The following is a 63,249-nucleotide window of genomic DNA, read 5'->3' on the forward strand; positions in this document are numbered from 1 at the left end:
TTTTAAATTCTGATATTTTTTGCATTTAACACTAGAATTCTGCTCTAAAAAATAATCGAAAAGTGTGTTTTAAACTTGCCGTAAACGACTACCGAAAATTGCTATTTCACCCCAAAAAAGGTTTTTGCTAATTTATTAATGGTTCCCCAAATTGGAATTTTTTTAAATTTTGAGATTTTTTTGCATTACATTTATAGAATTTTGCTTTGAAAATAATCGAAAAAGTGTGTTTTAAACTTGCCATAAACAACGACCAAAATCGCATATTTCACCCTCAAAAAATGTTTTTTATTTATTTATTATAGGTTTCCCGAATTGAAATTTTTTTTAATTTTGACAGTTTTTGCATTACATCACTAGAGTCTTGTTTTAAAAAAATAATCGAGAAAGTATGTTTTAAACTGTTGATATCTGCCATTCAGATGCATAAATGGCGTGTCGCTGGACTCCTTACGGTTCCTGTCACTGGACTTCTAACGATTTATTAAAATATTTGAATTAATTGCATCGTAAATTGCTTTGTAACTGTGTCGTATGAAAATATTGACCACCAAACTTTAAGGAAATAAATTATGGTAGTGTCAGCAGAAGTCCCGTTGTGCATAGGTGCTAGGAATCGCGGCGTCGACGAGAAAGCTAATAGCGGGTTTGCAGGTAAGGCAGTGGAGGGCAGGTAGGTTGATAGTCATATTGAGTTTTACGTCTACCAGAAATTCCATCTGAGTAATCGCCGTACTGATTCGACCTCTTTATTTATTGATACGTCTCTCACATATGATCACAGAATGATCCTCCTCGCCTTTGTCCAACATAATCTTTCCAAATTCAGCAATTACTTCAAGAATGAAATGAAACGAGCCACACATATCATATGTTACTCGTTTCAAAAGATCAAGAAACAAAATTTGGGATAATGCAAAAGTTAAGAAATAAAATTACTTATTTAACGGAGTGATTTGCTGAATTGGGCTCGCGACCTCTAATTTATATCCTATTTACTCAAATCGCAATCAAATGTGTTTCGATGAGATCTCCGAGCTGGTTCTGCGAGAATGATTAGCTGAGGTAAACTGCGTATTATATCCTCTTGAGAGAATGGAGTCCCATCGTTCTCATTCGGAACGAACATACGGAACTAATGTGTTCTGCTTTGACATAACTCGATAACAGCCCTTTAAAAAAAACACTCCTCCATATTCATTATCTTATAGCAAATCTGTACGAGCGGTGTATTGCACATTTCTAGATCTTCCGATTGATTACTTCTGAAAAAATCAAATATCGTGCCAACATCATCACACAACTAACAGAAGGAAAGATCCTATCCCGGCCGAGTACCAGGTGGCAAATTATTGAAGTGCATTGTACGGTTGTGAGACGGGCTATATCTACTAAACTAGCGCACCAACCAACCTCCCTCTTCCCACCTAACCGTTCTTGATTTAAACCCTGTGCCGACCTTGATATTCCCGAACATCATTTAGCTCAATATGAGCGATGTCTAACTTGTTTCATCAGAATATCTACTGCTGATGGCACTTCTTCACCATGTCCCGCGTGCAATTGTTTTTTGCAATATTTTGAGTTTTTAGTTGAGAAATTGTAATATATCCACTCGAAAATTGCACCATCATCAACGCGGAACCTTCAAAGGAATTCACGATATCTCAGCGAGACGTAGGGAGTTTCAGTGCAATTTGATATATCGTCATGCCAGTTAAAAATTAAAAAAAAACTTTAATTCGGGGAACATAATATAATAAATAAATAAACAAAAACAATTTTGGGGTGATATAGACGATTTCGGGCGCTGTTTACGTCAAGTTTGAAACTGACTTTCTCGACTAATTTTCTAGAGCATGAATCTTGTGTTCAAGTGTAAAATATATCAAAATTCAAAAACAAAAATTCAAGTTTGGAACATATAATAAATGAACAAAAACCATTTTTGGGATGAAATATGCAATTTTCTGTTGAGCTAGACATTACATCATATTTACTGGTTATTGCTCCAGATAATGAGTTTTTCAGAATGAATATTGCTACCTTTTTAACGCCAAATTACGGCTTTATTGGGCAGAAGTTAAATCCATGGCGCGATTATACGGAATGAAAATGGTCTGGTTTAACGGGCTTTGGCATAAAATTAATTAAACTGGCGGAAAAAGAAACGAAGAAATACAATTTTTCTGTTCTAAGATAAGCTTATACTCAATATACAAAAACAAACAATTTGTCGCAGATTTCACAAATTTTAATTATTTTGGTATTCGAAATGGTATTTTAGAGCAGTGATATTCAACCAGTTACACTAGGCATATATACCCAAGTGTATACTAGGTCAGATCCCGGGTATACAAATAACTATTTTGAACGCGCAAAAACTTATTGGCGGGGAGATACACAGATACACCCGAAGTATGTGAACCAAGATGGGGGACACCAGAACGTAGTATGTGTACCAGGTTAGGGTTAGGCCATAATTTTATTCCAATATTCCATAATTCAGTTCTTTTACGAGTTCGAGGACTAGCCAATTGACTCCCGTAGTATTTGTACCTGATATTAAGGCCTAATCCTAACCGGTACACATACTATTTTCGGTGTCCGCCATATTGGTTCCAATGCTTCGGGAGTATCGAAAAATCTGCGGATATCTTAGTTATCTGCGAGGTATATACGGAAAAAGTAAAAATTGAAAAAGATACAACACGTAGTAAAAGATTAAATAGCACTGCTTTAGCATATTAGATTAGGATCTTTTGTACAAGACCTTCGAAAATAATGCAAAAATGTGAAATTTCATTAAATATACCTTTATCACGTCCTAAAATAACAAATCAGTAAATATTTAGAGTTAGGATTAGGAACAATTTTAAAATTTGAATTTCCATGTTAATAATTGCTCGCAAAATTCTACTGGGTATTTGAAACAAAAGTTCGCTTACAGAACTAAAATAAAAAACGCTATCATTGAAACTTAAAATAATCGTACTTTGTCATACGGAGATAACTAGCTCTACAAAGAATTTCAGATAAACATATTCAAATAAGTAATAAGTTTTCGATATGATTGTGAATCAAAATTTTGAATGTTTATCCAATGACAGCGATCGTGAAAAAGCAGCGAAATACGAAAACTACTCGAACAAATTGATTCTATTGGCTTGCAATAAAAGCATGACACACAGGTCCACACTCTGAAATTGAGTAAGCAATTCCGGTATTCATTAGTGAATGAAGGCCAAATTATGATTAACTTAAAAGATATTTTTTTGAAATAGCTCTCATGTCTATAAACATTTATAGAGAAATTCAAAGATGGTACTTGAGAAACGGGTGGCATTTATTGCCTTGCGGCTAAGTATTCGAAACAGTTGGAATTCATTTTAATAAAGATGTATATGATCATACATTCATAGGGACAAATCATGATGCCATGCCTCATATTAAATGGTCAACGCTGCAGGTACATCGTTTTACATAGGCAACAAGTATTCTTACTTGGTTTTCATTGGAAGATTCAAATGATGAAATAATGATATTTTTGATTTTGCATGAAATGAGTTTTCGGTTTTTGCTTTGATCTTTTATAGATTGTCCGTAGAAAGTTTGAAGGGTATCAGCATATGAATCTCACCAGCATATTGTGATCAAAAATGCAAGTATTAAAGTATGCAAGTATTAAAGTATGCAAGTATCAAGAGGTAAATGTAACGAGAATAAGAATGAACTTCAATTTTACATGTCTATAAATATTTCAGGTTTTATTGAATCGTACTTATATTCGTCGATCTACTTATGTGTATGCACTACATGCGTACATTAAATAGCCCAAAATAAGTTTTCTATATGGTCCATATCGAAGCAACATTATGACGTATAAATACAGCTTATAAAATATGAAATGATGTATGTGTTTCATTGGGAAATGAGAAAGCTGTCAACATACGCCCACACACATATATACAGTGAAATGATATGGTGACTGATAGCATTCTTTTTTAAAAATTGTTGTTCAGGATGCATTAATTTCATTCTTTTGGTACAGCCTCTAAATAAAATTACACTGTGACAAATAACTCGTATCGAATTTCTTCGCAAGTCGTTAGAAAAGACGTTATAGGCCTACTACTATAAAGAGGGAATGACGAAATGTTATGTAGCATAGGTCGTGCTGTTAGTGATATTGTACATGCCATGTTACCTTTCCTGCATTATCGGCGGGTGTTTTCTTTACCATATTGGTGAAAAGTATGCACTCAATGTTTAGCTGACTTCTGACTGCATTTGCATGGAATACCCTAACATAGGACATGCTCAATTATTATCGCGGCTGATTTCATAAGCCTTGTATTGAATTCGTTACGCTTATCTCTTTTTTAGGAAGATTAATCGAGTTTTAGCGAGGGAGCTTGGTGTTTATCCCATTATTTAGTTCTCTATTACATCATAGAAAAATTCCTCAAGTTATTTAGTATCTATCTTTTCAAGTAATATAATCAGTTAGTTCCGTCATAATTCTCTGTGACAATACTGCAAAACGCGGATATGCGAATACGTAGTATTTGTCATTGGATATGCAACAGAAGTATGATTCTACTATAAAATGGACCTTGATCATATCAACAGAATATTCTTCTTTTATAAAGCGTTAGTATTATTTATAACTAAGTTATTAGACCACTATGTTCATCACGAACGAATTCGGCTCAGTTTCGGACCATATATTTGATTATCACTCTGTTAATCTGTCTGCGTTGTGGGTTCAGTTTTGATGTCGGTATTGAGAAATACCTGATAATTTCTTTTTAGCTTCGTGATGGCGTTAAATGAACGTATAATATTTTGTGGATAACAACTTTTCCAAAAACAATATATTATGAGAATTCCAGTTTTGTAAAAGAAACAAAATGAATTATTCGACAATGTTTCTAACGCGCACTTAGGGCTAAACGCTAATGTAGCGGTCATTTTTTATCGGATAAATTACTTCAAAAAGAATTTGCTGCTAATTTCTGATACTTCATGTTAATTAACTAATTCTGTAATTTGTACTTCCCGCAAAATTATAGAAGATCTTCAGAAGGATCTCGAGGAAAAATATTTGTATAAATCATATCTGCAACTTGTATACAGAAAGTACTATGAAAGATATAAAGATAATAAAAGTTATTTGTACAGAAGAAAACACAAGTTGCTTGCGAAGCAGTTAGTATAATGCCAGTTTGTTTTATATAACGGTGTCACACATTTATCCTGTATCAGGCGAGACGGGCGCACTTCATAAAGCATATTCAATAATGCTAAGACAAACTTTTTCTATATTGAGAGTTGCTGTTGTATACACTTCGGAAATTGTTACCCAACGATGAAATTAAAATAGATATGCTAACGCAATCGAAATCATTATTTAAGCCCACAGGGCATTTCCCGAAGCTTACATGTAAATTGAATTGTTAAATTTAAACGAGCATTACAAAATGATAATATAGCATGCCGGGGTTTGAGTCTAGTGGTCAAATTTTGTTTTATGATTTTTATAACGATCTTTGCGATTTTTGAATTTAAAATCCAGAACTTACTAATACTACGTTTATTTCAGTGTTAATTGCATGACATAATCAAATTTCAAAAAAATAAAATACTAAATGGATTTGTCGAAACATAATCAAAATGAATTACCAGAAAGGGAGAGAAAGGCGGAAACAGAAGAAAACAACAATAGTTTTAATGAACTTTCAATGGATAAAGATGAAATGTATGGATGTCAGATTATATGTTGTTCGAAAACAACAAAAAGGTAGGTTTTGGCAACTACTTGAAGAGAAAGTTATTTTTGTTTATATTTATAATTGAATTGCTTCCAACTGAGATTTATTCAAGTAACAGAGAGCCTTTCCTAGGTTTTTGCGAGTTGTCTGGTATTCCTAAAACGCATACTTTCATGTTTAAACGTACACAGGTACACATATTATATTATACCGTGAAGTGTTTGGCAGTATCAACAACAAATACTTTTCTCATGCACAAATTTAAGTATATAATTGGTTTAAATTTTAATTGCGGCGGGAAATCATCAAAACCCCAATAGTGGTTATTACGCAAGAATAAAATGTACTTCTATTCAAAAAAAAAATGATTCAAATTGCCAAATCGATACCAATAGTTACACAGATCTTATCAAACTGATCATAATTAGCTTCAACAATTTTGGGCCAACGCATTGCATGTCTCCTCGGCTTATAACTCAAATTAAAAAATATATAACGCTTTTGCCTAAAATTACGGTTTTCAAGCATACAAAACTATGTTAAAAATTTGTCATATTGTTCGTTTATTGTGATTTGAGTAGCTAATTACGTCAATAGCCTGTCGTCCATTTTGTCATCCAATAGCCAAATTTAGTTTAATTTTGATTAGGTACAAACGGCTTTTTTACGTTGAAGAATCAATCCATAATATCCAGATCGCGTGCAACATTTTAAAAACTGCCATATAAGCATTGGATTGTTGTTGTGATAAACAGCATGTAATTTTATCGTTCAGTTCGCAATTTCCGAGTCATATAATGAGTTATTCTTATCATATGCGTCAGATCTTCACTAAACTGACCGTTACTGCAATATCTTTGCCTTGCAGCTATATAAGATGCTGATACCCGCAAGCCTGAGGCTATGTTACCTAAATCTTATAATATTTCACGAACCGAAATTTTTCAATTTTGATACATAATTGGGTACTCCCGAAGTATGTGAACCAAGATGGCGGACACCAGAACGTAGTATGTGTAACAGATTAGGCCATAATTGCAGGTACAAATACTACGGGAGTCACCTGGCTAGTCCCCGAACTCGCAATAGATTTAAAATAAGGAAAATTGGAATACAATTATGGTCTAACCCTAACCTGGTACACATACTACATTCCGGTGTCCGCCATCTTGGTTCACATACTTCGGGAGTACCAATAATTGTTCATATTCAACCAACAATTCAAATACAACTGGTGAGCATGATATCTTCTATAAACATTGAACGATTAGGAGATTAATTTATCTTTGGAAGAGATTGTTTGTAAACTATAATCTTTTAATTGCTGTGTTTTCAGATATCCAATTTCGTCTATGCAATGCATCAACAACGCGAAAGGTGCTTTGATATTTTTATGCATTCCGCTGTTTTTGGCGAACCTTATCAATGCTGGACTATTCAACGCCGTAATCAGCACCATAGAAAAAAGGTGTGTTGTTTATTAGTTTTTTCACTTCCTTACTTTAATTTATCTATTCATTTTTGGAGGTTTTTTGAATTAGTGATCACTAAATGAACCTATATATCGCCTCGCTGATTTGTTGTTGTTATTATTGGAATAAACAAACGCCTTTCCCAGTAGTGTTCAGATCAACACTTGAAACTTACTGTGATAAAAATGGAAATGTCGTTCCAAGGGCTATAATGTTATGTTTTTTCGCTTCATGCTCTGAGCTCCATGGAAATTACAACAACAAACAAAATCAACAGCAACAGAATTTATATGATGATATTGATAAAACTAAATATTTCATTTGAAGAAATATTTTTAATTAAGTCAATTAATACATTTTTGTCAATGTCCAGGTTTCAATTGCAAAGTACCGAAAGTGGACTAATCGCCAGCAGCTTTGATGTATTTACATGCATTGCGTTGCTCGTAACTGCGTTTTCAGGAGACAAAGCCTTCAAGCCTATGTGGCTTGGATGGGGTACTTTTGTTATAGGTATTGGAAGTGTGTTATATGCACTCCCTCATTTCACAGCACCACCGTATTCTATTGTTGATAACAACACTGGTCTTTGTGGAGTTAACGTGACAAATCCCAGGTGTGAAGGAACAAGTATAAGGAATTATATGTGAGTTAAGTTATAAAATGCACTAGGCTAAAACATGTTAAGTGTATTTATACAGAAATAGAATTGTGTGTTAAGGTGATTAGCTAAAGGCATTAACCTTAGCTTCAATGCAATAGCATTATGAGTGCAGACTTTGTTCAACGTAATTGATCAGTATTTAGTACATTTAAAATAAGTTTTACTTTTCTTGCTTGAGCACCATGCAGGTTTTCATCTATGTTCGTCCGATTCCAATATTTTAGATCGTTTTGTTTGACTACTTATACATACGATACGATTGAAAATTCACCTTTTTAAAATAAAAACTCACTTGACAATGTTTCTAATATGCGATGGTAGTACATCTATCTACTAATAAAGACTTTTTAGATATTTATTATCGATAACCAGCTGAATCACTATCGCCTAATTTATATTTTCTCATGACTTCTCAAAAAAGTGTCGGTTTTTAGATTATGTGAGAAATATTTGACTTGAATATTTGTGGCGCAACGTCAAAAGGTTGATACGTATTTTGGCACTGAGGGTTTTACACAAAAACACTTGAAAGCGCTCAATTTATTGATCACCAACGACACAATGATTTGCTAAGTGTAAAATATCATAGCTAGATTAACATTTCTTTCTATTTCTCCAACTAGGTATTTGTTTATTTTTGCCAATGGATTGATCGGACTCGGTTCAACACCACTGTTTACTGTTGCAATAACCTATCTAGATGAAAACGTTAAACAAAAAAATTCTGGATTATATGGAGGCAAGTGAATAATTATGTAGTTCAAAACATTTCCATTTATACATTTTTTTTCATTTATCCAAATTTTCAACAGGTATATATTACTCAATGGGAGCTTTCGGTCCTGCTGTCGGGTATTTGCTGGGAAGTGCATTAGTCAACGTGTACACCAATATAGGAGAAAAGTATGTATTGTTTTCCTTCTCTAGTTGCTTTTCCTTTTTGTTTGCATTTTTCACAACGTAACTTTTTCGTCTTTTCCTTACTTACATCGTTATTTATTCATATGCATTGAAGTCTGTATATTGTTTACAGTGTCGACATAACCAGTGCTAGTTCTTTGTGGATCGGAGCATGGTGGATTGGATTTCTTGTTGTTGGAATAATTTGTATTGTAATCTCAATTCTTATTATTATGTTTCCACGAAATTTACCGGGAACATCGCGTTTCCGGGAAAATAGAAACAAGGAAGTTCATCGCAATAAATCATCAATCAATGCAGCCAATAACGAAACTTTTGGTAAAAGGTACTTTGCATGCAGATATATTCTATAGTATGTATAGTATTACACTATAGCCTACGACCTACATAGTATAGTATTATACCATACATATATTGCATATTATAACTGTGTTATATATTTTCAGCTGGAAGGATGCACCTAAAGTATTGTGGCTGTTAATGACAAATATTCCGTATGTTTCTCTCACACTAAGTAGTTGTATAAACTATGCATTTGTTTACGGGTTCAACACGTTTGGTGCGAAATATATTGCAGCTGTATTCGGCATCAGCATATCAAATGCGGCACTGATATTTGGTAAAGTTGCATTCGTTGACATAATTATTTGTATATTTAATTACTTATACAATGCATAAACTACCTATTAATTGCATATACTAGTATACCCAATACCACATATGAAACTGAATATATTTAACATAGCCTACATATAGGGATTTGTTCAAAAAGAATGTTTTAAAACAATTGTTTTAAATCGAGTTTTTTTTGCCTGTTTCGTTCAAATTGGCTGTACTATTTGATTTTTTGTATTGAATAGATTGAAGAAAAATGGATGTAAAAACTTGCCAAGCGCTTCTTATTTGCAATAAATTCTTCAAAACGCCACAAATAACGATAGAGGCTCATGCACATCTTCTCAGGTTGTAGTTCAGTGGTTGGCGCAGTAAGACGTAAACGACCCTGCGACGAAACCACCTTGCGAAAATTGAAATGCGATCGAATAAATGAGTTTGTATAATCTTGAAAAACTCTACCACTTCAACCTTAAAAACAAAGCTTGCTAAGCATAAATTAACTGAACAGAACAGTATTAACCGTAATGATGCCTTCATTTTATGGGAAAAACGTCAATACATGAACTCCACATCATGGCGTCATAATCATAATTAGTTGAGGCGTCTTTGCATTAGAGGACTCTTACAATTAACATAGGCCAGGCTGGCATATTCTTCATTATCGCAGTAGGTAATTTTCATGATTTCTCCTACTCAAAACGTCTCTTTGATATCTCGGATAAACATTCCGGTTAAAATCTTATGACTTTTGTGGAGATACGAAAGTCGCGATAAATGTACGCAATAGAAGTAAAACTCAAAATAGGAATTTTTACTCACATTTTCAAAATGATAATTCCGGCTGCGTGTACAGCTGCCCGAATGCAACGCCGTAGTTTCGCGGCGATGCAAGGTGTTATTTCAATAAAAATACAAAAAATACAGAAAAAATTTGATTTAAACAAGCCCTTGTTTTAAAACACGATGTTTTTTTAGAATTGATAAAAAACAAAACCTTACCTACATATAGAATAAAAAAAGTACTAAACATGAATACATGCAAAACCTTATTACAGTTTATGTAATTTGGTCCTTACCATTTTTGGCAACTGTATCTTGGTTGACAATAATTGTGATGCACTAAAAAGTTATTGTGCTTGAAAGGTGCTTGAAAAATATTTTTATTTTTAGAGTCTAGCAGTGGTTCTTAAACTTTTAGAGCCGCGCCCCCCTTTGAAAAATTTTACACACTTCGCGACCCCCCCCCCCCCCCCCTTTTTGCTTTGAAAAAATGCTTTTGTGATGGACAAGTTGTTATATATTAAGATGGCGCTATAACTGAGTGTTGGTCTCATAGCGTCATTGCTCAGATTGTTTAGGCATAAAACGCTTCGGAGTACATCTTCGCCATTCACTGTCGTATGTATAAAGCCAAATAGTGGTTGGTCATCATACATTCTCGTTTTTCCGCTCAGTTTTCAATACTTGGCAAAGTCAATCTAATTATTAGGTAAAACTAAACAATCTTTAATATATTTTCTGCTTAAACGTTTACATAAGACACGTAAAATTTCAATCAATTGTTGTCGCTAAGGCGTTTGCGATTGCATTTTGTTCAAATCTCCATTGTTTACGTCAGCGTGGCGTGTTATTTGAGCCCTAAAAATCTTGATTTCGGTGTTTATTCTTCTTAAATCCGAAATTTCCTTCGACATATTCTTGAGCCGCGAAGACGATTATAATTACTTTTTTTATTCTCGAATGGAACCATGACACCTCTGAAGAAAACGAGTTAGTTTTTATTATAATCATCAGCGACGAGATGCTAACGATAGAATAAAAAAGTGAATCCGTAACTTAAAATTTCTTTATTGTAAAAGTGGCATAATAAAATACTAAAAATAAAACGGAAAACGCCATGAGTTTTGTTTTGGGGTGGACCGCGACAGATTAAAAACACTTTCTTGGACATTGAAAATCTCATAAATTCCTTGTGCGTGCGGCACACCAGTAGTTTTCTAAAACCACAGACTTGATATAAATTTTTCTCCGTGGGATCGCAGACTATGGAATATCTGTAACTGTGATATCTTGAAATTAATCGAGTGACGGCATTGCGATAGAGCGGAGTAAGAGTTGCAGGGACAGCTCATATTGGTGAAATTGGCAAGAATAAAAATCAAAACAAATAAAGCAACCATTTTAAATAAGTATATCAATCATGGATTGAATATTTTATTCAACCGAAAAACCATTACATATCCGTTGAAAAAATCGGCTCTATTAACGACTGGCGTAATCTCGAGGACTGACTCAAAAGCCGTACAGCGGGGGTTTCGTTTCGATGAATATGTATTTTTCATCTACTAATATATATACTTTACATGTATTTTAATTGTACTAAATTAAATATACTTTCTGGAATATTATACCAGATCTTTCTAATGACGACAACGAATTCGCATGAGTGCAATATATATATATATAAAAACTAAATATAATCGGGCAGTTGATCACACTTTATTATGTCCGCGGATTGGCGTGGTATTTTAGATAGGTAATGAGTTTATTTCGTCGTAAGTCGCCGCAACCGCGAGTTACCTTGAACACAAATGTTATAACACGAAAAAGCCGGTATTTTTAACGAACGCGGAGACCGTTTCAGGAGCCGTTACATGTACCCCCCCCCCCCCCCCCCCGGGAGCATCTCGCGCCCCCCTAGGGGGGCGCGCCCCCCAGTTTAAGAACCACTGGTCTAGACTGTTTAATTTCCTATCGTTTTATTTTATAATTATCGTATAAATTTGAAGGAACTGCAGCGATTGTGGCTGCGGCAGGAGGACAACTATTCGGAGGATATGTGATTACAAAATTCAAGATGACCGTTGGAGAAATATTAAAATTTATGATACTTTGCACAGCCATATGTTTAGTTGCAGTTTTTGGATTTCTGTTGCGTTGCCAAGGACGAGGTAAATCTTTTCTAAATTTATATCGACCCCCCAATATAGTTGGATGGTTCTAGTGGGGACGCTTGACGTTTTACTCATGTAATTTAGCAACCAGTGCTGACACAAATATATACACGCTCATATCAAAAAGTAACTTATGGTCTCTCTGGAAACATTACCCAAACATTAGGTAAGAATCAACGAAAAGGTCCGTATACAAATACACGAAAATCAATCGATTTCTCAGAAGACATTGGTAAAAAAATTTAGTTTTAATTTGGAATCCAAATTTATGTATCACTTTTCAGAATTTTCTGGGCCTACACTCGAAGATATAAAAAATTCCGCGGATACATCTGGTTGCTCAAATAATTGTCACTGTAGCACAGATTATTTCAAGCCAGTGTGCGGTGATGACGGAATAAGTTATTTTTCGTCATGTTTTGCTGGATGCAGATTGCAAGTCAATGAATCGGTAAGGTATTTGAAATAAGGCTAAATCAGTGTGTTTGTGAATAGTAAAATTGTTTTACCTTTTCAGAATATTTTAATCAGTTCCACAATTTATTTGAATTCATTTGAAGGGGCATTGTTTACAATATATGTACATGATAGTAAATGTTTATTTAAGAATCTTAGGAATTTATGGAACATTAGGAATCTGTGGACTAGATAAATTTAATAATAATCACATAGCGTCTTAAAACTCATCACACACGATGTCATCAAATATAACACACAATTTGTGTGTAAATTTGAAATTTTTCATTTGTTTTCATCTCTCAGCCACAAAAGTCCGAACTAAATTTATTTTTGGCTGAATGACGGCAAGTTAGGTAGCAAGTTAATATAATTTGGTTAATATAATAATGTTTGTGCCTATTCAGTTCACATTCCGTATTCAATCCATATTCAGTTCAAATACCGTATATAAACTAATTGAGTACTGTTGAAGTCTACGCTTCTTTGCAAATTCATAAAATCCATAATTTTATGTTTGTTATATATATTATTACATACTGTTATTTGTTATTTCCATTGCTCGATTTGTTTCTATATTTTCTCTGTTTTGAATTTTGGTTTGCAAAATGGATTGTTAGAATTTGATAGAGTAGGAACTCTCAAAACTTCAAATCATTATTTTCACGATTGTACTACCATTCCCCCGAGTTATATTCTATCGTCAGTAACGAAAGCAATATTCTAACAGCACTACCATGACTGTTCCTGCGTGTCATCTAAAGTCAGCGGTAACGAAACAGTCGGGTCTGGCCTTGGGATACTTTATTTTGGAGCAACAGCAGATGAATGCTCTGAAAACAACTGTGCATTGTTATATCCATTCATTGGAATCGTTCTCATTGCGTTTCTTACTACTTTAACTAAAACAACTCCAAATCTTCAAGCTACAATCAGATGCATTCCATTTAACCTTAGAACCACAGCAATCAGTTTACAGGTAAGAAATGTATATAAGTCATTTTCTATGTTGTTGAATGTAAGAGTCATGGATAGGCGAGTATTGGATATGCGATAGAGATAGAAGAACATCGTACCGGCAAGGTATGACAGCACCAAGTTTGTTGAACACACTGACGGATAGAGAACCCAAAGATTTAAAAACCAAAAAAAGATTAATAGCGTTTTGGTGACTTCTTCAAAATTGAAATCGATTAGTCCATTAGTTGCGGAGAAAATCAATTATTGATATCTTTGATTTCATAAACGAATATTCATATATATTTGAAATTAGCTAGTTTAAACTTAAAGCGTCAACTATTTTTTTCCCAATATTTTATGGTTTAAATTTGCGGTAATATTCTTGCTTTTTCTGCTTTATTTCAGAGACTCGTTTTCACTTTACTTGGCACTATACCTGGTCGAATTCTTACAGGGAAGGTTTTGGATTTGGCTTGTATTTCATGGGGTACAGAGTGCGGTGATGTAGGCGCTTGCAGAGCTTATGATACTAACAAAGCATCTTTATATATGACCTTACTTCTAGCAGTTCAAATGGTGAGAAATTTTAACTACGCATCCCTGAATCTACTATACAGCACTTTCCCTCATTTTCCAATTCCATATATCTACGCCATTGAGACCAATTAGATAAATGACTAATTTATATTTTGATGTTGGATTCACATGTAATTGGATCAGCATGGGTTTTAGTTGTCTAAAACAATGTCAACTATCAGTGTTCATTCGCATTTTCTATTGACATCCATTTACTTTGTCATTGATGAATCACTATGTATACTTAGATTTTATAAACATTTAATAGTGGGAGTTAGGAATAGAGTTGACGTAATATATATATTTGTATATATATATATAAAACATAGTAACATACCTATTGGTATTTAACATCTATATGTATACGCCGTATTATATATTGTAAAAAAAAATATTTAGTAACGTATTTAAAATCTATGAGAGTAGAAAACGCTTCAAAAAACAATTGAATTGTATCTAAAAGGAGGACTTACTAAAAAATGAATATGCAGATTTCACTATGCAGAGCATAAAAACAGAGCAAATTTGCGTGAAAGAAATTGCACGATAATTTCTAAACCAATTATTTGTTTATTTTTTCAGTTTATTTGCTTGATCCTTCAAATTATTACGTTTGCAATTTACAAACCATCATATGCAAACGAGGATGGAGAAAAATCGGACGAGCCAGGCGCAAAGAATACACAAACAAATGATGTTGAAGTGAGTGAAATTACTGAAGCAAGGGCAGACAACAACAATGACGATTCCATCAAACACTATGCGAACAAAACCAACGGAACGTATTCGACAACTGAGTCCGTTGGCTTCGATCTCGGTATCGCTAATTCAGCATATACAAGTGAATGAGTAAACCAGTTATCAATGCAAACACACCACGTCAAATCCATTACTTTGATTGCACTTCAGAGATGGATACAGTCAACAGAATATTTTTCCGAGTCAGATGCAATGCGTGAATATGCCAATTATTCTTATTACCTGGGAATGAAGTGTGCAGCAACAGTTCCTAGCGGTATTTTGAAATAAGTTGAATAAAAAGGTCACCAACTCGAGTGATAAACACATTGACTTTTTCCAAATTATGTTTCATTGCTGTAATCCCAGAACTGCAAGATGTATTTTTTACCACTACATTACACATTTAGCGTTACATCGATTCATCTTCAGTAGTACGTTTTGTTATCCAACAAATCATTTATTCTATCTTTTTTCGTAATTGTTGAACTATTCATAGTACCGACTATACACCTTTATTTAGTTTGTCATGTTTACCGCACTTCAAAATTGAAAAGATTGTTTTTTTTTTACATCGAATAAATGATTCTACATCAAAGTATGCGTTTGTAGGTACGAAATGGACATTTACACTGTTCCGTCAAACTGATTGTTTATCCCGAGTAATGTGGTCTGGTACCAGAGCTATTATATATAAAGAATTTTGATTGAATGATACAAATTCTATAATTCCAAAAAAAAAATTATATCCATCAGTTGCCGTAGTTATGATGACTGCTTTTGAATTTTGGTGCCATATATTTTCAAGTCGAAATGACTGGAAATAAAATGATAATAAATCGAGTGTCTTAGCACAAAGATACTTACTCTCCCTATTGAGTATTGGGTAAACACGAGGGTAATCATCTCATTTGGAAAAATACGCCAGCGCAAATATACGTGAGAACATCTTCAAAACTAATACATAACCTAGAATTTCAATGTTAACATGTAGGATATTTATAAGAGCTGAGATTGACAAATTTATATCTGCCTAACTATTCGTTTTTTGTTTTGTTGTTATTAGTATATTTTTTTTCTTTTTGTAAAAAAATAGCTTTTCTCTTTAACTATTGGACCGTTTACATTGACATTTTCAGTCGTTAAAGATTGTTTTTGTCGCCAGAAGGCTATAACTTCTATTTATTTCAAAAATTTCCGTGGGATCAATAGGATTCGTTTTTTTGTGTATGATTACATTATCAAAAATAAAAATTCCGCAACTTGTGGCAGTTCCGCGTTCGCCACTATCTGGTAGTCAGTCGAAATCGAGAAGACTGCGGTATTACATACCCTTGTCACTGTACTGCGTTTTGGCTTTCCTGTTTTTATATTTGATTATCGCTCTCTTTTTCAATTATTCTATGATGGGGAAATGGTAGATAACTCAGGATGGCTATGGATTCCACTGTTTTAGCAGTAGATATCGACTCCACGTCCCCTTAGTGCTCTATGAAGTTTGGATCATATATTTTTGATGGCTTCACACATGGGAAATCGATGCGTCGATTTTGCGTTTATTGGTCGGACCGAACTTCCTGGAAACTGCTCTGGGTAATTATCGGAATAATCAACGCCGAGCCCGTGTGGATTGAATGACCGTCTGGATTACTTTAATACTTACTACTTAGTTTGTTATTCGATTGATATTACAAACTACTATGCTTAACGTTAAGTATCGTTTCTAGTGGTACTTAGAACCTGTGGTAACCATAATTTTTGAGGAAATCTTTAGCGTAAAATTTGATTTGTCGTAAATCCTAGATTTAATGCTTTACGTAATTTGCTAAAAAGTTTTTTTCGCTGAAGTTCCGTTTTAATCATTGCTTGTGTATAGTTTCTGTCGGCTATGGATTTTCATCAAATTTTATTGATGTCAATTCCTAAACGCGCACATAATTTCCGCAAGTAATTGTAGCTAGTATCAATAGATATTTGGTCTCAATTTGGTAAACGCCCTTGCTCTTGACTTCATTTTCCGTCTGTAATCAACCACCAAGACGCGCGAGATCAGTTGGTGTGAGATTCGTCACGACGCGACGCCCCATATGCGCAAAGTTCACTCCAAGTTGCTTTTCCATTTGGTGGTCTACACCCTACGACTACAGTATCAACTGGAATAAATTGGGTATACCATCTGTGTTGGTAATGATTGCGAAAATTCAGCAATTTATCTTATTTATTGTTTCAGATTTAATACCGATATATAAAATATTACAAACTTATCGATATTCTTCGAGATAGTTACTAACTACAAGAAGACTATAAATTTCAAAAGAAGTCAAAGCACTAAATGATTAGTATAATCTCTAAATATTACATTCATGGTGAGTTATATTAATTGGTGCATATAATATTATCACATGGATGCTCGTTTTGCTTAATACACTGCGTGTCGCGGGCGGTAGAGGTGCTAGACTACACGCGTTCGCAGAATACTTCATCTAACGGTAGATAGGGTATGGCTTCCTCTACCAAGTCCACGCGACTGAAATTCTCATACCTATCCTGGACTGATAACCAATAGTCCTTATATTGATTTTTGTCTCCTCTGAATAGATATAAAAACTTATTTGCTAAATTGGTATTTCAAGAAATGTACAAAAAATGCAACACAATGTCCGCATATTTTTTTAATTTTTTTTTCAGGCTAATTAATGGAATCGTCGACGTTCCGCCTATCTTTATGTTCTTTGTACGAACACTTATCAGAGCCATCGGGCAAAAAGAAAAGGGCGCGAAGATGGTATATAGGAATCTGACACTTCGATAGAGGATTTCTCACTTGTGTGGTACAATGAACTTTTCGTCTTGTCGAATATGGGTAGTTTAGCATTAGACAGCGTTCGACAGACGAATCCAGTCAGGGGCTTAAGTCGTTGAGCAAGGCTCTCGTCCAGATCGTCGAAGATGAAGAATTTTGGCCCGAAGCCCATGCGTGGAATGGTGAATTACTCGTGGAAGTTTATATCACAATATCCTGAGTTGATTCACGCTCTACTACTTGGACAAATTGTAACATTCCCCATTTTGCATGTTAGAGCATAGCTCAGGTTGTGCCCTCAAATCGTGGGGCGGAGCAGACAAAAGACTTTGGAAGGTACCCTAGAACCTCTCTAGTATAATGAATGGCAATAAATTTAGCGTCTTCAGATTTTTACTGAATAAAATATTATTTGAAAAACACTCATTCGTTTAAATTACTTTGAAACCTGTATTTTCAATACCATGAGACAAAGTCTTGGTATGTTTAATATTGGCGAGGGATTCTGCTTGTTGAAGCCCGAGTCTATGTTGCCAAGCTGGTTGTAGCACAAGCTTCTGTAAGGTAGCACAAGCTGCTGTAAGTTAATTTAGACTAAGTCAAATTGTAGTTGATGACTTTGCATCGCAGCGCACACGTGATGTACAATTATTACACAGTAAACCACGTGGAAACGTTGGTGTAACCTAAATTGTACGTCGAATCCAATTCCCTAGAGCAGTGGTTTTCAAACGGTGTGGCGCGCCCCACAAGGGGGACGTAGACAATTTTTTGTTATGGCGTGAAGCTAATTAAAAATAAATATATTTGTTAGATTTGATCTTGCCCGTCTTGTCTTGTGAGACGACCACGTCTATAACTCTGTTTTATTCTGTACGCCCATATTTATTCTTACCACTTGAGTCACTAGTGAACAACTGTGTAACTTTCTCTTGTAGCTGGTTTGTCAGACTGCCGGCAGTGTAGATATTCCTCTGTATATTAGGTTATTATTATAGTGTTTTAATGCCGTAAATCTATGTAATTCTTGTTGTAAAATGATATTAGTAGTACAGGTTTACTGTTTCTCCAGTTTGGCATAGCTCTGTTCACTAGTTAGCTTGTATTTAACACTTCCGTAACTAGTCTATTTTCGCAGTTTATTTCCTGTGTGATTTCCATATTTCTATGCGTATTTCCATGTATATTACGTGTTTGTCGGTAAGATAGGATTTGTGTTGTATCTTTAGTGTCATACTAGTTATTCTTATGTGTAACTAGGTATGTTTTACCCGGTTTTTCATATCCCATTATAAGTAAATAGTTCATGACTGTGACGTCATAGATCAATTCCGTATCTTGTGTTACGTATGTATCCTACGGTATTTGTACTGTGTTTTTATTTGTTTATTGTATTTCTTATTGGAGTATTTGGTTGTATTAAGTTCTTACAGGTGTATAATTAATCTAGTTAGTTAACTTAGTTACTCTGCTGTGGTTGGAACCGCAAGAAGATTATTTTGTGATCGACATCTATTGCAACTTCAGTGTCCAAGAAGCTGGCAGAAAGAACCTGAGTGGTGATATCAATTTTGGTACGCCACATATACGAATTTTTGGCGAGCACACGCCAGGATATATTATTTGACACAAGGACTATTAAGACTAAGCCGATTAGGTAGGCTAGTCTGTGACGGATAATATTTGGACAATATTGGACATTTGAGGTTGCCGAATTTTTTTTCAATTGCGGTTGCCTGATATTTTGGAAAAATGGTTAAGAGAAGAAAGATTGTACCGGCACCAAAGCAAGCCAAAGAGGAGAATGAACTTTTGCATCTGCAAATACAGGTATTGAAGGCAAAACTGAAGGAATCAGAAGAAAAACAAGAGGAAATGTTGGAAAAGCAAGAGGAGACTGACAGTCGTTTGCAACTGATAGACAGTCGTGTGCAACAGATTGGAAGTCAACTAGAATCAGTTGAACTCCAGAATGCGAAAATTGGCTCATCTTTTGAACATGTTTACAACATGCTGCAAGATATTTCTGGCGTGGTTAAAACAGGAAAAGTTGCTGATTCTGAAGAAACGCAGCCCATGTCACATGTCCCAGATGTCAGCTTGATCACTTCAACACCCGCAACGGTTGTTCCAAAAGCAGCGCCTGTTCTCAAGCATGATGAAATTTCTGATTTTGGATCAGAAGATGGACAGCCAGAAGGGAAGCGGAACGCGTTCTCACAGACATTAGAGGTGGAATTTTTGGAGAATGGTCATGTGAGTAACCTTGCACCTACAATTCCTTTTTTGAATGATAATGGTAATGAGGGCACAAATGTCAGAAGGCAACTTAGTACTAGGCCGAAAATGATTACAGTGGCTACACAATCAGCACCTCCAGTGAGCGCTAGTAGTGTCTCAAATGCCAATGTTAGTCGTAGTGTTCTCAATAGCACAGCTAATGCTACGATGATGGCAAGAAATGCCAAAAAGCCAATGTATTTCGATGGATCCACTGTCATGACGTGGCCCAGTTATTTATGCCATTTTGAATTGGTTACCAGTTATAATCAGTGGGATGACGACACTGCAGGATTAGAATTGGCTACTTGCATGACAGGTCAAGCTCTAAATGTGTTGAAAGATTTACCAGATATGAAACGTACTAGCTATCGTGATATTGTGGCTCATTTTAATCATTATTTCAAACCTGCCGGAAATGCGAGCTCATATCGTACTACATTTCATTGTCGTAGGATTAAGCCAAATGAAGCGCCACGGGATTATGGTAACAAATTGAAAGAGCTTGTTATTCTTGCTTACCCAAATCTTGATATTGCTGGTCAAGATGATATTTTGAAATCGCAGTTTCTCGCCGGTTTAACCGATGAAAGCATGATCAAACATGTTACCATGCAACAGCCTGATACTTTTGAAAGTGCACTGTCTCTTGCAACGCTGTATTACTCTGTTGATACTAACCACTCTGAGAGAAGAGACATGCCTAAACCTCGCATTGCCGCAGTGAAACAGAGTAACACTGGTGATGCAGCTAATCAGCAAACCGACCTTTTTCAGTTTCTCGAGAGCAGTTTTGAGCGACTTGTAGCAAAACTGGATGAGATCATAGGATATGTTAAGCCACGCGCTAACAACAATCGCAATTTTGATGGTGTACCACGCAACCCGTGTCCTCGATGTGGTAAACATGGTCATTGGGGCAGGGATTGCAAGGCATGTTTTAATTGCAAGCAGACTGGTCATCTTAAACGGGATTGTCCACATCTTCAGAATCCCGCTGATCCTGCAACAGCTGCTTCCTCTTCGACCGCAAATTTAAACGACACTCAGCGGGCTTGAGGTCCTCAGTGTCCGCTGAATTATTACTTGATGACGGACCAACGAACCAGAATATAGACCTGAATATTTGTTCCTTGCAATATGACAATAGTTGGCATGCGAAGGTACTTGTAAACAATCAACCGTTCAATTTTCTTGTAGATAGTGGTGCTATGACTACTCTGATTGACATTTCCATCTTTGAGGCTATAGGTGGGAAAGAAGCACATTTAGCACCGCTCGAAGAATCTCTTGTTGCAGTGGGAGGACATGATTTATCACCACTGGGTACATTGGAAGTTGATTTGTCTATTGATTCGTTTGTATCACGACGCACTGTTGTTGTTGCCAACCTAGGCATGTCTAATGGTATTTTGGGCATGGACTATCTCCGAGAACATGATTGCGTTCTTTACTTATCATCTGGACACATGATGATAGAGGGTCATGAAATCAAACTGTTTACTGAAAAGTCTGTACCGTGTTGTCGTGTAACGGTTCGAGAAGATATTACTATACCGCCATATTCTAAGGTTGTTATCCCTGCACAACTTAGTCGTCCTTGGACGAAAAGCAATTTGTCTGACGTTGCTGCTCTTGTTGAACCGTTGAATTCTTCTTTCCTTGCTGATGGCGTTCAGCTGATTTCTTCTGTAGTGGATCCAGGAAAGTCCACTGTTCCTGTTCTAGCGGTGAACCAAAAAGGCAGACAACTTAAGATCAGGGCTGGATCTTTGATTGGTATTGCACATCCTCAACTTGTAGCACAAATTCAAGTTGACGAATCCGATAATCGGGTTATAGCTTCTGAATTACCAGAACATCTACATGACATGGTCAATTCCGTTGAGGATCTAACCCCGAGTCAACGTGAACAGTTGGTCAACTTGATTTGTGAATTCCATGATGTATTTGTAGGACCAGATGGTGAACTTGGCCGTACTTCAGCAGCAAAGCATAGGATCATCACAACCACACCACAGCCGATTCGGCAGGCTCCTCGTCGAATGGGGTGGGCGCGTAGGAAGATAGCCGAAGAAGCTGTTGATAATATGCTGGCTCAGGGTGTCATAGAACCCAGCGATTCCCCATATTCTTCTCCCATTGTCCTAGTTCCCAAAAAGGATGGTTCTACCAGATTTTGCGTGGATTTTAGATTGCTTAATGACGTCACATACAAGGACGCATATCCCTTGCCGCGTATTGAGGATATCATTGAGTCCTTAAACGGAGCACAATGGTTCTCAACTCTTGATCTCGCTAGCGGATATTGGCAAGTGGAGGTTGATCTTGCAGACCGTGAAAAGACAGCATTCAGCATCCCAGGCCGTGGTCATTTCCACTTTGTAGTGATGCCTTTCGGTTTGGCGAATGCTCCCGCAACATTCGAACGGATGATGGACAATATCCTTGGTGATCTCCTGTGGAACGGGTGTTTCAATTTTCTTGATGATGTTTTGGCTCATGGTAGTGATTTCTCAATGGCACTCTCAAATCTTCGGGAAGTTTTTATAAGACTTCGCCGTGCCGGTTTACGCTTGAAGCCCTCGAAATGTAAACTTTTCCGTCGAAGCACCTCTTATCTTGGTTATCTTATTTCATCTGACGGTGTCTGTTGCGACCCTGGAAATGTTGCGGCTATCAAAGAATGGAAAACTCCCAACACTGTTAGTGATATTCGTAGTTTTCTTGGTACAGCAAACTACTACCGGAAGTTTGTTCAGGATTATTCAACAATTGCTGGACCTCTTACTCGATTGACCAGGAAGAATATTCCATTTGTATGGAGTAATGAATGTCAAAAGGCTTTTGAGACTTTGAAGCATTGTCTGACATCTGCCCCAGTTCTTAGCTTTCCGAGGACAATCGGAGAATTTGTATTGGATACTGATGCTAGTGGTTTTGGGATTGGTGCAGTGTTATCTCAAGTTCAGGACGACAATGAACGTGTACTTTCTTATGCCAGTAAGACTATGTCCAAGTCTCAACGTAGATACTGTGCTACACACCGAGAACTATTAGCCGTGGTGTGGGCTGTTCGTCACTTCAGTCATTTTCTTCTCGGGAGACCATTCAGAATTCGCACAGATCATGCTGCTCTGAAATGGTTGATCAATTTTCGTGAACCACAAGGAATGTTGGCAAGATGGATATTAACACTTGGTGCTTATGACTTTAAGATTGAACACAGACCTGGCGTAAAACATGGCAATGCTGATGGATTGTCACGCCAAGTTCGCAAATGCAAACGAGAAGATTGTTCTGATTGTGGTACCAATGGAGATGTAACTGTGAATAAGGTTATTGTGGGTGCAATCTCAAAACAGCCCGGTCAATCATCGTCAGACTGTTCCGATTGTAATTGGTTAAATACCTACACGGATGAGCAAATTAAATCTTGGCAAAGTGAAGATCCAGATATTTCTGCTGTTTTGAAATGGAAACAACTTACTGCTCAGAAACCTGACATTCAAGAATACATGCCTGAATCAACAGTGACCAAACGTTTGATGTCACAATGGGACTTGATTTTTGTAGATAATGGACTTCTCTATCGTCGTTGGATTCCTGATTGTAAATCGGAGGAATCGCATATCCAATTGATTGTTCCATCAAATTTGAGGCAGGATTTGTTCCATAAGCTACATTTTTTGCGCACTGCAGGTCATCTTGGTGCTAATCGGACTTTCAAGAGTATAAGGCGCAGATTTTATTGGCCTGGTTTCAAAAGGGACATTCTGAAATGGTGCAAATTTTGCAAGTCTTGTGCTTCAACAAAGATGCTTTACGGAAGAAGACAGGGAGATTTGAAACAACTTATATCTGGAGCTCCTATGGAAAGGATTGCCATTGATTTTCTTGGACCATTGCCTGTAACTGAAAATGGAAATGAACACATTTTGGTTTTGTCGGACTATTTCTCTAAATGGGTGGAATGTTTTGCTTTACCAAATCAGCAAGCTGACACCACTGCTGATGCATTGGTTACTCAATTCTTTTCGAGATTTGGGGTACCAAGAATTCTCCACTCAGATCAAGGAAGAGACTTTGAATCAAAAGTATTTTCAGAAATGTGTCAATTGTACGGGATTCAAAAGACTCGAACAACTCCATATCATCCTCGTTCAGATGGACAAGTTGAACGTTTCAACAGGACCATACAGCAGATGTTGAAAGCTTTTGTAAATGAGAATCGAAATGATTGGGACGACCATCTCCCATATCTTTGTATGGCATATCGCTCCACCGTACATGATAGTACAGGATATTCACCGAACAAGTTAATGCTTGGACGAGAAATCGAGATGCCTGTTGATGTTATGTTTGGCAAACCAGAGTCATCTACTCATCCTTGTTACACTGAGTTTGTCGAATGGTTTTCCTGTGCAACCGAAAAAGCTTTTCTTCATGCTAGGCAACATCTAAATGCTGCTGCAACCAGACAAAAGCGAAATTTTGATCTGGGTGTTAAACCACTTACATTCCAGAGAGATGAATTGGTGTGGTACTATTACCCACCTAAGCATCGCAAGCTGAGTATTCCTTGGATTGGACCTTATCGAATTGTGGATTGTTTACCTAATCACTTGTATAGGATTCAGAAGAATTCGGGGACACGTTCTCGAGTTGTACATGTTGACAAGTTAAGACCTTACCTTCATGAAGATGAAGAAGACAACGACATTGACTTAACCGGATTTGACATTTTACCTGATGTGGAACCTATTATGGAAAATAATGAGCAGGTTGCTCATGATATATTTGAAGAATTACCTTTTTCTTCAAGGCCAGACACTGTACCAGAAGAAGTTACAGTTGATGCGAACTCTGATAATAACCAACGTACTAGGCGAAGGCCTAGATATTTGGATGATTACATTTGATTTGACTGTGATAGTGCTTTTATCATGTTTTTAACAATTCATTGTTTTGTTTTTAGATATACATTTCATTTGAGTGTACAGTTCTTTACATTTTCTTCATATTTTTATGGATTTTCAATTTTGAAGATGGAAAATTTCTTTGTAATTTCCCATCTGAAAAAGGGGGGAGTAATGAGACGACCACGTCTATAACTCTGTTTTATTCTGTACGCCCATATTTATTCTTACCACTTGAGTCACTAGTGAACAACTGTGTAACTTTCTCTTGTAGCTGGTTTGTCAGACTGCCGGCAGTGTAGATATTCCTCTGTATATTAGGTTATTATTATAGTGTTTTAATGCCGTAAATCTATGTAATTCTTGTTGTAAAATGATATTAGTAGTACAGGTTTACTGTTTCTCCAGTTTGGCATAGCTCTGTTCACTAGTTAGCTTGTATTTAACACTTCCGTAACTAGTCTATTTTCGCAGTTTATTTCCTGTGTGATTTCCATATTTCTATGCGTATTTCCATGTATATTACGTGTTTGTCGGTAAGATAGGATTTGTGTTGTATCTTTAGTGTCATACTAGTTATTCTTATGTGTAACTAGGTATGTTTTACCCGGTTTTTCATATCCCATTATAAGTAAATAGTTCATGACTGTGACGTCATAGATCAATTCCGTATCTTGTGTTACGTATGTATCCTACGGTATTTGTACTGTGTTTTTATTTGTTTATTGTATTTCTTATTGGAGTATTTGGTTGTATTAAGTTCTTACAGGTGTATAATTAATCTAGTTAGTTAACTTAGTTACTCTGCTGTGGTTGGAACCGCAAGAAGATTATTTTGTGATCGACATCTATTGCAACTTCAGTGTCCAAGAAGCTGGCAGAAAGAACCTGAGTGGTGATATCAATTTTGGTACGCCACACTTGGATATTAACATTTCTTTATTGTTTGAAGTTTACGATTCCATCAACGTATTTCCAACGTGTTTTTTAAATATAACATACTTTCTCAATACTATCCGGAGTGGTACTATGATTGAATCAAATAACATGGTTTTGTGAATACCGTTTAGAAAAAGATCTGTTCCCGACGGTATCTTGGAAAAGTTTTGGTGCAGGGCACGATTGTGATATGCTAAAATTACAATACCATGTCGTTCGTTAACTGAAACGTTTTTCTTAGAATGAGGTTAGATCTCTTTTACAGTTATCATACTTCAAAATAAAATTGATATTTTTTTCGGTTTTAAATCAACATTCATGATTTCGCTTTGAACAAACAGGCGAGAAAAATCAAGGTGGTCGTTTTTTATAACATGACTCCTATTTTTGATATTTTCGATCTTAATAAATGTTCACCCTTTATTCATAATAATACGCTCAAAGTATACGATTGTTTTTAACATTTTTAATCACTAAGTTATGGTTCATACGCAAGTCGACTACTATGAATTTATCAACAATTTTCGGTTGCCAGTAGTTAGAGGTGATTTTTCTATTTCTTGGACGTGGTATGTGTACCAGGTTAGAGTTAGGTCATAATTTCGGGTACAAATACTATGGGAGTCACTTGGCTAGTCGAACTCTTAATAGAATTAAAATAAAGATAATAAAATAAAATGGCCTAACCCTGACCTGTTACATATACTATGTTAAGGTGTCCGCTATCTTGATTCACATACTACGGGAGCGCCCAAATTTTATATTTAGTCATAACCATCCCAAATTATAGAATATGTATACATGCACATATTGAACATACATTAAATTTGTTTTATTTCATTTAGTGTTTATTTAAGTTTTTACTCCAATTGGAATTATATAGCAACATATATAGGGATTAGTTCAAAAATAATTGTTTTAAATCGAGTTTTTTTTGCCTGTTTTGTTCAAAATGGCTGTACTATTTGATTTTTTGTATTAAATAGGTTGAAGAAAAATGGATGTAAAAACATGCCAAGCGCTTCTTATTTGCAATAAATCTTTCAAAACGCCACAAATATCGATAAAGGCTCATGCACACCTTCTCAAACTGTAGTTCATTGGTTGGCGCAGTAAGACGCAACCGATAAGCCATTACGTGAACGACCCTGCTGCGATGAAACCACCTTGCGAAAATTGAAATGCGATCGAATAAATGAGTTTGTATGACCTATGCTAAGCATAAATTAATCGAACAGTATTAACCGTAACAATGACTTCATTTTATGAAAAAATGTCAATACATGACTTCGAAATCCATAATATGGCGTCATAACAGATTAGTTGTGGCGTCTTTGCATCAGAGGAATTTTACAATTAACATAGGCTAGGTTAGGATGTCTCATCGTTCATTTCAGTAGATTACGCCAATATAAGCATATTCTTCATTATCGCAACCCACTCGTTTTGCCGAAGGACTGCACTTGGATCGAATTGCTTTTGTAGTAGGCTCGTGAGCTAATTTTCATGATTTTTCTTACTCAAAACGTCTCTCTGATATCTCGGCTAAACATTCCGGGTAAAATCTTATGACTTTGGTGGAGATATAGGGTGGCGATAAATGTTCGCAATAGTTGTAAAAGTCAAAATAAAGAAAATTACTTTCATTTTTAAAATTATAATTCCGGCTGCGTGTGCAACTGCCAGAATGCAATGTTTTGGCGTAGTTTCGCGGCGATGCAAGGGGTATTTCAATAAAAAATACAGAAAAATTTCGATTTAAAACAAGTCCTTGTTTTAAAACACGATGTTATTTTTAGAATTGATAAAAAACAAAACCCTAGACATATACCTCTGCTTCAAATTGCTGTAGAAGGGGTTTTGATTAGGCTCAAGTACTGCATTGCGACTTAAGATCGTGTTTAGTCAGATAAGGATTTCGGCTTTCAATATCACTTAGGGCTGCGGCCCCTTTTGACGCTATTCTATATATTTATAAATTTTAAAAAAGCATGAAGTACACATTAACGATCACCAAAGTGAGTTTTATTCAAAGACAACGTTTTTCCCCTCAAGTGCGCCGTTAGATTCTTTCTAAATAATTTGGTGCCGTCCGAACAGAAAGTGTAGGAACCGCTGACTGAGGGAATAAGCTTCAAGGTTTCTTAAATTGAATCGGTCGCACCCATATGGAGCATTTTATCCCTCTGGTACTAAAGCATATTTTCTTGTGTTCACTCATATTTGGATGCGACTCTTAGTTTTTGCTCCATTTTGCATGTTAGATCATAGTTCAGTTTGTGCACTCAAATCGTGGGACGAAGCATACGAAAGGTATCGGAAGGTACATACTCTAGTGCAATTACTGGAAATAAATTCGACTTCTTTAGATTTTTACTAAATAAAATGAGTTTGAAAAACATTTGAACTCGTTCGTTTCTATTATTTCATACCATTATAGGAGTTATTGCAATTAGAGTCAGGCTAGGTATGTTTAATATTGTCAAGGGATTCTTGCATGTTCAAGTACGGATCAATGTTACCAAGCCCGGTAGCACTAATCTGCTGTAAGGTAGTTCAGACTAAGTCAAATTGTAGTTGATGACTTAAACACTGTATATATGTCTTGTGTAGCATGATTTCCCATGTTTGTCTGTGCTTTATGTTATTTTAGTCAAATAGCGTGTCATCTACTCTTAAGAACTGAAGTTGAACGAAGTGCGATCATATTCCTCGATGTGTGCAATTGTTTGGTGTACAGGGATATGCATTGGTTCTGTTTAAATTCGGTTCAGATGCATCCAAACAGATATTATTATCGAACAGTGTAATTTTATGGTCGACAAATCACTAATTCAGTTGTCAACATGAGAGCAATGCTCAAATATATGGACAGTGGACACTAAAGCCAAAACGAAGTACTTCGCCTAGCAACCAACGCGAACGCAGAACCGCCACAAGGTGCGCAATTTTTAATTTTGACTTAACTTTTTGACTTAACTTTTTGAAATAGATAAAAGCTTCTAGCGACAAATACAATCTTTAATCACTGGAAATTTCAAAGCAATTGGTCCAGTAGTTTATGAGACAAGTGGCAGCAACAACAACATAAAAAAAGGAAAACAACAACAGGAAAGACATATACCTTAGCGACATATACCTCTGCTCCAAAATCTGCCAGGCCCTACCCAGCGGAGAGAACAACGATATTTCATGGCAGTGTCTGTACAAGATAAACGTATTTAACAAGAAATCTTTTTATTAAGTTTACTACAAGATTTACTATACTCTGGGTTATACTATATTGGAAATGACCAGTATGTTTTTGGACTCAACTGACTGGTAAAAAAATCGCTTTTCTCCACAACTAATGAATCATTGGATTTTAATTTTTCGTTGCCGCCTTATTTTTATTAATTAACGGGGCACACTTTTATATACCTACATTACACTATTGTCCACCTATCTTTCAAGCAAACTCGGTGCTCAGCTAAGGCCTTGGCGTATAACAGTAAGAATTACCGACTTTCGTGTTCATACAATTTAGCATTTCTCTCTTGTTATATATCATGATAAATTATTTCAAAAATATTTTCTTTCTTGCGACATCTTCTGATCCTTTTTTATATTTTTTACATAACGAAATGCTTTAATACAAGCCGATGTATGGGTTCGTGTATAAATAAGTGAATCACTATTACACATCAATAATATTACATTGAAATGCAATGCACGTTTTGAATATTCATACGTATCATGGTGCTATTCATTGATTTCCGACCGTGCTTAATCAACGCTCTGTATACAGGAAAGGTTCATTGTTATAATTGTTAGTAAGCATTGGTCAAAGATGTGCGCCTCTGATTAATCTTTTCTGGTGATTAATACTGTTCGTTACATCCTATCATCAAATCGAATGCACAATCTTCAACAAATACACGTTTTACAGCATGTTAATATGAACGAATCAACTATAAATGGCATTGTGACTGTCGTACGCTTGTGCTCAACATCGACAAAGACTGTGTGAATATGCAAGGAGAGATAACTTTGAGTATAGCTTGAAGAGTAGTTTCAAAAATTAAAACGGTTTGCTATGTTTTAGTCATTCAATAGGCGAGTGTATTCCGTGCACATCATCGAAAACGTCTTAGTTCGGAATGGTACGCAATCATTGAATAGTATCTCTGTTCAAAAAATTAGTCAGACTAAAAAAGTTTCTTCGAGTTGGTAGCAAACAAATAGTTTTGTTGACCACAATGATACGACACAACCACAAAGAGGGCCATGACCCATATATAGTATTCTTCATTTACTAATTATTCGAAAACAATAGTAAATTTTTTCATCAGATATCCTGATAATGCCATCGAATATTACATCAAATTAGTTATACATTTTGGCAGGTCAGTGGTTTACGTGACATTCTGTGCCCTCGTCCTGCTAACAGATATAGTGTCCTTTATTACACTTTTTCTTAGACAGCTCTTCATTTTCAGCTTTTAAAACTGGGAATTAGGAAACGTTCGAATAAGGGCATTAGTTTTCTGTTGTTTTGGGGGGCTATACCTTTATCAAATATAACCTCACTGTATCATGTTCAATAGGTTTTACAACAAAGTTTCTAAAGTTCAGACCTCCCATCGTTGTTCTCCGTACTCTTAAATGGCTTTTGCCAAAAAAAAGTCCAAATCTTTTCTGTTTCAAGAAATTCTGATATGCGGAAGCAGGTCTCAAAGTTTCAATCAGTATAGGTTTTTTGGGGGGTATATTTTCAGAGAAATAAAGATGCATCGTAGCTCAGACAACAGATTGCAACGACAATATTAGTTTTAATGTGAAACGAGTTAAGTAATATATTAATGACGTGACACGTGAAATTTAGTGACTTGATTGATGACCAGCAGTTCAGAAAGTTCTTTTCGTGCCATTGTTGTAAACTGATTGCCTGAGGAAGTCTGATTTTTGTCAGACGAAACTTTAAAGAAATATAATTGTGTTAGTGTGCAGCATAAAACTCTTAAATGGTATATTATGGTATTTTTATACCTGCTACATCATCCTTGCATTATACGCATACGGATCCACTAGCGGCAAAGGTATTGAGAAAGGATTAGAGGTTAGTCTCGCGCAAACTCTACCGATAGTAATACTACACCTCGCAATTGTATCGAAATATTAGCTTCAAAACCAGTATATAACCAAGAATGCTCACGTTAACATGTACAAAGCTTACTAGATGCATATCTGCTTAAAAGCAAATGTTCCTGAATAAGCGATCACGACATCAAGCGTCTGTAGGTATAAATATTCTAGTTGCAATTGCGACTGATTAAGAATTGTTGTTTGGTATAACTATAATGTGTGTGCAAATATACTGTTGCAAATAATATTAGCATGTGCGAAGTTGCAATGTCCAACGTTCATGTAATGACATGCATGTACACATAGTCGATCATTGATATTTGCTTTGACTCATTTTGTCTGTTTATGGTTCCAATTAGGCATTTTATAATTAATATTATAATTATGTTGAAGATATTACTTTTCTGGTTTGATCCCCTTTTTTATAAAGAAATACTTTCTTTAATATAAACTAATGCAAGGGTTTGCGTATAAGTAAATCTCCATTACACATCAATAACATTACATTGAAATGCAACACACTTGTTGAATATATACGCGTAGCATGATGTCATTCGTGCATTTTCATCCGTGCACGACTAATGATATATATAGCAAAGGTTCATTGCTATAATTTGCAGAATGTCATGGTCAAGAATACAAGCCTCAGATAATCGTTTTCGATGATCAATAATAGTCGTTACGGCCTATCAGTTAATGCAGTGCACTATATTCAACAAAATTAGCATATACAACTTGTTAACGATGAACTATTAATTGTGCTCTGTAGTACACTTGTACTCGACATTGAACAGGAATATGAACAATTTGCGAGAAAAGATAGTTTTTAGTATAGACTAAAGAGTAGATTCCAGACATTTTTAATATTGGGTGCATAAAGACGTTTTGCTATGTTTTGGTGATTTAGTAGGTAATTGAATTCCAAACCTTTGATTTGGCACATCAATTTTAACTTTGTCGAGTATAAGCTAGTTCATCATATTATGTTCGATTCAAAACGGATTTTCCCCGACTTCAGACTTCACATGGTTGTTATCCTCACTCTGAATTAGTTTCAGCGAAAATATTAGCCCAAATCATTTCGAAAATTTCTGCTGCAATACAGGTTTTCTGGGAAATATTCTGTATTTTTAGATAGATAAATATCCAATGTTGAACGAATTATCTCTGAAATAATTAGTGGCGTGATTGATAACGTATAGGACTGACGACTTATCGGCCTGTGTTGGGCTGACTATATACACTAGTAATCATTCGTTTTCTATAGCCAAACTAACATTCGTTTCCTACATTCAAACTAACGCACTTTTAGTTTTAGTCAGTGATCCCAATCATTCGGCTCTTCAGATGCAACATTGTATGTAACGTCATTTAAGTAATTAAAGCACCAAACTGAACTAAAATGGAGCTCTGGAAACAGCCAGAAATTGCTGAGAGTTACGCCAAAAATAACAATATTACTTACCCTGCTGCGGTTGCACAATACGTCTTGGAACGCCTGATGACATCGCGTGATAATTCCAAGCTGGAGCTGATTGTAGACGCAGGCTGCGGTAACGGCCGTTCCTTGAAATGGTACTTGCCATATTTCCATCGAGCTGTTGGCTTTGATGCCAGTGAGTTTCAAATTGACAATGCTCGAAAGTTAAACAAGTCACCAAAAGTTTCCTATTTTGTTGGACAAGAAAATAAAATAGCCGTGGAGGACGGATCTGTTGATCTTATTATCGCTGCCGGATCAGTGCATTACATGAATGCCAATGACTTCGTTTGTGAGTGCAACCGAGTGCTGAAGCAAAATGGCATGGTTGCAATTTACAACCATGAGTACTGCGAGTTGATAGTGGATGATCAACCAACACAGGTAACGCAGAGGAATGAAAAGCCAAAATTTGTTTCAGGATTCGACATATTTGACACTTTTTACCAACAGCCCGTTAAAAATTATTTTTCACGTGAAAACCATCCTAACTTCGACGACCTGTGCTGTTACGACCATTTATATAGTGAAATTTCTGGCATGAAGAAAGAAAAAAAGAATGGCCCAACATTAGATTATTATTTGTCCTTGAAGGAATTTAAAGATCACTTTCTGTCCGAGCCTGCATACAAAAAGCATCATAAATTATTCCCGGAAAATTCTGCTCCACTCAATGTAATGGGGCAAAAATTAAAATGCCTAAGTAATACTCCAGAATTAAAAGACGAAGAACTGAGATTAAAAGTGACAGTATTATTGCACGTCATATTTTTATCAAAATATTAGTTTCAATCATATATTTACAATTCTGTATTCTGCATATTAAAAATTATATCTCTATTATAGTATTATTGTTTATATATATTAATTGTATTGATATTGTTGTACTGATAAAGTTTATCGATTGCAGTTCATGATGTGGATAACGAACGCACAAGTTTCAAGTTTGTTTTTTGCTGCAGAACATATACCAATATCTATATTTTTCCTGATATTTCCGATACGTTGAATGAGACTCATATGATTAACTTGGATAAATATGCACATGTAAATATATATATATACATAAATCGATAAATGAAGTGATAGACCTCTCAGTTCGATCAGGTTGATTGAAGTTATACTATACAGAGTTCAATCCCCAAAGTCAAATGCCAAAGCCTGCTTAGTTGCCGATACTAAGCCGCATTAGCCTTTGCAGTGATCCATTCATAAACCATAAAACAACGATACGTTAGATTAGGGTTAAATTTCCAGAATTATGTGATTATCCCAGATCGTCTTTTAGTAGCTAGAATTTGTTTTAGATGGACACGTGCTGGCTTTGTATAACGTAAACTTCAAATAGCTTTTTAAATAAACATTCAATAAAATGCACATTGTTCGTAAGCGCTAGTAAGCTACCTTCATACTTATTTTTTACCTTTTGCAAACTTGCACTTCTACACCAAAATCTAACAGCTCAAAATTTTTTTAAAGAAAACTTGTGTACCCCGTAGAAAGATATTAGCTACAGTCTGTACAGAGCCTTGTCCATAGTAAAACACGAGAATAAAAACAATAAAATACGTGATAAAATTGACTCTGGAATCAACTTGATTGCTGTTAGCAACTGATTTTAAAACTATTAGAAAAACATTGCTAAATTATTCACCGATATGAATATGATATATATACTGTACTTGTATACATACGCATTTTTGTAATAGTGTCCATTTCGCATACGCATGATGTCAGACTTGAGTAATTTTTTATATAAAATTTTTGTGCTGTTTTAACTTATGTCAAATGGCAAATATGTCTGCGTGGATTGGATGTTCAAACTAACACTTTGATCCTCAAAGGAGCACAAAACCCCACAAAAGAATAATCTCTGCGGAGTATACGACAATGCGTTTCTCTTATTTTTTTTATATTTCTAAAGGAATCAGTTATAAAAAAAAAACACTAAAAACCACGTATAAAAGTTGTGATCACGATGTTTATTTCATTTTTATACACAACATTACATTTTTAAATATAATATAACTTGGTCCCAAATTTTTAAAATCACTATAAAAATATACTAACCAAGATTTTCTTTATCAAATGAGAAAGGATCTTTCGATATGTAGCAATCCGAAATTCATTGTCAAAAGCGTTGTCTGGATCGCTTGTGTAGGATTCAAATACCACATAATGTAAACTAGAGTATTGTCCTTAATAAAGTCGGAAGTCACGATAATTGTCGTGCGGATTTGTGTTAAAAGAAATCGTGTTTGCGTTTAATCTGCCAGTCTAAAGATTTAAAGGTCAATACCGATTTTATACAAAATGATGAAATGTGTTTAAATCCATAAACAATCACACTGACATCGTCACTTAGCACATTGTCAATGCGACTTTGAAGACAAGTTCAACGCTTTAGAAATAAAATAGAACGGATTTAAAAGAAAAATGAGTAATTGGTGAAAATCAATGATAGGTGTACGGAAAGGAGATGGATTAAAATTAAAGCACATTTCACCGACTATTTTCAATTATTCATCTGCGTCGGTATATGATTCGTTCCACAAGAGTTTTTTTTTTTAATGTATATTCTCCAATTGAAGTCCGCCCGTGAAGCTATGATTGAGTTACAACTCTTTCCTCAAACGGATCATATTTGTGGAAGAAGGCTCGAGAAACAACTCCGCCTATTGTTAACGCATTTTACTTCTCCGGTAAGTTGTGGTTTCAGACATTTATCCGCATTAAACAAAATCATTGATTTACTCAAGATAATAACTAAATTCAATATCGGAATAATGGAAGCAGGCGGCGGTTATTGTACACGTCTCGACATTTGTTTAATTTTATAATGTACTTTGTCGCTTACGACTTCTGCACAAAACTACTTCTAATAGACTTTACCTATTTGGATTTGTTTAATCATACATTAGCTTAATGGTGGTTCAAAATACAGGATGTCATTTGTCAAGACTAATTGTACAAAAGACAAAATTTGTCCAAACTTCTTATGTTTGTTCTACCAGAGTATTTACCGTTCCCATAGATATAGAATTAGTAAATTAGACGACCAGATGATATATTTGGCCAAACTTGTATTAATAATATCAGATGCGGCATTAAGATTGAGATTGAGAGATTTGAGATTGTACCGTAACTCAACATACCAACTTCACACCTGCTCCTTCAAATAAAATGTTTATTTGGAAGTACGGTGTAAGCCTAAAAGTTGCCTAATCACACTAATTAAATTTATTTTATTATATTTGGCAGCGGATTTAAGTTCTTCTGCGAAACCCAAATTCTAGAATGATATTTTGAATAAAATTGTTATGTGCGATATCAAGATTAAGCCCGTACCCAACAGACAAAGACCATCGAAACTTTTTTTAACTTAAAAAGTGTCCATCTCAATTACTTCAAAATACCTTTGATATTAATTTTGTTATTGTTTTTTGGCTTCCTTTGATCAGAAATCCACGGATGTCGTAGACTCTCAACGCAAATGGCGTCTGCGGTAAATTGACAGAAGTTCTATTTTCCTTGTTGGTGCAACGCAGACAGACTACTTTGCAAAGTGCAAACATTGGCCCATTGAAAAATCCATCGTCAATTTTGTCCGAGAGATAAACTTAACCCCCGCTGTGAGATATAAATTTTGATTGGTCTGTCTAATAACAATAAATAACAAAGGGCCAGACGAATTCCGACACTTGAACATATTAGCATTACCACTTACCTTTGAGGTAAAATAAACTGTAGCGATATTAAAGAAATGAATGTCGGGATTCTTTGTGAACTCGTGAAACTTTATTACGACATCAATCGAAAAGCCGCAACAAACCCAATCATTCCATTGTAGCAATAAAGGGAGGTATAAAGTGAAATTAATATATATATCATAAGAATAATGAACCGAATCGTCTGAAGTTGAATTAATTTTGAAGGTTAATATAAATTTTTCATCCAACTTCAAATATATCTGCCCTTATAGGCATAAAGCGAGGGAGAGTTGGGGTATATTTGAAGGAGGTAGCCTTTGAATAAGTGGTTCTTTTTAGTATTACCTTCCAACTTATCTATTTATGGTCAATAAGCGAACCAAGCGAATTTCATTTAAATACTACACTTGACGACTGTAACCAAACGACTATTCCTGAACAGCGCTAATTTGCAATTAAATTACAGTTTCGAAAGTAAATTCGTCTGAGCTAAAATTCGGAGAATCGCATCTGTGGCCATTCTGTTGACCTATAAGTTTTCACTTGTCCTACTTGCCTAAATTTATTAATCACTGTTATGAATAAAATCAAAAGAATATGACATCATGTGTATATCGTGATTTGAAGGTCAATATTTTTAAACTGTTGAAAATTTGGCAACGCCTCGTGATGATGAGGACGAAATATAAACTACTTTCAGATATAGCATTGCTTTTATTTATGTTTTGATGACAATCCTAGTTTAATATTGTTTACCTGCTTTGTTTTCTTTATACAACACCTTCGGGTGTATGAAAATACTTTTGGTAGCTTTGATGTTAAAATAATCTCTATGAAACGGCATTAGGAGTATACGACCTATGGGATTTAGTATCAACATTTTACAGTCGGTAGGGGTTCATCCACACCCTCTATTCAGTCAAGCTTAACATTCGTTAGGATGGTACGACACGCATGACGTTACCTTAGCGTGAAATATAAAAATATTTTTATTCCGGAAATATTTCCGGTGCCATTAATGTTTACTTATTGGTGCTGGGTGGGATGAACGTTTTTCAGGTCAGAGAACATAGCATTTTTCAGAGCCCTTTGAAGTATTTTTTGAATGTTGAAATGTGAATCGAAATATCAACCAATCATGCTATTTTTTGATCTTCTGACTTGCAACGATGAGAAAAAACCTGGAAGTTCATGAAAATCCAAAATATATCAACCAAAGTTTATTCCCAACGTTTCTTCATAAAAGTCTTTAAATTTTGACCAAGTATCAAATATTTTTCATGCCTCGGTTTGGTACTACTATTTCTCTATTTATAGAAGTTGTATAGTTTATGCTTATTACCACCTAGTGAGTACGAATATTTATTCAGGGTCAAAATCAAAATCTAACACAAAATGAGAAAACGTGAGTGTGAAACAGATATTAATCCTCCAAATTGGATTAAAGTTGGAAGAAAGTTAAATTTAAAATGAGATCATATTTATCGACCATGCCCGGATCTTATATAAACAAGTAATATGATTTTTTTTTCATCTGTGTGCCATACTCCCGACTACACTCTTAGGATAAGATGACTGGTTGAGTAAAATTTGAAGCATCCGGAAACGCTATAATCCGGAAGTAAATCGGAGAAAAGTGCCCAGCTGGGTGGTAAATCTGCCATTGAAAATTCAGTTTGAAAATTACTCCTGATTTGAAATACGTGCGTAAAAACAGACACCTTAATTATACTCTTTGGGAGAATAAACTATCACATAGTGAAAAATAATACAAAAACTTCTAGAGTGCTCCCAGAGAAATAATTTTGCAACGGAAAAAATTCACCACTAACTTCAAATAATTTTCCTCTATGTCAAGGCTTGAGTATTGAGAATATGGAAAATAAATCACGCAGAAAGTTTTATTTCATAGTTTAATAAATTAATGAAGTAAAGTTATATATAGCGCAAAAGGTAACAATAAAAAATATTAATATGTATTATTATATAATAACAATAATATTGTTAGTAAGTAACAAAGAATAAATACACAGTGTGGTTATGAGTAAACATAATAAAAATGAAGTAGATTTCTTCCTAATGCAGACGATAATATGTTATTGCTATTTGTTAACAGCACAAACACAAAAAAGAGAAAAAAAAAACAATTTTTGTCCAATATACAGTATTGGCAAACACAAAAATGAACACGAGACTTGGTATGCTTTGGTAGTGGCAGCTATATTCCTATTTTGTGATTTGCAGACAATTCTATTCTTCAGTGAAGCTATACGCGCCATGCACTTGATTTTCCGCAAATCTTATTTATTTTCGTATGTTGATGAATGATTTGGACATTATTGTTGTAAATAGGAACACGGAATTCTTTGTGTTAAACTTCGTTTTTCCTTCCTGCGTTGATGCAAGGTAGTTCTGCTCTATTTTATTGATCTTACATCCCAATAAATGTCCAAAATTCATTTCAACTTACTTGTCTATTTTAGGTAGTTAGGTTAGAGGTATATCAATTTTAATGTTGTCTTTGAAGAATCGATCACTTAGATCTTTTTTTGCAGGATTTACAACATTGTTTTCCGAAATACGCATGAGAGCATGTATTGTGATGAGGTACTAAATGGCACCATTTAAAAGAATCAACGCAAGGATCTGAAATTGAGAGAAAAATTAATAAATAAATAGATCTAATGTAGAAAACAATTTTTTTGTGTCAGAGTAAGGTATAAAAGACCTAACAATGTGTTTGAATTGACCTTTGTTACCTCTCCAAAATATTAATTGGCACGTGATTGAAAGTGTTACGTCATGAATATATGAATCTAAAAATAAAGACACAACGAAACGTATTTCAACCTTCTTCGACTGCTGAACAATCCTTCGTGTTACAAATTCTTGTATTTGCTGGTTTTTCATCGAACGAACAATCTATTGAGGTTTTTCCATCAGATAAGCATTTTACTGCTCTTACTTGGTGGCCCCCATCGCAAGTAACAGTGCACTGGTAACGAATAAAGGGAAAAAATGAATGTAATATACACAATTCCACTTTATTATTAAATTTAAAATTGAATTAGGTAGAAAATATATCTTAATTACTATTAGCATTCTAACACATGTATATCTGACAGCAACAATGAAATATCATAATCAAAGAGAAATTTATGTAAGTTACAATGTATTTATATAGAAAGATATATACTGCACCTTTTGCCATTCGCTGGGCACCCAAGTTGGTCCCCTAGTTTCAATTTTGATTTTATGTCGGTGATTGCCTGACTTACGCCTTGATGATACACTTGTACTATTATTTTCTCCATCAACGCTTTTTGTAGTTATATCAGAATTGTCCGTCGCGTTGTGTGAAGCAACACATATTTCTAGAGAGCATGACCTTGTCATCGAAGAACGCGGTTTTCTCAGATGTCTGCATCTTCGTGCGTGGACTTGTTTATTCTGACCGACCCTGTCTTTGAAAATACATTTCAACCGTCTCGTTTCTTGACCTTCTCCGCAACTAACAGAACACTAGAATATAAAATATATTAATAAACATAATCATTTAAACACAGCGAAGGATATGAAGACAACTAGTCGGATTTTGGCGTGATAAGTATGATGATATGTGGTAAATTGAATAAGAAACTGTTTTTGAAACTATGAATTTGCAAAATGTCTTTCTGATCTCTATTCTGTAAAATAAAAATTATCTATTTATCGAAATTATCTATTAAACACAACGCCAACCTCGTATACTATATTTAACTTCATATTTGTCTGACAACACTCTTTCGATCAGTCAGATTCGTTATTTTACTGATTGTAAACTGAATGCTCTAGCTGAAAATCATTCGTGCTGGTAATGACAAAAAAGTAAAAAAGAATGAGAAAGCATTTACCGATGCCCAACTGGAAAGCAGCCATTGAAATCTCCTTCTGCAATAAGAAATCAAACAATGTTGCCTGAATATTGGTTTCGATTTTGATTTGCAATTACTTTCCGGTATTTTTCTCATCCCACTCTTGCAAGATATTGTTCTTGTACGAACTCCCCGACCACACGTTCTTGAGCACTGAGATATAAATGTTAACCACATTATAAAAGGTTTTATCCTCTGCATCTTTTTTTCATTTCATGGGTTAGACCCATCATTGAAATGTTGTAGTATTTATCAGCAAATCAAGAGAATATAATTCGAAATGAAAAAAAGTGTTACAAATAACGCCAAAATTTAATTATATTCTTTAAGCGACCTATCTTGCCTACGATTTAATTCTTTCGATTTAACTGGTATCTAGTCTACCGCCTACCAGCTTACCTGCGACCATCTACTAGTTTTCCATTCAGGTGGACAGTCTTCCTTTGAACATATTTGATTTCTTTGTGGCTTTTTACTGAGATCACACTCGTTTGTTGAAGCGTATTCTGGTCCATCATCAGTCATTCTCTTGCATGAAACCTGTCGTGTTTGAATACCACCACCACAAGTTCGACTACAAGAATTCCACTCTCCTGTCTCCCAACTGCAACATTATATTCAGATTCAGATGACATCAAGCTTGATAAATATGTTCGGGAATAACTTCGAATTACATAATTTGATACGTGCAGTGCGCATCCCTAACTGAATTTATTTGATAAAATACATGATTGTAGTTAATTACTTCGGTAAAACAGTTAACGTACTGTAATTCTATCCTTCACATTACTCTTGATGTTAACATTTTTGAGTAATGAGGTTCATATTACCTTGCAGGACACAGCTGAGTATTGCACTTTTTAATCCGATTTTCTGGTCTGGGTGCTACCTCTTCACAATAACTATCGTTTACCTCATGCACATTATCTTCCAAACATGTTAGCACGCTGCTTTGCTCGCCTAATGAATAACAACAGTAAAATTCACTTTCAAGCAAATTTACACTAACAAAATGTAACAATTTGGAACTGGTGTGTTGATTGAAGAAGAAAATTAAATAAAAAATAATAAAATGAATTTATTGGTAAATAAGCATTCTGAAATTTTTTTTGTCTTATCCTATGAATAACAAATTATTACATTGTCCAACACTGTACCTCCTGCGCAGGACTTAGAGCAAGGTGTGAATTCTTCTAACCATGCGTATGTATGTCGAGGTTTTTGCTGGTTGTTATGTAGCAATTTGTTGTCCATTTCCTTGATTGTATATGTGTACGATACTCCGGGATTTTTTTGAACTATTAACGCCTGTAAAAAGTGAAAACTAATTTTAACTTTCCAACAAATTTCATTAAATACTCTATTCGACGTGTGACATCAGATTTATTTCACTTTATATAAAGGAATGTTGAATCGCCAGCTATACACATGTCGGTAACCCATCACCAACAGAGATATAGGTCACCAGAAAAAAAAAACAGTCTATTAATTAAAAATCAAGTTTGTGCTTGCGAGAAGTTTGGACTCTTTGACGTCATTGTGTTCTAATAGTATTCAAGTATATAACATTTAAATTCGATTAAAGCTATGGAGCATCGATATAAGATACTGCGATACCTCAATCAGAACATCTTCCGTGAGAGGACCATCAGTATATAATGTTTCACTTTTTGTTCCTTCCCTTTCATATTTCCAGCTTGTTCCAGCAAAATTCATTTTTCCATACAGATCGACTCGCCAATTACCGTTTAGGTAGTATCTGAAAAAAGGATTAATTAGAGTCGGATAAGGTTAGATAGTTTGGGACCGCGTCAGACTTTTCACTTCAATTTTTAAATCAAGACCTAAACAATATTGTTTTACAGCATCCAGATCCAGCCATGTGCCATGCTTTAAAGCAATATATTCACAAGTTCAGACATGATTTTACTGTTTCTGTCAAGTTTAGTCGAACAGAAAGTCTGTGCCAAATATAACGTTATAATCAATGTCAAGTTACCTCGATTGGTCTGTAGGACTTCGGGCTGCAATATACGTATGAGTGCAACATTTATTTTCCCATATTCGTATCGAACGAGCTCCTTCTGGAATCTTGACCAGAGGATAATACCCTGAATTTGAATTGTCTGTACTTTTAAAAACATTGTGATAGTTTAAAATAATATCACACTACTGGCCTAGATTACATTCTTGCCTGTGAGCCATGAGCTCAAAGTATACATATACAGCCAACTGATATACATATAGCGCCAGTGCCATACGCACATTCTGCTAATTATCAGAAAGCTGTACAACGTCCTTAAGATGAAAATTAGATAACAAATACTTATAATTAGTTAAACTTTGTTATATAAAATAAAATACGAACCACTATCTGGTACTTGTTCTGTGAAACTTCCATTTACAAATTTACATGTAGAGTTATCACCATTACAAACACCACATGCATCTACGCTCGAGTTCGAATTTACCACGAAGTCACATCCAACACGCTGTAAATTGTTTAGTATAATTAGGTTTTTTACGGGAAAAAATCATGAAATACATCATGAATTGTGCCTTACTTGTGATATCTATTGAGTTGATTAAAATTTTTGAGATATTACCAGTGAACACCCGGGTTTATCAAATGACGTCAGTAAAATGAATTCGTCATATTTCTAGGACATATATTTGCCTTTTATAATATCTGCAATGTCACCAGTTCTACGGAACCGGATAAGTTTACGATCATATTCAACTTTCCTATTACATGCTCTGCACCTCTCGAAAAATATTACTTTTTCTGAATCCCCAAACACTAACATTTATAAATCAATCATATAAAAACTTTCTTTACTATATTTACATAATATATATGCATGTATGTATAACTTTTAATACAAGTGCCACCAATAGGTCGCTCTTCATATCCATATGTGTATTTATGTCAAAAATCTCATCTACAAATACTCACCACACATTGACCAGCAATGCAAACGTCATTAGATACTCCGTCACACCGTGTACCATCCACAACTTGAGGTGAAAGGCGATCAAAAAATCCCAACCCATCTGCTTCACATAGAAGAGCACATTTGTTGAAATCTAGATACAAATGATGTTTACACTATTAATTTTATGAACTGCAAATGTTGAGGAACACTTTTGATGGTTCAGAAATTAACTCAGTACAAGAAAAAATAGACTCACCATACTTCCAGTACTTTGTGAAAGGAATCCACGAAAAATATTGTCGACGATACGGTTGGCTATTATATGTAGCACATTGCTGTGCCCGGAAATTGAGAGCATCTGGTGGGCATTTCTAAAATTAGTTACAATAAGTAAGTGGGAAAATGTTCCAACTAAATACTATTTTTGATTCTAAAATTCCCCTGACTTTAAATGACTGCATATCATATTACACCTATAAGTACAAATTTGAAAAGACATTCTAAATAATTCAAAGAATGCCAATCTATTGTGTGTATCATTATGTTACATGAAGATTTGAGTTGATAACAAAGAATTTTAACTCTTATTTCGTAAAGTTTATTATATTATATAGTATACCAACGAAAATGTTTATATGTGCTTCTTGCTACACTACACATTCTAGAAAAGTGAAAACGCGAAAAGTACACCACGTAAAATTATAGCCATAGGCAACACAAGGCAAGTATTACATTACCTGGTAGTTGCAAATTTCATATATCTTTTCATCGCCTTCGCAATATCTTCCTCCGTACATTGTCATTGGATTGTTACAATATCTTTGTCTAAATGAAACCCCGCCACCACACGTTCTGCTGCATTCTGACCACGGACCAAATTTTGACCAACCACCATTAATCGCCTTTGGAGGTGGAGAACCTTTAGATACGCAGACACCTCTTCTACACCACTAAAAAATGGGATATTTTCTTGAAAGATTGTTTATTATCTGACCATACAAAGATTGACTACTCCAAAAATATTTATATGAATTTTATAAACATATTTTCATAGTTATGCAGTTTGTACAAAATGAAAGATTGCATTTCATTTTTTTTAAAACTCTATCAGTGAAAAAGGTGCGATGTCCTGGATTAGCGTGTTGGCCGGAATATAGAAGAAAAATAAGTAGTTAGTCTTGCAGAAACCAAATAATCAGCGCAAGTTGGCCGGAATATTTCAGAATTTTATGTTAAGAAACTTATGTTGGTTCAAATCGAACTATATTATACAGCGCATATGGCGTTGGATTTTGGTTCTTCATATCTTAGAAGACGCATGGTATCAAATGACTTCTTTTGCAGTTACTTATTAAGGAAATATAAAAAGCAAGTACTAACTAACCCTTCGCATTCCACATGTTGTACCTTCAGCAGCAGGCATATATTTGGTCTCGCAGACACCATCTTCATTGCGGCACCATAATAACTTACAGACTAGATTCTGAATGATGGCATTGAATAAAAGACAATGGTCAAATTATCTTTAAGGATGTCAATGAGAGTACCAAAGTGATGAGTCAACCGTGCATAGATAAAAAAAAATACGTAAGACAGAGACTGGAAAGAAAAAAGTATTGAGCCAAAGATTGATTAACCCGTCGTAATTTAGAAATATTGTCTATGCAACTTTTCCAAACTTTTATCACATCCTAATGTCTCTGTGAATTTTATAAGTATGGTATGTTCTCATGTGCGTCTTTGATATTTTAAAGTAATTTTACCTTTATTCAAATAAGATGTGTATTTATAATAAATTACCTTTTAGCTTACCATGTTATTTTGATATCGAGAATTACATAGTTTAGCAGATCTTCCATATTGAAGTTTGCATTGCTGATTAGCGCTATATTTTTCTCCTGGTAGTTTTTCTGGTAATGTGACGTTAGGGAATTCATTGTCACCATCATCGAGGCAATGAGACCGAGCAGTTCTAAAAGTATCATTCTTTAATGTCATAAAAACGAGTATTAAAATGGGATCAAAAATGTCCCAACTTATCCCAATTGTATGCCATCTGCCAAGATATTATATTTATTGTAACCCAAAATACAGCACGAATTTCACTTCATATGTCCACTTTGGCCCCTTTCCACTCCAATCATCTGCACCACGATATTTATCTTTCCTAGCTGAAAACAGTAGGGTGAGTGTGGGACAAGTAGAGTGAGTGCGGGACACGTGTGGGGCAAGTGGGAAGAGTGCCGCAATGTCGACAAGTGTACTAACAATGGGCTAAATGCGGGACAAGTGGTCATCACATTCTGGGACAGCGTTAAAATTGTATGATATTTTTCTCTTACTTGAAAAATTGGGCCATACTCTTCCGACTACATGATGACCATGTAAAAACCCCATTCAAAGTGTTGAGCGCAGAAGACATTATATGCCCATCTCGTTTGCCGCATGAATTTCCCTGACCGTCGTGCTTCATTCCAAAACTGTAGTATAGTAATCAGAATTGATAGAGTCATTATCGTAGCAATATTTTTTTTTTATACTCGGTAGCCTACCTGTGGCCAGTTTCGTGTGCGACAGTAAAGGCAAGTCCTAGTCCCATATCTTCGTTAATTGTACAACTTCCTGATTGAGTGCACATTCCCCCAATCTGGGCAAGGCCTAAAAGGTATAAACAATGACACACTAAACTTACATTGTTTATAAAAATAAGAAAACAAGTATAATAGAAATTTATAAATAATTTCTATGCAATTGGTGTCAAATGCATGAGAGAGAATAATACTGTTACAAAAAAATTAAAACACACCAAGAGTGTCACAGGGTTCGTTTTTATCAACGCAAATGTCTAATCCTGTCAGCAAAATAGAATGATCAGGTTTTCTCCCGTTAGTAGTGTTGAAGTTAGCTTGCCAACGACAAAAGTTCATTAACGATTTATCGGCTCTGTGATCCAACTGAAGATCCTGAAAATATAATATCAAAGATGGCATTACAATCGTACATGAATATAAGTTTTCCATTTTGTGACTAATAAGCAAACAGCTGTGGAATATATATATATAAAGTAAACGAATTCGGACTCCTACTTCTGAATTTCCTGGTTTCGTATATGTTAATTGTTTGAAACGGAATGTATCAATGCTTTAGACTTGTTGAAAGCCGAGATAAAATATTTTAATTAAATTTGAGGCTTGGAACATTATAAATAACAGTAGTCGGAAGCTGGCATCGCAGTAAACGTTTTTGTCAATCCCGATGACTTGGAAATTTCAGTAAAACTAAGCTTTCTTCCTTATCTAATACTAACTACAAACGTACAAATGTAAGGGTTAGTTTGACGTCATTTATTATCACCTAATGGAAATGAGATTCCGGTACTCGAGAACCTACCTCAACTACTATTTATATTCATTCAACGCTAATTAGTATGATTCATTTCTTAACCCTTCGGCAGCTACCCAAAACTTCACTCTTGAGTATAAAATTTTCACCATAGGTACGTTAAAATTGAAAAACATATGTATTTAATTTAATGTAATATTATGGAATATTAATTATTGGAAAAAATATACCGCGTCATCTTCGAGCAAGACGATTCCAACTAAAACAATGCTGATGTTTTCATCCAATGTACCATCCTTGAACAGACTTGCTACCTGAAAGATAGTAGTTCTGTATGTTTATTTGTAGTTAGTTATTTTCATAAAAATACTTTAGGTCCCCCCTCGTATGTAAAAGGCCATTTTCATTGGCGAGTCTGCCATTTTGTTATTATAAAAGTAGCCTACATAATGTCATAGAATTATAAAATTTATTGGTGTTAAAGCTTTGGGTGTCATTTTTAATATCGACCTATAGCGTAGCGGTAAACTGTTATTGAACCACTAAAAAGAAAGCGTTCCAGACACATTGCATCCGCGGTTCATCACCGCAAATTTGGGATTTGTCCAAATCGTACAGCAATTAGCATGAATAATCGCAATTAACCGCATTCAGGAAACCACTTCCCACATGACGAGTGATGATTGGAATGTAATAATACCATATGATCATTTAGTTTTTATGTAATAACTGTGCAAACCAGTGTGGCAACTCAATATTGCATATGTTCAAAACCATTCATCATATTCTTACCATGTTCATAACGGTGAGTACGTAAGTTGTTACATCGACGTGATCTTTTTCGTGATTTTTTATCAATTGTCGATCAGCGACAACCAATGTTTTAACGATTCGTTCCTTCCTAGTTTTTGATGCTTTTTCTATTACATTTCGTTTTTGTCGCTTGTGATCACCGTTCTCTTCAGAAACTACTTCTTGTATTGCCTTTTTCTTCGATCGTACAATTATTCTTTCTCCGTCAGATAACTCTTTGATTTCGGCTATGTCTTCGATTGATGTTGATATCGGATCTGATAGAAAAATAGTGGAATAAAAGTATAATCAGAAATTTAATTGGACATGGCGCGGCGGTGTGGCTCATCGTGCTAAGCGTTAGGAATACGCTCGCCACCGCACCTCTGACTACTGCCTTTCCCCTAGGATAAATGTGTAAGTCCCATCCTACCCCATGAGTAATGTGCGCCAATTCAAAAACATTCCGTCTGTGTCGTAAATTATTTAAAGTTTTTCAAAGCGGGTTGGGGTCAGTGGGACTCATAGCCAGAATGGATTTGTTATAAATACACATATTTACATTTAGGTAGAATTTTACAAAAAAAAATGAACAAATAATCATTTGACTTCTAAATAAAATAAATTTACGGCATATTAGCAAACAGAAGCAACGGGAATTGTGTTCAAATACCTTTCTTCCGACAACAATAAATTTTCTGAATTATTATTTGTTTATGTTTGTGTTATTTATTCTGCATGACGATGCAGTTTTGAATGAGTTGAATGAATATATGAATTATTTGTCTTAACGTTTTCGACAACTAAATTGATTGGAGTAATTTCACGCCCGACAAACACTCATTTTACTTGAAACGTGATATTTGGCGATTTTATGTAGATTAATCTTCTTGAAATTAATCTGTCCATCGTGGTACATATGATAGTCGTTTTATCCACGGCCCAACTTTGGTTTTATCTCTCTTTTTTTCATCAATATTCACACTCAGCAAAATGCTTTCAAATTGAGATTTAATTTCATATTAAATCTCCCAGGTGTGTGAACTCGAAGATCAATTGTGTGTTTTCTCTTTTGATCTATGCGAGTACAGTTTGTTTAATCGTTGATGATGTTAAAAGAGGTGGCAATCCTGGGTGCCATCAAACAACATACAAGCAAACAAAAGCAAATGCGAGCAATATTGAATATTTGCACTTATGATTTGAGGCGATGCATCATCCGTTTGGTTGCTTCGAAAATCAATTACAATCTCCTTAGTAATATGATAATATATGATTTAAAAATCCAATGCCGCGTTTACAATCACTTAAGTTCTCCATGTCTATATTTTCTATGAATTAATGTTACAATTAGGAATAAATTTTCAGACCCTTAATCAATCTGACCCACTTCATGAGACACGTTTTACTTACAGTCCAATCTTGGCCACAAGTAACTACCAATGAAAAATATTACGTCACCTAGCTAAGTTACTTCAAGTGGCATATGCAAACAAAGATCTTGTTGAGATTCCCTAAAAGCGTCCTTGAATTGTGCGCAAACCTGTTGAAGCAGGCGATTTGTCGGTAGGTGGCTTTTTATGTGACCCTAGCTTGTTCTAAATTACACTAAACAAGTAGGTAGGTTATTGTGTAGTAGCGGAAGAATACGACCCGGAAGTGGAAATCCGCACTATTATATCGTATACTCCAGAAAATAAGAGGACCAATACTAATTATTAATTACTGTTGTGATGACAGCAAGTAAATAATTGCCAGTAATAGTCCAAATAAATAGTTAGTCAACGAGTACTTTAACACCATTGTATTTCTTCACATACAATCTCATTTTGATCAGATTTTTGCATTTTTAAAATTATTACAAAATTGACCAAACCATATATGGTTGACTTCACTTTGAAATATTAACAACTGGAAATAAATGTCGCTAAAGGACTTGTTTGCGAAAATGAAGGAGACTTTAGTTTTTCAATTTCGCCGGTTTGCCTGATACTATACCTCATATACTCCCAATCCCAACCCAATCTCCAGTTTAATCTATTGATTTATACCGAAAAGTTACAAGCATTCGCAATTAACAAAATATTTCAGAATTGCAACTTTTGAAAAAGGCAATCATCTTATATTAAGCAAAAATACTTGTTCTTACGTCGTTTTTGTTTTCCACAAAAATGCAAACGCTCTTTCTTCGTGGTTAAATGTTTTCGTTTATAAATAATGTGAGGTTGTTGAGATTCTAAAAATTCGTGTTCAAGATGATCTGGAACCGGCTCTATAATAAAATCATCTTCTTCTGTCCGTAAAAGGCCAGTCTAAAACAAGAAATGAAGATCTGAATTGCTGTCAATCATTTTATTGTTATGGCCAATCATTATTATATATTAGCGTTTGATTATTAAATACGGTGGGTCTTTGGGTCACCGTAATCTTGGCGCACTTCTTGTATCCGATTGAAAAATAGAATGCTGTAGAAAAAAATGTATGTATTAGTAATTCTTTAATTGTATATCTTGAATATGTGGATTACGCGATACGCTGTATCAATTTAATATTATTTATGAATATTTCTGTATTATATCAACTGTGCTAATAGGGAGATCTTTATATAAAAAATCATTAGTTCAAGACGTTTAAACGTGCATCTGAGACTATAAGCCAATATTTGTAACTAATCACATATGAAAAACAATAAATGAACGATTTAGAACTGAATATATTATGGAATGAATCAGAGCTCGGCTAGAAACGCAAGCCTGCTTATAATTATGTAATAAAGTAGGGGAATATTTTAAAATACTGCAATTGTTTTATGAATCGTTCCTACTGCTGATATCAACATTAAGCTGAGAAAGTTCCATCATCGCGAGCATTACAATTTTCGTACGCGTGCTTTCATCAGCACACGAGGACTTTTCAAACACCCGTGACGATACCGATTCACCGGTTGAGATTTCATTGTTCTATTGTGTTCAGGCGTATAAAGCACCAGGATACGAATGACGAAATATCCTACTATAGACGCAACAAGATGACGCAACTTTTGGCATGTGAAATGGCATAAAATAATTCGAAGCGTAAGAGCTAAAAATCTTGATATGCTTGGAGTACCTGCAGCAAATTGCCAAATCATTTGAAAACGAGAGTTTCCATCTTAGACAAAAGGAGAGATGTTTAGATTTTTTGAAACGAGAGACTTTGAAATATAAAATAAAGAGAAAGATTTGATAAATCTCTCGTTTTGTAAGCGCAAATTAAAAGACAAACTCGGCCCCATAAACTTTACAGAGTGAATATCGTATGGAAAATTTAATGCCACATCTTTATTTAAATTTATTCATTTGGTTAGTATCTATTTTAACTGAAAGTACAAGAACTTGTACCACGTCCCTGGGGGAAAATTTATCGTTTTATCAAAAATTTGATGACTATCAACAAAAAAATTGTTTAAAAATATACATACAGCAATATAATATCTTGTTCTGATGTGATTATATGAATCTAGTTACTTTTCAGTAATAAATAAATCTTCATACTGCTTGTAAAAACAAGAGTCAAGTTTAGGGTTTCTGCAATCTGGCAGATTGCCACAGAGTGCGACACAACTATATCGCTTTTCAATATAGTTTTGAAGTAGCCTACTCTAGTCACGCATTGAAGTCTTTAGAATAAATTGGTTGCAATCATATGTATATGCACATATTCATAATATAAGAAAAAGGCGCACTTCTTACCAATCCATTACACGTGCTAATTGATGTACTTCTGTTTTCATGGGAAATCATTTTTCCAACGAAATGGCAATTAATAATTTCATCGTCGATGATTTCTTTATATTCCAATATCTCCGTTGTAGTTTCATCATTTTTTATTTTAGTTACAGAAAACGTGGGAGAAAGAAACTTGGTATTTGATTCTAGTTCAACATGGAATTCGTGGCCGTGAGATGTGACTTTGAAAAACTTCAAATTTTCAGTGCTAGAAAGACTCCTTCGCTTTCGATTGTGATAAATGTCCGTTATAGGATTGTGATCTTCACTGTAATATTCAAGAAGTACGATTTCGAAATCTGAATATATTATAAATATAATTTAAATATGATTTAGTAATAAACCAACTGTTTGTCGTGGTTGTCATAACTATTATTCTAACAAAAATCTAATTTATGGTTTTTGTAAAGTGATTTGTGACATTTTTAATTGCCCATCTAATCCTATTGCCGATAAGTTACCGATTTCTTACCTCTGAAAAATAAAATTTTCCAATTTGTGATTGAGTGTTTATATTCGTATGTTTGCTGCCAAAAAATAGGGGAAAAGAGCGCGAGTACGAGGTTATAATTTGTGATATTCACAGCGTGAAAGCTGTTTGAACATCATTTTTTTTTCAATTGTTTAATTACAGAACCCACCCTTACACCCCCTCTCCCTACGATTTCAAAATCCCCTTCCCCCTAATTTTGAGGTGTGGCATCAGACTTTAATTTCCAGCTGGAATGTAATTGTCTTTGATTAGCAAGAAAGTGGCGTATATACCAGTGCAGATGGTCAGTCAAATTTATAACACTTTTTCAAAGTTACAAACAGTTTTATCTAATAGTAAAATATCTACCACTCCCTAAATTTAACTTAAAAATGAAAAATTGAACATATTGCTATGTAATGTGAAGTCAATTTTAATCAAAGCAATCTTGTTCGTAACTCGAACGGACATCAAAATCTTAGCAATTTCAATGAGAAAAGTTGAAATGAGGATGAAATGTGCGAATACATTTGCATTCAATATTTATTTTAAAACTAATATATCACAGAAAATTGTATAGTTTGCTTTGCGGTGGATGTGGCACTAGTTGTAAATTTTGTGTTTTTAGTGATATCCGAAAGCTGTTAAAATCAAAATAAAATTTACGTAAAAGTTGTAAAAGTTAATACGCGCTATTTTTGTCTTTTCAATCATTGGTATACACGTTTATTTAGCGAGAAAAAACTATTATATCATTTTTTGAAATCGGGTACGATTTAACGACGGTTCCGTGTGAGGCTGCTTGGTATACTGCAACATTTTGGTTTGTATATTCTTACTTTTTTTTACTTTCTGTTTACTTTGCCTCAGCTGGGATATATCCAAACTTAGACCCACAATTAATCGAATTATCGACATCAGAATAAAAGTGCCGACAGGTGTTTGCTTGCCATGTCAAAATGATAATTTGATAGCAAATTAAACCCACGCAAATCAAACACCGCGGGGGCTAATAATGAATTAAAAACTCGAAACCAAGATTGACGACCTAGTTTTTATTTGTGAAGGTGTGACGTCTAAGTGACACAATGTTTGACGGGTCATCAGAAGAGTTTGTTAACAAACCTCTTGAAGAGAGTACTCAAATTTGAGAACCATTTCCCGTCGAGGTCGCTCATGAATTACGAGAATTCTGAGAAGCGATTACAAATAGAAGTAGAATACAAATAGAAAGCATACAGATTAATTAGTCTAAAATTTCAAAGTCATTGTTTAGTCTTGAATTAGGCCACAATTTATAGCACCATGAGGTACAATGATAAAGTACCAGCACTATAAATCAGTCATATTACCAGTTTCTCCTTTTGGGATTTTATTAGGAAATATTGTAACTGGTGATCCATTTCAAATATTTAATGAAGCAAACAATGAAATGCCAGTAGTTTTTCCTTTAATTGTAGCATATTTTGACCGCAAGAGAGATCTATAGTTTATTTTACGTCTCTCACTTTGGCAATACGTGGGTAGGGATTATTTTCCGTATATATATAAAATTTCTTACACATTTTAAACAACCCACCTTCAAGATGCGGGTGCGTCTCCCGTCGAACAAGTTGGTGAAGTTTATAATGAGCCTTCGTATAATGAAATTTTGTACTCTCATCGGGTGTTGTTCCGATAACAATCTATTAAATAAATAATCGAAAGCATAGTTTGAAGATTGATTCGAAGAAATGCATTTTCATAGTCACCCTGATGATAACTTCCGAAAGGAGTCGAACAATCTTAGCAAGATGTACATTCGAAGTGTTTATAATAGCATAGATCGCCAATAATTGGATCGCCCTATGCATGTGGAATAGCCAACTCTTCATCACTTGCCAATAGATAAAACTGAATAGGGTAAAATACCAAGCAAATTAATGCCAATTATGGGCAAGGAAGTTTAGGAAGATTTAATTTTTTCCGTACGACAAAAAAGACATTGTCAGAATGCAGATAAATAAAATATCAATTCCAATTAAATAAGTTTCTTTTGCAGTAAATACAGGACTTAACTCTCGTGATTTTACTGCCAAATGAATAGATTATTAGGAATCTAGGTTAGTTCAAAACACTAATTTTTGATTGCCCACTTTTTTTAATTTTGTATATTCGTAATTGAAGCCTGAAACATCGTGGCTAACCCGCGGAGATTACCAAATATTAAAACAATCGCAATCGTAGCTGCGATTCAGAAATGTTTTTTGTAAATCATGAACAACATAAATCCTCTAAAGAAGTGAGTGCAAACACATCCAACGTTCTTTGTCGGTATATTATGTTACATAAAGATGTAGCATTAGTTCAGCATCTTTCAATTGCTACAAATCTCCCAGGGATTTAACGCCAGACATCTCTCGCCGCTTCTGTTATATCATACTCTCTCGAGTTGATTCAAGGTGTGGGCCGGGAAGAATAACAGTACAAACCTAATCAAAGATGAGCCGGGTTTGAAGGTTTAAATTATAAATACCACAAGCTTGATTTCAAGAAGGTTTTGTGCATTGCAACTGCTATTTAGCGCTCGAGGTGGTTTGAATAACTTAGCAAGACTTGTAATATTATCCGTATATTTTTCAGAGTGTACATTCCAAACAAATTCGTCAATTTGCCGAAAGAGATTACGGTGTTAGATTTGACAACAAACCGTGCTTACGAATGGATACGCTTGCAAGATTGCTTAAGTCTGAAATATCTTTCAGTAATTTATAAGCCCTAAATTGTTTTTGGGAAATGTAGAGAAATGTAGAAAACATGATGGTCACATTCTTTTTAAATTTGTTTCATTATTTCCCGACCGCTTTACATTACTTATTACGATAAAAATCACGGTTGTTTTCCGTGTTGATGATTAGAAAAATGTGGATAATTATATTTTGATTTGATTTTTTGAATTACCTGATTTTGCATTTGTATAAATGTGTTTAAGAATGTGTGTGTTTTTTACAGTTGCTGCAAAGCACGTTGTAATAGTTTTTAACATAACAAACTAAATGCATTTTAAGAGTAAACTAAATAAAAGTATCAAAAACCAAAAAATCAACAAACAAAAATTATGTAAAAGATCAGGGTAATAAACTTTTCTATGTCATTTTGACTTTAAAAAAAAAATGGTTTTGATGTAATTATAAAAAAAAAGTTCGAACTATAAATTTCCACATGTACTGTAAATTAAGTTTCTCAAAATGTCGTAAAAATATAAATGTGGAAATTTGAAAGTAAAGGATATCAGAAGATATAGTTCCAAACCCGAAATGCTACGTACATCTTCTCTATTTATATATTACACTTCCCGGTATGATGCGATAATGTCTAAATGAAATATTCTCCTATGCATATTCATCCTTTGTTACACTTTATGATGGCATAAATAATGACACGAGCGTTTGAGACTTTACCACAAATTGTTATCTTGAATTTATTCCCTAATGCGCACTCATATCACAGTTTGTAGGGTAGAGAGTATTCCTAATTTTGTATATGACATTTTTCATACCTGCACTTGATATTTCATGAAATACATTGGCGCAATATTATAAAATCAACCACAAAAAAAACGGGTGACAATAGTTTCAACGCAGATACCGACCCGAATTCTAGCAATAAAGTTTTTTTCTATTTTTGCAGTAATAATTTGAAATAAGAATTATATATTAATTGAGAGCTTAAAATTCGAAACTAAGAGAGTACAGTGTCATTATGTGTTTTGGCAGATTTCAGAATACTTTCGTGAATTTATCAGAACTTTCATAAAAAAATTGTAAAATTTATCACTCACCGTTAACGAAAATGTTGATAAAAATAAAATTCCATATTCCCAGATAGTTCCCATAATTTTTCAAAATCAAAACGATCCCGAAATGCGAAACGAGAATGTTGATGTGAGTGTATCTGTTGCATTGATAAGACGTACTTGAAGATTAATTTGGCTATTTGAATGCTCTGAAACAAAATAAGCATTGAACGTAAAATAGGAATTCTATAATATGAATTCTTATTACACTGCATTTACGAAAGCACTCAAATATTCTATAATCGAAAGAATTGCTTTTACGAGATTTTATCAATTTGTACAATATCGCTATTTTACAACATAAACAAATACATAGCATGAACAAATAGTAGTATAAATAAAATTTTCGTTCAGTTTAAAAATTGTCTAAAATTGTAACGGAATGAAAACTATAAATCATCCCAAAAAGCTTTTCTGATGTCGACCTTACTTTTCAAATAACTAAATCACTCTCCATTTGTCCTATCTCTAATATATTGTCAATGAACTATCCCGCACTTTCTCCTGGAACGTAAAAATTATACCATTCACGAAATATTCACCCAAAGCTGACATTAAATGAAGAATTTGACAAAATTTGAAACATATCAAACATACCGGAGCCAGTAAGAATACAGGCGAGTGTAATATCGTACTTGAATTATGATGTATGTATTTCGTCCGTGATAATTCAGGCGTATCCCTAATTGACTTTTTATACTTTGTATGTCACATATAGACGATGTGTGATAGTGCAGATCAATCTTATACCAAACATGAAGCGCATAAAATATACTCGAGTGAAAGAATTCAACGTCAGGCAGAATCGAAGGCCTACTATTGACATAGCCACACAATATCATTCGATATGTATTTAACGCCATTGCTAATATATACTCTGTTTCCATCATTCACCTAATTACCACACCCCTCAAATCGCTTCATATAGTTTTGCTGTAATGACTGACAACTTTGAGAAACGCTAAACTAAACTGAAGCGTTATGAACAAAAGGGTGAAAGTGCATATTCAAACTCCCAGCGGACTACCGGCAGTATATGCTTCCACCAGTGCCTGTACTACATCAAATTTCTTTTATCTATATTAGCGCGCTGAGCATACTTTCTTTGTTTACATTTGGTCTTGCCTGCTTTGTCTATCAGTACCGATCCGTTTATTAAAGTTGTGGCAAGTTTTATAACATATTATTTTTTATTATTCCAAGAATTGTTTATTCTGGAACCTTCAGTTCGTCTAACCTAGTTAAATCTGATGACTGTAATTTATAACCTTAGCTGACAACTAGCAATTTTTTCGCGCCGAAAGTCAGCGCTTAGTTTGTCTATATATGTACTCACGCGTGCAAGAGCTGCAAAACTAAAGTAGAGATCTGTTGAAATTCAGAAAATGTTTAGAAATTTAGTACGTGGGAAATTGAAAATTGAGAAGCGAGTGTTTTACCCAAAATACAGCAGCAACCAAACATGCCAAATTTGTAACCCTAAATTGACAACCAATACTTTCTAAATTCTTTACCTATACCAGGCATTTACAAAATATTAAACATTTGAAAAACCTGATATTTATTTTTTTTGTGTTGAGGATTAACTTTGAACCAATGATAAATTATTCTATGAGAGTCCTTTTATACTCGTGACGGTTATGTACCATTGACGAAACGATCCGTCCAGGCTAGATCCTACTGCAATCGCGCTGTACTAAAGTTAATTTGCCTACCAAGTAATTAAGTATATAAGGTAATCGTCAACAATAAGAAGGCCCTTTTTCTCTGCGGAGATGAGTAAAATTGCCTTTCGATTGCTACAGTATTTTGCTATAATGAAAATGTCTCAATTGTATTTAAAATATTTTTTTATTCATGAATGACTAGATTTAATTTGACAAGAGGGTAATCGATATACTTTTTTGTTATAATATTCATTAATATTTTTGCCTCAAAGATAATTTTCGTGGTATATTAATAGCGTGTAATTGTTAGCTTTTACACTTTTTTCAGTGTGCTTTGCATTTTTAGTTGCTTGCCAACTCGATTGACCTTATATTTCATCACAACCATATTATGTTTTCAAATATAATTTTATTGTTATAGTACGGACAGCTATTCAAAACATACTGAATACCCTTATGCCACCTACATTGAGGACCACTCACTTCTATTTAAACATGTCTTATAAATAATATAACAACTGGGATTTTCAAATACAATTATAACGAAAACGGATTTTCTACAAATTTGTCCTCGTAAACAAAATTTTAAGATTAAAACCACAAAGTTGAGCTCAAATATTGGTCTTTGTTTTACGTTAAACATATAATCACATATTTTATATAAGAAACGCAAACTTGACTCTGACAGCTCAATTACTATATTATGTATATTCTTTGTCTGATCCTTTTAAATCTTCAATTTCTCGTTTTTTCGTATCGATTGTTAGCGAAATATGACACCATGACAAACATAGCAAACATAAAAGCGTTATAATTCAAACAATTACCAGCGAAGTACCCAATTCAGACTCAAAAACACAAGCTTATAACAGCCGCAAAATAAATCCAATCCATTATGTGGATTGAATTTCGTCAGCATGTTGCTTGGTTATGTCTTCGAATTGTTTATATATACAAAAATTGCGACCCTCGATGTGCTAAACATCATTATACCAGAGATCAGTAAATGAGGAAAAGCAATAATTGTTTTTTATTTTTATTCAGTTGAATTCTACAAGCTTGATAAAAAAAACACTCTCACTAATTTATTCACTTTTCTTAAAGATTTGACTAGAGCATTATTCCAATGCTACTGAAGCCATTTTTGCAATGTTTCCAGCATCGAAATGCCAGAGCAACACTAATTGGTTCCGATTGGAGTAAGTACTTCTCCTAATTGCTCATATAAACTTTTAATCATAGAACGCAAACAAAAGTTTGCGGTAGAACATACGTTACTCATAAAGTTGGTCGACTGTATGGCGGTAAATTGAGTCTGCGCTTGTCGTCCTTCAAAAAACCACAACCAAATAATTGAATTGCAAAAATCCGGCCTAAATATATTGAGTACATCTACGTGATTTTGAATCAGAAATTTGTGTAAGCTTTCCCATATATATACCAAAGCAGTCAATGGATTTCACTTTGATACCGTATCATAATTCTACCCTTGGTACATCAGTCGCCTATGACTTCGTTCAAAGAGGATCCTCCTTTACATCGAAATGTGTGCGTGCGACCTTTATTTATTTAACAAACATACATGAAATTTTACGAACCATGTCTCGAAATGTTTTTTGTTACGCATATAAGAAAGAGTGCCCAGCTGGCTCGAAACAAGTACAATAGATTTATCGTTTATTGTAACAAAAGATGTTGACTTGCATCCACTTTAACGTTTACCTCAGCTTTTCTGCCTTTCAGAACTTGAAATATATTTGCGATTGGTTGAAACGCAAGACGTTTAGTACGAGTTTTTTTTTCTAATCCTTTTCAGGTTTATTTATTTCATAACATACAAACGTTATACTGAGCTAGCTCTACATACCACAGTTCTGCTTAACCACTCTCTTTAGATCGACTTTAAAAAAGATAATGGTTATTTAGCGTGCTATGTAAATTTGTCTACGTTGTGGTTGATCACTGACTGATAACGGAGGTCGGACATCGTGTCAGCTGCAATCAATTATATAAGATGCGATTACTTTTTGATACTTTTCCAAAGAAAATATCTTAGGCAGATATTTGAGATTCATTACTTAAAAGCCACTCAGAATATTGATAAAAATGAGGTTTTCGTCGAACGTTGTGACACGACAATGCGTTTTTTTAAGTTTCGAAAGACTGAGGATATCACCTGGTGTGATAACATTATGAGTTTTAAGTTACGTTGGACGTTTGGAATTTGATAGAATTGATATGCATTTAGGAATGGAAGTTTTCTAATAATTATCAAGTTCTCGATTCTAACCTTGTAAATATTAGGATGGGAAATGCTTTCGGTTAAACGAAACCTCCACATTTGGTTGCGTGATGATGGGGTGCCAGGTTAGATCGATATTTTACCTAGGCGAGCATAACATTCAACTAGCGCCCTAACTGTCAGGGACAATCAAATCCGAATGCCGTCTTAAGTCTATTCGAATCTCTGCGAACTAACAATTCTTTTACCAGGAAGAGCTGTCTTCTATTTTAACTTCGGTATCTATGATAACGTGGAAGTACAGGTTCATACCTCAATTTATGTCCGTTATGCCTTGCCACATTTCAAATCTTCTCCCTGTTTAAAGCGTTCTTATCCGTCTTCGTTCAAACACATTTCAAAGCTTTGAAACTGAACATGTCTCCATCATCGGCAGCTATTTTCAAACAATGACTGGAGTCGTCAGTCTGAGTTCAAGTTACCTTCTCATAACTGATAAATGTGGTCAAGGTACAAAACAGGCAGAGTTGAAAACAAAGAAATAGTTTGAGGCAAATGCATCCACATTATGTGCAATGACTCATTTAGGCCCAAAGCTTGTAAATTGCCAAAATAATGTTCTCATTGCTATAAAACTGACAATGGACAACTCAACTTAAAAACAAATATTAAATATAAATATCGATAATTTTATTTATGATGTCGAATATATTTTGTGTTTACTGTAATTAACTCACCAATTAAACAATATTAGGCTACATACATATCTTGTTTGAAATCTCTGTAATCCCAGTTTTTAACAGATAACATACCCTTTGCACTTTGCCACGCTTCGTTTGTCAAGTTTTAATGATCTGTTTCACGTGTCTACAAAGATAGAGAGAGAGAGAAAGAGAGGAATATATTTAACTGATAGAACTGGACTGATTCATTTTGTCGAGTCTAGTTTATATACTGACGTCTATACGTTGCCACCATAATCCTGAATTACTTTTCTGTAGCTTCTGGGTATTCGCGGTTTTTCTCTGACTTGAGTTACCCACTTTTAGGAGATCCATCAATCACAAAAATGTTCAATTATGATCTTTGAATCTAATTATTGTGATTCAAATAATATAAATGTATATAAAATGATATATATATACATAAAGAACTTTACTTATTTTTAACGTTGTAACATAATGTACAGCATATATACAGTCATTTACTTAGGTTTCGTTTTTCATTCTGTTTAGTATTGCACTCAAACAATAACAGCAGTATAGTGCAAATACCAATCAACCATTTCTATTTACAAAGTTTTATACCAATCGATCATTCACACCGATATTCTCAAGAAGATTAGAGGTAGCACGTTTAAGCTTAATCAGAAAAATCCCGCATACTTGTGTGAGACGTATCGGTGGAGCATTAACTCAGTAAAAGGGGTTGTTTATAAGTTGGATCACCAACCATCCCAGATATTTCGACTTCACTAAGACAAAAAGTCAAATTTGAAATGGCTTTAAATCGATATAGTTTTGGCAGAAGTTTTAGGTGAGCAAAATATTGTACACCAAGAAGTGGAATGATTTTTATCAACCACAACAAATTGTGAGCATTGACGTCCTCAAATATGACGTATGTACCCCAAAATAAAATTATATGTCACTTACTTTTATATGACAAATAGGTCTTTTTGGAAGTCTATTGGTTATTTAAAACAATCTAGAATCTAGTTGTTCAAATATTCGTAAATGTATAAAATTTGCAATGAACATTTTGTAGCTTATACACGTCACCATAACTCTATTGTTCATTGATATATTTGCGGTGATGTTTGACTTCCTTGCTATTATATCGAGTCACAAACGTCAATATTTAACTTTAACTTTACCTTAAAGAAAAGAGAAAAGAACTCTTTCATTCACAAAATTTAATTTGGGGCCATTTTGCGGAGATGTGAGGCCCGAAGATAACCTGTTTTATATTGAGTGCAATTTATGTTTGGTCCTTGTTCAATTGAATATATTTAATATTAACCAATGGACTATCATCGTTGAAAGTAGTGAACACTAATTGTGATGCAGGGATGTTTACTCTGTAAGTTTTATCAGCGTTTAAACGCTGATGGAATTTCAAGCTGTATAGCGTTTTTTGTTTTTGAGTATTCGCAGATGATAACATGGCCATTATATGTGTTTTGCATCTAAGTTTTAGTATTTTATTAAATTTATATTTGAATTGTGATTTCTTTCTTTTTTTAATGGAAATATCCTCATAATGATATGGTATTTGCGGTAGCACTTTTACCTATGTCGTTTTCTCTTCAATACGTCATAGTAAGCTAAATATCATAACAAGTTTGCAAGCATTCGTATAAATTTATTGCGCCAATTAAAACATTTCATTACCAACGAATATTAAATTGTTTGAAAAGTCTTCCGGCTATAAAGTTTGGTTTCCAATGAAAAGATGAATGGTAACTGTGAATGCAAATATTGAACGTTGAAAATGTCAATAAAATTACCGATTTTTCACATGTAAATTATTGGCATGGCTTTGATGTATTCCAAAGAAGTGCCAAGACAATATATTGTGATGTAAGCTATTGTATTGAGATATTTATCCCATATTTGTTGACATCAAAAATTGATAATTATTTTGAGTTTGAGCAATGAAACATTGGCAAATATTCCTAAAAATACACTATTGGAATGTTCCGGAAAAATGGGGCCACAAACATCTAAATCAAAACTTCCTCATGTTTCAGTGTTCCATGTTTCAAAAGTCAAGCAATATTACTCAGTTGGATATTAAAGACTTGACAGCCATTAAGCCATCATTTTCAATAAGAGAATTTTATCGCAGGCTAACAAGATGATATGTTTGGTCTTCGCCTGTGAATGTTCGACGCTCCCTTGTATCGTTAAATTAAATGCCACCTTGTGTTTAAATGACTTCACAGAGTGTTTTGTACTTTATCAAATTTGAAACCTCATCAAATACAGTCACATTTATGACCATACATTGAACAACGATTGTGAAACGAGCGTCATATTGTTACAATCACATAATATTGTATTTGACAGCAGTTATTATCAATAATACTTTTTAAGAGAACAGCTTTTATATTAGCACAATTAACAATAAAATTGACTGCGTACAAACCATAACAATAAATGTTTATATTATCTGTGGCAATTTGTCATTTACCCAGCAGTTCAATATTGTCTAATAAGTACGACTAAAATATTTAAATTAGTCTGAAGTTGGCACATCCATACCTCGTCAACTGGACAATAGCGCGAACTCGAGTGAAATGAGTAATAGTGTCCAGACATTTGTGCTTTACGGAGGAAATAATCATTTTTATATTTGGCAATTTACTTGTGAGTCCATCAAAAAGTTGAGTTGTTGACAAGCAAGATGCCGGTTGTTCACAACAAGTTGCAATGGTATTCACCTCAGTTTGCAAAAATAAATGTCCTTCTGCTGTCTTTTAAACTAGACCTGCAAATTTTTAACATTGGAACGTTAAGTGTGCTTGCAATCTAAGGATATGAGAGAAGGCTTCTAACTTTGCAGTAATTACTCGAAGGAAAACGAAAAAAGAGAGAGAAAAAATTAATTAGCCCGATTCCGTTTTCCACCGTTACAAAATATACTATTCCTAGAAGCAAAAAAAAAAACGTCGCGATAACAATATTCGGTATTTTTTTTTGTATAAGAAAAAATTATTCTGCCTAAAGGCAATATCAGAAAAATATGTATAAAGTAATACTTCCAGCCCAGAGCAATACTCCAATTTGTAGAATTCTGATGACATGATAGGAAAGGGTCACCAGACTCTGTTTGTTTTACGATTATATCTCATTTGATTTGGCGACAACCGTTCCATTAATCATATGTCAT

At 34.6% G+C, this 63,249-nt stretch overlaps 3 protein-coding genes across 7 annotated transcripts; 2 read left to right on the forward strand and 1 right to left on the reverse strand.

Annotated features, from left to right (window-relative positions):
- The first annotated feature begins 5,585 nt into the window (after positions 1 to 5,585).
- LOC120336776 (solute carrier organic anion transporter family member 4A1-like) lies at positions 5,586 to 16,342 on the forward strand. 2 transcript variants are annotated; one of them, XM_078109975.1, is made up of 12 exons: positions 5,586 to 5,803; positions 7,111 to 7,242; positions 7,620 to 7,892; positions 8,534 to 8,649; positions 8,723 to 8,813; positions 8,944 to 9,156; positions 9,278 to 9,450; positions 12,239 to 12,400; positions 12,688 to 12,854; positions 13,590 to 13,838; positions 14,225 to 14,395; positions 14,978 to 16,342. In XM_078109975.1, exons 1-12 carry the CDS (start codon positions 5,652 to 5,654, stop codon positions 15,242 to 15,244), a joined length of 2,166 nt encoding a protein of 721 aa, XP_077966101.1. In that variant the 5' UTR covers positions 5,586 to 5,651; the 3' UTR covers positions 15,245 to 16,342. The 2 variants fall into 2 exon arrangements, with proteins under 2 accessions (XP_077966101.1, XP_039260474.2); XM_039404540.2 differs by lacking the exon at positions 5,586 to 5,803 and adding an exon at positions 6,750 to 7,008.
- Positions 16,343 to 30,839: 14,497 nt separating this feature from the next.
- LOC120336815 (uncharacterized) lies at positions 30,840 to 33,990 on the forward strand. 3 transcript variants are annotated; one of them, XM_039404591.2, is made up of 2 exons: positions 30,840 to 31,172; positions 32,546 to 33,990. In XM_039404591.2, the coding sequence occupies exon 2, from the start codon at positions 32,601 to 32,603 to the stop codon at positions 33,462 to 33,464; it is 864 nt and encodes a 287-aa protein (XP_039260525.2). In that variant the 5' UTR covers positions 30,840 to 31,172; positions 32,546 to 32,600; the 3' UTR covers positions 33,465 to 33,990. The 3 variants fall into 3 exon arrangements, with proteins under 3 accessions (XP_039260525.2, XP_039260524.2, XP_039260523.2); XM_039404590.2 differs by lacking the exon at positions 30,840 to 31,172 and adding an exon at positions 31,189 to 31,354; XM_039404589.2 differs by lacking the exon at positions 30,840 to 31,172 and adding an exon at positions 31,189 to 31,350.
- Positions 33,991 to 38,271: 4,281 nt separating this feature from the next.
- LOC120336767 (A disintegrin and metalloproteinase with thrombospondin motifs 18-like) lies at positions 38,272 to 59,876 on the reverse strand. 2 transcript variants are annotated; one of them, XM_039404525.2, is made up of 25 exons: positions 59,668 to 59,874; positions 55,432 to 55,595; positions 53,191 to 53,296; positions 51,104 to 51,438; positions 49,522 to 49,684; positions 47,373 to 47,650; positions 46,811 to 46,894; positions 46,045 to 46,201; positions 45,791 to 45,896; positions 45,581 to 45,718; positions 45,051 to 45,210; positions 44,623 to 44,721; positions 43,976 to 44,188; positions 43,495 to 43,609; positions 43,259 to 43,389; positions 42,671 to 42,794; positions 42,302 to 42,413; positions 41,920 to 42,061; positions 41,460 to 41,610; positions 41,133 to 41,262; positions 40,702 to 40,906; positions 40,282 to 40,455; positions 39,590 to 39,910; positions 39,239 to 39,383; positions 38,272 to 39,034 (listed from the first exon to the last, which is right to left on the reverse strand). In XM_039404525.2, exons 2-25 carry the CDS (start codon positions 55,483 to 55,485, stop codon positions 38,922 to 38,924), a joined length of 3,756 nt encoding a protein of 1,251 aa, XP_039260459.2. In that variant the 5' UTR covers positions 55,486 to 55,595; positions 59,668 to 59,874; the 3' UTR covers positions 38,272 to 38,921. The 2 variants fall into 2 exon arrangements, with proteins under 2 accessions (XP_039260459.2, XP_039260460.2); XM_039404526.2 differs by lacking the exon at positions 45,581 to 45,718 and having other exon boundaries at positions 59,668 to 59,876.
- Positions 59,877 to 63,249: the final 3,373 nt, after the last annotated feature.

The sequence above is a fragment of the Styela clava genome, chromosome 2 (genome assembly GCF_964204865.1).
Source record: "Styela clava chromosome 2, kaStyClav1.hap1.2, whole genome shotgun sequence".
Classification (NCBI taxonomy): domain Eukaryota; kingdom Metazoa; phylum Chordata; class Ascidiacea; order Stolidobranchia; family Styelidae; genus Styela; species Styela clava.

What these genes read in the sequence shown, in the direction of transcription:
- LOC120336776 (XM_078109975.1), top strand. Translation starts at nt 5,652, where the DNA reads ATGGATTTGTCGAAACATAATCAAAATGAATTACCAGAAAGGGAGAGA. An exon ending in TGTTCGAAAACAACAAAAAG is followed by an intron (nt 5,804 to 7,110) that starts GTAGGTTTTGGC and finishes CTGTGTTTTCAG; the next exon opens with ATATCCAATTTCGTCTATGC. An exon ending in AACGAAACTTTTGGTAAAAG is followed by an intron (nt 9,157 to 9,277) that starts GTACTTTGCATG and finishes ATATATTTTCAG; the next exon opens with CTGGAAGGATGCACCTAAAG.
- LOC120336815 (XM_039404591.2), top strand. Translation starts at nt 32,601, where the DNA reads ATGGAGCTCTGGAAACAGCCAGAAATTGCTGAGAGTTACGCCAAAAAT.
- LOC120336767 (XM_039404525.2), bottom strand. Translation starts at nt 55,485, where the DNA reads ATGGGAACTATCTGGGAATATGGAATTTTATTTTTATCAACATTTTCG. An exon ending in AGAACAAGTACCAGATAGTG is followed by an intron (nt 42,414 to 42,670) that starts GTTCGTATTTTA and finishes ATTCAAATTCAG; the next exon opens with GGTATTATCCTCTGGTCAAG. An exon ending in TTGTTCAGCAGTCGAAGAAG is followed by an intron (nt 39,035 to 39,238) that starts GTTGAAATACGT and finishes TCTCAATTTCAG; the next exon opens with ATCCTTGCGTTGATTCTTTT.